This window comes from Zingiber officinale, chromosome 4A, assembly GCF_018446385.1.
Source record: "Zingiber officinale cultivar Zhangliang chromosome 4A, Zo_v1.1, whole genome shotgun sequence".
NCBI lineage: Eukaryota > Viridiplantae > Streptophyta > Magnoliopsida > Zingiberales > Zingiberaceae > Zingiber > Zingiber officinale.
Window position 1 is genome coordinate 44,774,408 of NC_055992.1, and position 72,089 is coordinate 44,846,496.

Consider the following 72,089-nt stretch of genomic DNA (forward strand, 5'->3'; position numbering starts at 1 on the left):
AAACGACTGTTTAGGGTTTAGAGCACATACCTTACTTACCTTACTTTGTGATGCTCCCCCTTCATCATAGCTTTCCTCTTCTGATGTTCCTCCCCCTTCATCTATGCTCATTTCTGAACTTGACTCTTCATCTAGTTGGTGGTTTGCCATCAGCGCTAGTCCCGAGAAGGCCTCGACTTCAGATTCGGAGGATGAAAAATCATCCCAAGTGGCCTTCAGACTCTTGCGTGTAGAGGACGTTGGTCTTTGAGGCTTCACCTTGTGCCTTTTCTTCAACTTGGGGCAGTCATCCTTGATGTGTCCTTCCTCGTTGCAGTTGTAGCATCGGACCGTCCTTCTGTTGTGTTGATGTTTCCTTGACTGCAATTTAAATTTATTAGTTTTAAGAAATTTATTGAAACGTCTTACTAGTAGCACTGCTTCGGTTTTGTCGATCGAAACTTCAGAGTCGGGATCGTCTAACTTGTCTTGTAGGGCGATGTCGGGGTTTGACTTCACTATTTCTTTAGGCTATGCAATTCGAGACTTGTGAAGTTCAAAGGTAGAAAATAAACTTTCTAAACTACTTACCTCAAAGTCCTTAGAGATGTAGTAAGCATCTACTAAGGACGCCCACTCTGGAGTCCTTGGGAAGGCATTTAGTGCATACCGGATGGAATCTCGATTTGTTACCGTTTTGTCGAGATTTATTAGTTGCGTTATCAGCTCTTTGATCATCGCTTGGAGTTGCGCAACCTTCTCGCCGTTGTTCATCCGGAGATTTGTTAGTTGTGTCCGGAGGACGTCACGCCTTGCTAGCTTCGCTTCTGAGGTGCCCTCGTAGAGCTCTAAGAATTTATCCCAAAGGTCTTTGGTGGAGTCGTAGCTTCCAATCCGACTTACCTCCTGGGGCGGCAGAACACTGAGCAGGAGAAATTTCGCCTTTTTCGTTGGCCACGCAATCGGCCTACTCCTTCTTCATCCAGTTGCACTCTTCTTTGTCTTTTGGCGCTACATATCCATACTTCATTATTAAAAGTATATCAAATTCAATTTTAAAAAATACCTCTATTTTTCGCTTCCATGTAGCGAAGTCTCCGTCGAACTTCGGGGGATGAATGTTAGCTCTGACCATCATCTTGATCTTTGTGCTTTAGTTGGCGGTTAGTCCTTCTGAGGCGGTCAAGCTCTGAAACCACTTGTTGGTGCAGCGGGGCCGGCAAGAGGGGGTGAATTGCCTAAAAAAATTAAAAGTATACCCTCCTCGGATTTTCAACTCAAAATAAATAGCAACTATTAAAGTAAAGGCAGAATAAAAATAAGCACTACAATAAAATCCTCATTCAACAACACTGAAACGACAACGGTTTTATGCCAAATCGTTATTGTTTTGCCTTTTAACAACGGTTTTAACAAAAACCGTTGTCTTTTAGAAGCTTTTTTGGCCTACGACAACGGTTTTTAAAAACCATTGTCTATTTATGTTTTTTTGGGGCTACGACAACGGTTTTTAAAGGCTACGACAACAGTTTTTGGAAATTGTTGTCTATGTGCGCTTTTTTGGAGTTACGACAACGATTTTTGAAAACCGTTGTCTATTAAGTGATGTTGAATACCGGTGTTTTTTTTCCTTCGCCATTTTTTCCCCTTCGCCGTTTTTCACCTTCGCCATTTTTTACCGCCGCTTTTTTTCTTTCCCTCTCCCCAAAATTTTTTCGCCGTCGCATTCCCCCCTTACCTTCTCTATCCCTAAACATTTTTGTTCCTCTTTTCTCACAATCTCTCGCTGAGTGGAGCCGCATAGGAGCAGCAACAGCCGGGAAGAGTGATCGCATTTGTCCCCTCCCTCTCTCTCCGCCTTTCTCTGCTCCTCCACTACGGCCATCGCGATGCCACCAGCGGTGGAGCACTAGACGCGTTAGCCTTTTCTGGCGATTCGGATCCACATCCCTATTGCCAACGGTATCGTCGCTCTCGTTCTGATCGCTTATTGCGCTGCCGGCGATGTTGCCGTACGCGACCCTAGGAAGGCGAAGGCGGCGCTGGGGCGGAGTCTGACCTTCGCCGAGGACATCTGGTTCCGCTACACCGCACGGATGCCCGACTACCTCCTATTTTACCACAACATCATCTTCCTCTTCGTCATTTTCTCCCTCGCGCCGCTCCCGCTCGCCCTCATCGAACTTGGCTTCCCTGCCTCCATCTCATCTTTCAAGATCCAGCCGAAGATCCGCCTCCCGCCGACCTCCTTCTTCCAGTGCTATAAGGACGTCATGCGGGTGTTCCTCCTCGTCGTTGGCCCGCTTCAACTCTCCTCCTACCCCCACCATCAAGGTCCCTTCTTGATTCCTTAGGGTTGCACTGCAGTTTGATCTATTTTCTGGGGAGAAAAAACCTCTTTACTAGTTCAATAACAAGTACCTCACTTTTTTTTTTTTTGCATTATTCAATTTGTAATATTTTTTGTTGATCTACTTTTTAATTACATAGCCGGATGAAAGCATCATTGTTTTTCTTTCAACCCACTTTCTTGAAGATTTTTGTTTTATCTTTACTAAAAGAGTTATTTGTAGTTTGTGGGGATAAGGACTGGGCTTCCCCTTCCCTCACTGTGGGAAGTGGCTTTGCAACTCTTGGTTTACTTCGTGGTGGAGGACTATGACAACTACTGGATTCATCGACTAATGCACTACAAATGGGGGTACGAGAAGATACACCGTCTCCACCATGAATTCACAGCGACTATTGGCTTTGCAACACCCTATGCTCATATTCTTACAGCCATGAACTTGTACATACAACAACAATCAAACCTTTTTCCCACTAAGTGGGGTTGGCACAACCATGAACTTGTGCATCGTTTTTAGAAAATAGGCATAGAAATAATGCAACTTTCTCATATTCTATTTTTAATTGACTGTGAAAGGTCCTTTCTTGTCTGCTACATATTTTGAAAGATTCTTTATATGCTTCCTATACATATCAACAGATATAGTAATGCTGTATTATTTCCAATCACACGGCTGTAACTTTTCACTGTTGGCCCTTGTAGCTTCAAAAGACAAACGATGAGCAATACCGTAGAATTCAAAAAACTGAGCATGCTCTTCAGGTGGCAGAGGTTTGTGCTATAAACAACTATTCTTGAAAATACATTGTTACACAGGCTTATATTTATATAAATCATGGAACCTTCTTTAGGAGGAGCTTCTAAGAGTACAATTGGAAGCAACAGCTAAGTCAAAGGAATTATCACAGGTAAGAAGTCTTAGTAAATCGTAGCAGAGTTAATTCTCATCATTTGTTTTGCTTACTTGTCTGGCTACATGATGAGTTCAATCAACAAGCTTCTTAACCTGCAATTTGCACATGATCTCATCTTTCTTTCTATTGGAATATTTGACACAATGACTTATATTGTTAAGAATATTTTGCTTGAGGGAGATGTCTTCCTGCATGACTAATTGAAAAGTTCAGTCGGGGCTAGATAATATGATTTATGCTTGAAATCTGTTAAACTGCTGCTAGATATGATGTCAAGAGTGGATCTTGTAAAAGCTCATTGAGTTTGAAGATTGATTGATATCCTGCGAACATATGTGCAAAACCTCTTTCATAATAATGTGAATTCTTGACAAGACTTTATCTGGGGCTTAATATTATCCTATAATGTTTATTTTTTGTCTCTCCAATTTACCTTTGCATGATAATTCACTTAAATGGAAAAGTGGTCAGCTTTGAGTCTATTCAGATGAAATTTGATTTGGGTTCTTGTGTCAAAAACTGGACATATTTTTTTTGTTGTTGGTTTTGTGACATATCATTGATGTACTGCTTGTGCAAGTATGCATTTTGTGGTACACTGCCATGTCTCACATAAGGCATGGGTTTGGCATTCAGTTATTTAACATTTGTAACTTCTTTTTAGTCAATTTATTCTATATAATAACAAAATGTTATAATTGAGTTGGAGTCAAAATTTTGTGTTTCTTGTTTTTAGGCTCATGGAGCATGGTTTCCTCCTTGGCTTGCTACTCACGCCAATTACTATAAGGTGATTGTCTTAGAAATTTAGATGGAGTGTTAGAGAGATACCATATACATGTTAACAGACTCCAATATGTCTTTGATATGTGCCTTTCAGGAACTTGCAACAACTCACTGGAAGGAGCATGGACAACCTGTACTAGATGTCTTACTTCAAAAGGTGCTAATTTTTCACCTGTACTATTTTTTTTCTATTGAATTTGTTTGTCAGTTCTTGCTTTATCACCATGAATGCATGTCACATATTATCTTACAATTTTAGTTTAATCTTGCATTGTACTTATCAATTTTGTGAAAACGTTTCTCAAGGTATCAAAGAAATCGATTCAAGCACAACAATTTATGGAATCACATTTTGAATCTTCCAAAGCTGTAAGTGGCCAACCAATGACTATTTTCAGTATCTGAATTATGTTAATTATTCATATATTTCAGTGTTGCTTGATTGGCAATCCATAAGCAAATTATATAAATTTGGTTTAATTTGCATTTGGCTTTGGTTTAGATTATATATCAGTTTACTACTTTATCGACTTTCTTTTAAGGTAGTTGATATTTTAGGCAAGATTTATTATGTTTCTAAATTATTTTGTTTCCTTGAATTTATAAAGAAATGGATGTTTCTTGTGTCAAGCACTGAACCTTATGTGCAAACTGTGTCAAGTAAAGCAGTGGAAGTTTATCACACATCTAAGAGTGCCATGTCCAGCCACATAGCCAAAGTACAAGAAATTTCAGATCCTTATTTCCAGGTACTCATGGTATTATTTCAACCAGGATGCATATATAGACATGCCTCTGTATCAATTTGTCATTACATGTTCTATTTTTTTTGTTTGTTGATACACCGTACTATGTAAATTTCCATACCTTGTTGTTGGAGTGTATACTTAAAAGTTTAGCTTTTGTACACATTTATTTTGAAATAAAGAATCACATTGGTCAAATGTTTACATTTATTTGTTAAATGTAATTGTTCAATTAATTTATATAGTAGATAACATGGAGTGTGGAGTCACACTTAGAAGATCATGTTGTCGGTTCTTTATAAATTATAAACAGTTGCTCACGACTAAGATGGAAAGGAACAAACTATCAGAATAGACGTAGTGTAATTAAGTATTAGTTTATCTTGACTAATAAATTACACTGATACACTTTAAGTGTATTGAGTAGAATCATTTAGGTAAGTTCTTTTTGTACTGACTTAGTAAAAGAACTAGACCTTAGTTATTATGGAAGTGTGTGCTCTTAATCCTAATATAATAACAAGCATGTATATTTAATATTTATTTCTTTGACTTATCAAAGGGTGAGGTTTAGCTCGATAAATCAATATGCCCGATAAGTTGGGAAATGATATTACTTATAGTATGTGTTGTTGATTATAGAAGGAATCTGTGTCCTAGTTATCTAGGTTGAGAATGTCCCCAAGAGGAGCTCATAAGGATTGCCATGTTAAACCCTGCAGGTGGACCTAGTCCAACATGACAATAAAGTTGAGTGGTACTACTCTTGGAGCTAGATATTAATTAAATGAGCTGTCAGTAACTCACTTAATTAGTGGACATTCGTAATCTTAAACACAGGGAGACTAACACACTCATGATAAGAAGGAGCCCATAATGTAATTTGGGATTGGTGCGATAGTGCGGTAATAACTCTCTAGTGGAATGAGTTATTATCGATGAACTTGAGTTGTGTGTTCGGGGCGAGCACGGGATACTCAAGCTCATCGGAAGGCCAAAACCAATTTCTCCTCTAGGTCCCTGTTGTAGCCTCAATAAAGCCTCAAGTCCATCCAAAGAAAAGTCTATCTTGGTGTCCAAGAAGAGGTCGGTTCATTGCTTGGTGACCAAGCAATGGCCGACCACATATTCTCTAGAAGTGGTCGGCCCTTGCCTTGGGCAAGGGGGTCGGCCGCAATACTTAAATTAGGAAGGTTGTTTTTGAATTTTTAAATTTCCTCAGATATTTACAATTTGTAAAAAGAGAGATTTTAAAAATTTATAAAATTTTTCTAATTTAAATTAGGCCACAAGATTTTAAAAGAGAGTTGTAAAATTTATAAAACTTTCTTTTAAAAAGAAATATTATTAGAGATGTTTTAAATTTTAAAACTTGGTTTTAAATTTTAAAACTTTCCTTTTAATATCCACATTAGAAAAAAAGAGAGTTTGTAAAATTTTATTAGAAGTTTTCTTCTTTTAAAATTTTATAAAAAATTTTTTTTCTTTCTTTCCATTTTAATAAATGGCCGGCCACCTTGCTTGGTGCCCAAGCAAGGGGCCGGTCAAATAATTGAACATCAACAAATAGTTGTTTAATTAATAAATCAATTTAGGATTGATTAATTAAAAGGAAAGAAAAAGAAAAAATTAAAAGGAAATAGGAATGAGTCTAATTTTTTATAAAACTCTTTCCATAATTTTCCGTTGGGAAACTAATATAAAAAGGGGGGAAGGGGAGGCCTTGAAAAATATAACAATTGATATTGTGTTGTTGGAGATCATCAAGTGGCCGGCCCCTCTCCCTATCTTCCCTTTGCTCTCTTTTGTTCCTTTGTGGTGGTGGTGGCCGAATTCTAGAGAAGGAGGAGAAGCTTTCCGGGTGGTGTTCGTCTTGGAGGATCGTCGCCCACCCGACGTCTAAGAGGAGGCGAGGGATACGGCAGAAGATCTCGAGGTTTTTAGCATACAAGGAAGAGTCATAACTAATATTTAATTTCTGCATCATACTAGTTAATTTTTCTTTATATAAATACCAAATACGAGAGACATTCGATTCTTGTTTTTCGAATTTAATTTCGATGTTGTGTTCTTTTTCTTTTTTCCTTGTGATTTGATTGTTCCATTTGGTTAACCTAGAGTTATATAAGGAAATTAAATATTATCTTTCCTTAAAAGGCTTTGTCTAGTCGGTGGTGGTTGCTCCCATATCCAAGAAGGCCAAGTGCCTCGCCATACAGTACTGGAAACCAATTTTGGAAACTAATATTTAATTGAATTTATAACCTAGGTGATTTGGATCAAACGTGTTAAGTTCCGCAAGGGATCCAAATCTAAACCTAAAAGAACATATAAGTTAAACTTGGAATCAAACGTGTTAAGTTCCGTAGGAGATACAAGTTTAACTTAAAAGAACACATGGTAGCTAGGAAAGGTTCAGATCACGTACAAAATTTTTATACAGTGGAGCCATTGGGTTTTCCGAGTAGCAACCAACAATTGGTATCAGAGCTAGGGTTTTGCCTCTGTGTATTTGGTATTAGTTTAATTATGCACATGTCATACATAGTTTAGGGAGGTTAATAGTAGGATGTGTTAACTTTGTGGATGCAAGATTCAACTATTATGGCTTATAGTTATTATGTGTGTGATTGTACCCTTGGACATGTCAAGGGCATTTATTATGTGTGCATAATTATATTATAAAATACAGCAGGAGCTGTATTTAGTTTTATTAGGATTTTATTTTTTTTTATCTAGATACATGTACATTCCTTTTATGGAATATAGGATCGATGGATGTAAATTTTATTTTATGTTCGATCTAGTTTACATGTACATTCTTTCGAGAAATATAGGATCGAAAAATGTAAAATTCTATTTATGTCGCAGATCGAATCTTGCAAGGCGTGGAACCTTTTGAGGATCAGAGTAGTGCAGCGGAACAAGGAGCAAGATGGATGCGACAACTAGACCCGGTGGCGGTGGCCAAAGATGGCAGCAACTAGGGATGATGACACACGGAGGACAATAATAGATAAAAGCCATAATAGTTGAAAATTAGTTTTTCTATTTATTGCTTTTGTATTGTGCTGTGTGTGAATGTTAGTGTACATGTTTAGTAGGCTTGCATCATCAAAATTCCTCACTTTAAATAACTAAGTGGGAGAGGAATTTATTTTAGTGAATTCCACGGTCTCCATTATTGGTTTGTAAGTGATGCAAACAAACTTGCGCGTTGGCTCTGAGTGCCTTCCTCCATATCGGATGAGTTTATTTGCGGATCACTAGACCAAACTTTCATTTCAGATGACTATAGGAAATTAATTAAAAGCGTGTGATCTTCCCCATCGGAAGGGGCACAATCTTATTAATGGACTTAGTGTCAAGTAATGGTATACACTTAGGCACGTCTAATAGTATCCTCCCCATCGGAGTCACTACTATTATTTGTGTGACTGAAGGAAACCAACTATTAATTTTATTTGTCAAAAAGTTAAGTTGACAAGATAATAAAATTAATGGGATATACCCTCCTTTTACAAATGTTGAATTTGTATACGTCCACACTATCGTGGCATACAAAATTCACGGTGTTTTAAGGTGTTGATTAATTTAAAATAGTATTGTTTGAGGAATCAATATTATTCTAAATTTAGAGTTCTGACCAAAATTTATTTTGTGATTCTTAGGATGACTTTCAACCCACTGGTCATTATTCTAAAAGAAAACAGACTTACTGGTCCCAACTATATAGATTGGAAAAGAAACCTGGACATTGTTTTAACTGCTGAGGGCTATAAGTTTGTACTGTCAGAGGAATGCCCAGAAACACCTAGCAATGATTCTACCCCAGAGGAGATTCAGCATCATAGTAAATGGGTAAAAGCTTATGAGATATCGCGGTGTTACATCTTGGCTTCGATGTCAAATGTATTACAACATCAGCATCAGGACTTACCAACAGCCTATGATATAATGAACAATCTCAAAGAACTCTTCGGACATCAGAATCGGGCTGCTAGGTAAGAGGCAATGAGAAAACTGATGACAACCACCATGATTGAGGGGACTCCCGTAAGGGATCATATTCTCAAGATGATGGCATACTTAAACGAAATACAAGTTCTTGGAGGGGAAATTGATGGGGAAACCCAGGTCGATATCATCCTCCAAATGCTGCCCAGAAGTTTTGAGCATTTTCGCCTGAACTATAATATGAATATTGGCGGAACTTCTGACAGAACTTCAGGCAGCCGAAGGGTTGTTTCGTCAACATTCTCAAATTCACTATGCTGAAAATGGTTCTACTTCTAAGCCGAAAGGCAAGAAGAAGAAGAAACAAAATGGCTCAGCAAAGAAGGTGAATAAAGCTCAAGGTGCAGGACAAAAAGATGGAATAAAGAAGTCAAAGGGCAAGTGCTTTATTTGCAAGCAGACTGGACATTGGAAGGCGGACTGTCCTCGTAGAAAACAGAACAATAAAGGTATATCTCATACTCTAGTAGTTGAAACATGTTTAGCGGTGTTATCTACCAGCACCTGGTGTGTAGATACGAGAGCCACTGATCATGTCTGCAATTCTTTCCAGGGGTTCCAGGAAACCCGGCGACTATTTGATAGAGAGATAACTGTCTACATGGGCAATGCTACTAAGGTGGCGGCTGTTGCAGTGGGAGACGTCTACTTATCATTTGATAGGAATAGGAAATTGGTTTTAAGGAATTGTCTTTATGTACCCAGTTTTAGAAAGAATTTAATTTCAGTTTCTAAACTGTATTTAGATGGATATTCAGTTTCTTTTAGTAACAATGTAGTTATAAAGAGAAATAAAGTGATTATCTGTTCTGGTGCATTGGTTGACAATTTATATACTTTAAATCCAATTTCTCCCACAAAGAAAAATATGGAAATTAATAACACATCTTCTAACTCTAATAAGAGAAAAGAACCTTCGGAAATGAACCAAACACATCTTTGGCATCTAAGGCTTGGTCATATTAACTTAAGTAGGATTCAAAGGCTTATAGCCGATGGACTCTTGGGTCCATTAGAGTTGGAAAACTTTCCAACGTGTGAATCCTGCTTGGAAGGTAAGATGACCAAGAGACCTTTTAAGGCCAAGGGGTATAGAGCCAAAGAAGCGTTAGAATTGGTTCATTCTGATTTGTGTGGTCCTATGTCTATCCAGGCTAGAGGTGGCTTTGAATATTTTATTTCTTTTATAGACGATTATTCAAGATATGGATACATTTACCTAATCCGCCGCAAGTCTGAGTGCTTTGATAAGTTCAAAGAGTACAAGGCTGATGTGGAGAAACGTCTAGGTAAAAGTATCAAGACACTACGGTCTGATCGTGGTGGCGAATATCTCTTAGGAGAGTTTAGGAATTACTTATCGGAGGCTGAGATTCAATCCCAATTATCCGCACCTGGTACACCCCAACAGAATGGTGTGGCAGAACGAAGGAATAGGACTTTTATGGAGATGGTTAGATCGATGATGAGTTATTCAGAATTACCAAATTCGTTTTGGGGATACGCTCTGGAAACAGCAGCGCACATTCTGAATTTAGTACCTTCTAAATCAGTATCTTCTACTCCCACAGAATTATGGAATGGGCGGAAGCCCAGTCTAAGACATATTCAGATTTGGGGTAGTCCAGCACATGTGCTGAAACAAGATGTTGATAAGTTAGAATCTCGTACAGAAGTTCGTATGTTTGTGAGGTATCCCAGAGGAACGAAAGGTGGTTTATTTTATAGTCCTAAAGACCAGAAGGTCATTGTTAGCACCAATGCCCAATTTTTAGAAGAAGACTATATAATGGATCACAAGCCCAGTAGTAAAATTGTTCTAGAAGAACTTAGAGAGGACACGTCTACTTCAGTACCAACAGTACAAGATGAAGTACCACAAGAGACTGCAACACGTGTCACACATGATACATAAGCACAGACGGTGCCTCGTCGTAGTGGGAGGGTTGTAAGGCAGCCCGAGAGATTCATGTTTTTGGGTGAGTCTTCGGACTTGATCCCAGGCAAACATGAACCAGATCCCCGGACATATGATAAAGCACTCCAAGATATAGATGCAGTATCTTGACAAAAGACAATGAATTCCGAAATAGAATCTATGTATTCTAATAAGGTCTGGGAGCTTGTAGAACCACCTGATGGTGTAAAAGCCATTGGATGCAAGTGGATCTATAAAAGGAAAAGAGGGACAGATGAGAATGTAGAAACCTTCAAAGCAAGGCTTGTTGCGAAGGGGTACACTCAGAAAGAGGGAATCGATTATGAGGAGACCTTTTCGCCGGTAGCTATGCTTAAGTCTATCCAGATACTCTTATCCATTGCCGCTCATATGGATTATAAGATTTGGCAAATGGATGTCAAGACAGCTTTCCTTAATGGAAGTCTTGAAGAAAACATCCATATGAAGCAACCAGAAGGGTTCATTGAAAAGGGCAAAGAGCATCTAGTGTGCAAGCTTAATCGGTCTATTTATGGACTGAAGCAAGCTTCAAGATCTTGGAACATCCGGTTTAATGAAGTAATCCAGTCATATGGATTTATTCAGTGTCCGGATGAGTCTTGTGTATACAAGAAGTGTAACGGAAACATGGTGGTATTTCTTGTACTATACGTAGATGATATTTTGTTAATTGGCAACAATGTCAAGGTATTATCAGACGTAAGGGTATGGTTGTCCAAACAATTTGATATGAAGGACTTAGGAGAATGTGCACACATCCTTGGGATCAAAGTTATAAGGGATCGCAAGAAAAAAATGTTGTGCTTATCCCAAGCTTTATATATAGATACAATCCTTGCTCGTTTTAGCATGCAAAACTCCAAGAAAGGTTTTTTACCTTTAAGGCATGGAGTAGCCTTATCTAAAGAGATGTCTCCAAAAATATCAAAGGAGATTGAGGACATGAAGGCAGTTCCTTATGCTTCGGCTGTAGGAAGCCTCATGTATGCAATGTTGTGTACGAGACCTGATATCTGTTTTGCCGTGGGCATGGTTAGCAGATATCAAAGTAACCCTGGACAAGGACTGCAGTAAAGCATATATTAAAGTACCTGAGAAGGACTAGAGATTATATGCTAGTTTACCACGTAGACGATTTACTCCCTGTAGGTTACACGGATTCGGACTTCCAATCAAATAGGGACAACAGTAAGTCTACATCAGGCTATGTGTTTACTTTAGGAGGTGGAGCCATTGCATGGAGGAGTGTTAAGCAGAAATGTGTCTCAGACTCAACCATGGAAGCTGAGAATGTGGCAGCCTCTGAGCCAGCCAAAGAAGTTGTATGACTCAAGAACTTTCTAATGGACTTAGATATGATTCCTGGTTTGCCCAAGATCGTCACAATTTATTGTGATAATAGTGGAGCAGTTGCAAACTCGAAGGAACCACAAGCCCATAAGGCAAGTAAACATATAGAGCGCAAGTACCACCTGATACGAGACATCGTCAAGCGAGGAGAAGTTGTCGTCGCCAAGATAGCATCAGCAGATAACCTGGCAGATCCTTTCACTAAGGCCCTTCCGGCGAAAGCTTTTGATTGGCATGTGGAGGGGATGAGAATCAGATGCATGGCAACAGATATGACAGCTTAGACTTTTAGTATAAGTGGGAGATTGTTGGAGTGTATACTTAAAAGTTTAGCTTTTGTACACATTTATTTTGAAATAAAGAATCACATTGGTCAAATGTTTACATTTATTTGTTAAATGTAATTGTTCAATTAATTTATATAGTAGATAACATGGAGTGTGGAGTCACACTTAGAAGATCATGTTGTCGGTTCTCTATAAATTATAAATAGTTGCTCACGACTAAGATGGAAAGGAACAAACTATCAGAATAGACGTAGTGTAATTAAGTATTAGTTTATCTTGACTAATAAATTACACTAATACACTTTAAGTGTATTGAGTAGGATCATTTAGGTAAGTTCTTTTTGTACTGACTTAGTAAAAGAACTAGACCTTAGTTATTATGGAAGTGTGTGCTCTTAATCCTAATATAATAACAAGCATGTATATTTAATATTTATTTCTTTGACTTATCAAAGGGTGAGGTTTAGCTCGATAAATCAATATGCCCGATAAGTTGGGAAATGATATTACTTATAGTATGTGTTGTTGATTATAGAAGGAATCTGTGTCCTAGTTATCTACGTTGAGAATGTCCCCAAGAAGAGCTCATAAGGATTGCCATGTTAAACCCTGCAGGTGGACCTAATCCAACATGACAATAAAGTTGAGTGGTACTATTCTTGGAGGTAGATATTAATTAAATGAGTTGTCAGTAACTCACTTAATTAGTGGACATTCGTAATCTTAAACACAGGGAGACTAACACACTCATGATAAGAAGGAGCCCATAATGTAATTTAGGATTGGTGCGATAGTGCGGTAATAACTCTCTAGTTGAATGAGTTATTATCGATGAACTTGAGTTGTGTGTTCGGGGCGAGCACGGGATACTCAAGCTCATCGGAAGGCCAAAACCAATTTCTCCTCTAGGTCCCTGTTGTAGCCTCAATAAAGCCTCAAGTCCATCCAAAGAAAAGTCTATCTTGGTGTCCAAGAAGAGGTCGGTTCATTGCTTGGTGACCAAGCAATGGCCGACCACATATTCTCTAGAAGTGGTCGGCCCTTGCCTTGGGCAAGGGGGTCGGCCGCAATATTTAAATTAGGAAGGTTGTTTTTGAATTTTTAAATTTCCTCAGATATTTACAATTTGTAAAAAGAGAGATTTTAAAAATTTATAAAATTTTTCTAATTTAAATTAGGCCACAAAGTTTTAAAAGAGAGTTGTAAAATTTATAAAACTTTCTTTTAAAAAGAAATATTATTAGAGATGTTTTAAATTTTAAAACTTGGTTTTAAATTTTAAAACTTTCCTTTTAATATCCACATTAGAAAAAAGAGAGTTTGTAAAATTTTATTAGAAGTTTTCTTCTTTTAAAATTTTATAAAAAAAATTTTTTCTTTCTTTCCATTTTAATAAATGGCCGGCCACCTTGCTTGGTGCCCAAGCAAGGGGCCGGTCAAATAATTAAACATCAACAAATAGTTGTTTAATTAATAAATCAATCTAGGATTGATTAATTAAAAGGAAAGAAAAAGAAAAAATTAAAAGGAAATAGGAATGAGTCTAATTTTTTATAAAACTCTTTCCATAATTTTCCGTTGGGAAACTAATATAAAAAGGGGGGAAGGGGAGGCCTTGAAAAATATAACAATTGATATTGTGTTGTTGGAGATCATCAAGTGGTCGACCCCTCTCCCTATCTTCCCTTTGCTCTCTTTTGCTCCTTTGTGGTGGTGGTGGCCGAATTCTAGAGAAGGAGGAGAAGCTTTCCGGGTGGTGTTCGTCTTGGAGGATCGTCACCCACACGATGTCTAAGAGGAGGCGAGGGATACGACAGAAGATCTCGAGGTTTTTAGCATACAAGGAAGAGGTATAACTAGTATTTAATTTCCGCATCATACTAGTTAATTTTTCTTTGTATAAATACCAAATACAAGAGGCATTCGATTCTTGTTTTTCAAATTTAATTTCGATGTTGTGTTCTTTTTCTTTTTTCCTTGTGATTTGATTGTTCCTTTTGGTTAACCTAGAGTTATATAAGGAAATTAAATATTATCTTTCCTTAAAAGGCTTTGTCTAGTTGGTGGTGGTTGCTCCCATATCCAAGAAGGCCAAGTGCCTCGCCATACAGCACTGGAAGCCAATTTTGGAAACTAATATTTAATTGAATTTATAACCTAGGTGATTTGGATCAAACGTGTTAAGTTCCGCAAGAGATCCAAATCTAAACCTAAAAGAACATATAAGTTAAACTTGGAATCAAACGTGTTAAGTTCCGTAGGAGATACAAGTTTAACTTAAAAGAACACATGGTAGATAGGAAAGGTTCAGATCACGTACAAAATTTTTGTACAGTGGAGCCATTGGGTTTTTCGAGTAGCAACCAACACTTGTATCAGGCTGCCAAGAGATTTTCTCAACCATATGTAAAACAATTTGCTACTATTACCAAACCACATGTTGAAAAGGTGCGAGTTACTTTTAGTCCCTATAGTGACTGTGTGATTCATGCTTATGGAAAATTTCTCGAATTAGCCACAACTTATCACCAGCAGGTAATTTCTGCTTACAACAATTCATACTGTTTTATTTAATTCGTTGTCGTTAAAAAAATGACTGCTTACCAAAAAAGGTAATCTTATTTGCTTAGCATAGACACATTCGCATTCCGTAAAATGGGCTATAATGAACTGAAATTGCACTTTTGTTTATATATTTGCTTGTTTGTGTGGTTTATAGTGTCTTAATCAGAATTTAAGCTTAATTTAACCTAGATACTGGGGTTTTCTTTCTACTAATCAGCTTATTAAATTAGCAATAATTTATGAGAATAAGAGTTATAAGACGAGCAAACAAGTACCTTAACAGGATAATGTTCCTTCTCACTTACCCAAGGGCATTTCCAATATCTGGGATCTTTCATGATCTATTTATTTTATATACTTCATTTAGTGCAGTAGGGGATAAAATGAATTAATTTGTTGAATGTACCCATGGCCATAATCACCACCAATTCCATGTTTTTTAATCATATATATTGTAAGGCGATATCATATTAGATGATGAATCAAATTATTCTCTTCTTGAAACCTCTCTTCTTTTCATGTTATATGTTCTATTCTATTTTTTTTTTTTTGGTGCTTTGCTCACATACTTTGCTTCACAAAAATCCAGAATGTTGGAAAAGGTTGAGCAAGTGAAAAAGAGGAGTCTAATGAAATTCTACAAGTTGAAGATTTTGATGGGGCTTGAGTTAACAATAATTACTTGCAATCCTACATGACATGAACCACCATCACAAGTTTCTAGTCTTTTGACAATTGTTCATTAGTTGTAAATGAAGTTTATTTGTTTATTTGTATTGGGATAAACTTTATTTGAATATTAGACATGTTTTTTCTTTTGTGATTGTAATATAATTCTTATATAAGTAACATTTTGAATGACATTGATATGGGAAATATTCTTTCTTTTGTGATTATGATTCTTTATTATATATTTATATTGAAATATGATATATCATGGTATTAAAAGATAATAATTTAAAAGACAATGATCTAAAACCGTTGTTGTTGTCTATCACCCTCAAAGACAACGGTTAAAAGCCGTTGTTGTAGCCCCAAAAACGGTTGTAAACTAGCAGTGTTAATAAAAAAATGCTCTAAACAACAACAGTTTTAAACTGTTGTCTTTTCATTCAAAGACAACGGTTTAAAACCGTTGCAAAATTGTTGTCTTTTCATTCAAAGACAATGGTTTAAAACCGTTGTCGTAGCCCCCACTTTTAATAACACTGCTAATTACAACGATTTTAAAGGGCCTACGGCAACGGTTTTTAATCATTGTCTTTTAATGTTTTTGTTGTAGTGAAGAGACAAGAAATAAACTTAGTTACAACCAAGACGGTTATTAATCCAAGGCGGTTGAACAACTCTACTAGAATGTCTCCTTCACTGTAGGCGGAAAAGCCTTTTTACACACTAAACGAGTTCACAAGTTGCTAGGAATTGAATGCTTGAATGAATGATTATTTTCTAACTCTAGGGGCCTTTAAATAGCTCCTGGAAATCCTATCTTGAAGGTCCAAGGCGCCTCCAGTCAAGTCAAGTGGATAAAACTCTATCCGCGCTCAAACGGTCGAGTTGACCAGCTTGGAGGCACCTCAAATAGTGTTGGAGGCGCCTCCATTGTTGAAGGCGCCTTCAACACTTGTTAGAGGCGCCTCAAGCAGTGAGGACGACTCACTTCGTCTTCTTTTCTTCTTCCGAAGCTCCGATCGCTTGGGTGATTTCGGTCAACCGAAATAGGGCTCATCCGAACCCAATTCCTGGCTTTCTCCTCGAGCAGGCTTCCGTTCTGGCTTTACGTCCCTCGAACGTCGCACACGTTTTTCTCGCCCAACGGTGTACTTTTTCGCAGCTCTCTCGTCCTTCGGACGCACCGATCCCGTCGGCTCCCTTCTCGTGCCGTCCTTCTCGCTAGCTGCTTCTTCCGCTCGACTTCCTGCGCTTCTAAGCTCCTACACACTTAGACACAGGGATCAACAACAAACATGACCTAACTAACTTGGTTGATCATATCAAAACAACCACGGGGTTCAACAATCTCTTTCTTTGAATATTTGTTTACATTGATTGAGAAAGGTACCCATGCAGTATAATTTTTTGGGGTAGGGATACAGGAAGAGAAAAAAAAAACGAAGATTTCACATAGTATTTTTTTTTGTTTTTGATTGAAAAAATAATTTAATTTATTTCATACCCTTCGTTCAATGGGAAAATGAGTCAGATTCTACAGGATCAACAAATCTATGGAAACTTAAAGAATGATGGAGGGAATAAAAAGAAAAGAGAGGTAAAGAAAATCGAAATGAAATAAAGAATAAAGCAAAAAAAGTAAATATTCAAAAAAAGAAAAATGGAAGATAGAAGAGCCCAAATTTCAAATGAACAAATTCAAATTCAAAAAGGATCTTTCATTCTTGAAAAATAAGGGGCAAAAGAATTGATTAAGATATTCTTGTTCTTATCTTATTATAAGAATATAAGATCACATCTTTCTTTCTTGAAACCAAAATCATTTTAAGTTGGGGGAGGGATCGATGTAATATTCGATGAAAGGCTAAGGCAGCATAGTCGATCAATCTTGATATGACATTTTGCTGAGTATGAGACCTCAACCGTAGTCAGTCTTGGGTCTCTTCTTTTCTTTGGAAGCTGGGTCCAAGTAACTATGAGCTTTAACAATAAATGAGATGAGATTAGATCTGCCAATAGACTTAGTGAAGTTCTACCAGATCAATCCTAGCTTTGAAGCACCGTTGGTCTCCTCTCCTGTCAGTGATAAAGGTATGACATAGATGTACTTATTGCCAAAGAGCATCTATTAATATAATAACTTATGCCTAAGTATCGGAGAAGAAGTAAGAGCTCTTATCGACCCGTCTTTTTTTTTTTTTTTTGCATGAAAGGATAAATATATGCATAATTTCCTTTAGAATATTGAATAATTTTATAAGTTGAAAAAATATATATATGTCATTATTTTTTAATATATGATATAATTTTGTGAATGAAAAGGATATATATGTCATTTTTTTTATCTGTTACTTTTCGTCTAATTTTGAGATGATCAATTTTGGTTCTAAAACTATCTGTTAATAGATTGTGTTTCTCTTTTCTCTTAAAATTTTAATATATAAAATAAATAACAAAAACTTTTTTATTATGAAGTTTTTTTTTAATTTTACTTTCCACTCTCCCAAATAAATATAACATTGATAGAAGATTCAATCTATAACTCTCACTCCTCATTATAATTATATTATATGCCAAATGAAAATATTAACCTACATAAAATATTATTTAATATATACATATATAAATAATATTTTATATTATTTAGTGTATTCATTATCAATTATATATATATATATATTTTAATTGAAGATATCAATAATTTTCTTTTTATTGATTTTTTTTTTCTTTTTGCAAATCAATACTGTGCATTTATTTTTAGTATTTCACCTGCCGTTTCTCTCCTCGTGTCTTCTCCTGCCGCACTGGCCCTTTCGCTCTTGGCGCTCGAGTTGGACGGATCTCTGCTCTAACTCACACCCTTCGGATCTTAGGCGAGTTCTCCGTTCTTTCGTTGCTTCTCTATTTTCATTTATCTCGCAGGTTCTTGTTCACGATGTTACTAGATCTCGTTTATGCCATTTAAATGTATAGCCGTTTGTCGTTCTCAGTCGTTTAGCTGGGTAAATGTGTGATTCGCCTCTCATACCTTGATAGATCTGCTAAGGTTTTGAATTTCGATATGTCGAAATGGAAATTAGCACTTTCCTATTACTGATCCTGGCATTGGCCTTCTTCTGCCGCTTATTTGGTCTATTAGATTGCTTGCCTGATGTCTATGAGTTGCAGAAAGATTAAATTTTTTCCTTTCTGAGTTTTGTTTCTGTTGTATATATATCTTTGGCTTTATTTTTCTTTTAAGGATTGATAACGTTTCCTTTTCCCATCATTGAGCTGCTTAGGCCTTTTGAGAGATCTGGTTGCCTTTTTGGACGAAGATCTTCCTCCATTGTACTTGGCTCTGTAACTGCTCGGGATTCAATTTCTTTCACAATGGTATGAGATTGAAACTGGTGTTGATTCCTATTATTTCTGATTCAAGTTCGTTATGTCCCTGCAAGTTGAGTTTCATGCTCATTTATCTTGTTTATACAGACTTTTTTTTAGTATAATTTGCAATATAATCAACGTATCCTTGCAATGATTGTCTACTACTGACTGAAGCCCAAACTTTTACATGCTATCATAACAACATCATTGTGAATTTCACATCTAATTATTTAAACATTTGCATTTCGTTGATGACAAACAACATTTATTCATCTGCAGATCAAGAAATCAACCAGTTTGTACTGGATATGATTAACTACTGGGTTTTGTTATTGCCAACTACCATACCATATGTATGTACATGCTGGTACCATTCCACAAAGAAAAAAGAGGAAGGAAAGGAGGAGCCTCGATTATGAGAAACTAGCAAAGAAGAGAAAAGTGGTAGAAGGGGAAAGATAAAGAACAGGAGAAAATTTAAATGGAAGATGAAGAAGCAAAATAAAAAAGAGGCTAAGGAGGGTAAAGGAGGATATGGGCAGAGGTGAAACTAGATAAGATAAATAGGGATACATGGAGAGGACAAAAATAAGACAAATGGAGGAGAAGCTAGAATAAAAGGTAGGGAAATGAGGATGTAGAAGAAGAGAGACTAGAGAAGATGATAAAGAGCGAAGAGAAGAAGAAAATATAAAAACAAAGGAAATGTAAGAAAGATACAAATGAAGGAAAGATGATGGAGGGAAAAAAATAGAGAAGAAGAGGTGAGGGAGACTGGAAAAAGACAAAGACAAGTGAAAGATAGAATGAAAGAGACCGAGCAATGTAATGCACAGAAAAAGAGAGAATATAAAAAGCAAAGTTAAATGGAAATAATCATTTTAATTGATGCAACTGATATCAAAACCAATGTACCTGGTATATTTATATGAATATTTATATTCAGATAATCCTCAGAAATGTTAAAATACATATGAATTACTCCTATCCATTAGCTAAATTGAATTCTTATGTGAATGGAAGATTTCAGATTTGTGCATGAAAATATAATAGTGCATGCTGATATAGTTAATATTTATTTATTGTACTTGGATTGAGTTTGAGGTGAGATTATATTATCTGGTAATATGTTAAATCTGATTGATATATATGGGTGTAATAATTATCTTTTAGTGAAAATTAATTCAATCTTTTCCCTCAACTTGGTAACTAGGCAAATTCTTGCATAAGGCCAAAGTTTTTTTTCCCTATGATTTCCCTTGGGAGGAGGTCACGAATCTGATGCAGCAACCTCCCCATCTCCTTATCTCCCTACCCTTTCCTAATACCACCTCCATGCCCCCTTATCAACTCTATAGATCCACTCTCACTGAGGATGACCTCACATAGTGTTAATTGCCACCTAGTTTACTACCCTTTCCTCCCCCCTCAATATTGCCTACTTCATTGCTTTGATCTTCTTCACTTTTCCACGCTACTATTCTCCATCCTCCTGTGATTTCGTCTATAAGGGTTGCTCTCCTCCGTATTCATCAACATTCCATCCCTCCACCCTGTTCCTCTTGCTCCTCCATCTTCTCTAGTCAAAGAACCAATGCTAGCAAAGTCCTTTATCGTACCCTCTTTTTTGACTAACTCTCATCACCCATGACTATCTTCAGTGCATTCGCAAATCATATCAATGCTTCTTTCACTGCCTTTTTATCATTCTCCTCGTCCTTCCCTTTAGCCAAGACGATGATCTTGACTCATCTTAAATCCTTACTGTGCTGCTACTTTTCTATTTTTGTTTTAATTCAATGAAGACAAGGTCAAATACGCTATCTTGCTCGACATAAATAACATCTCTCCCCCAACAATGGTGACTTTGTTGACATGAGGCACACTAAAAACACCAATTTCTATGAGCTCTTTGCCATTATATCCTTCCCCTTCTTCCACTTCTTTGCGTAATGTGGCATTCACTTTGCTTCAAATGCACTATCTTCTTTGAACTCCACTATCACTTTGCATTTGACTACTTGCTTCACCAACTTCATCACACAAATATTGTACTTCCTAGTCCTCCCAATGTTGTAGTCGTAGAAATTAAATCACAAGATCTAGAACTGAAGCATCGACAAAATAACTTGAAGTGGCATTTATTTCTCCATACCAACAATCTCAATCTCTCAAGCAATTGGGATGCAACTTAGCTAGACTAGATCATGGGCTTAGTAGGGTCTACATCTAAAAAATGTGAATATTAGATGTTATATAAATATATATAAGAGTAGATTACAAGAAAGATTTAAGATTGAAAAAAATTGGAAAAAGGATATGTGAATAATTTAAAAATGCGGTAGCATTGAGAAAGATTAGGAAGACAATTATGTCTTTTAGAAGGCTCATCAGAATAAAATTTCTAAAGACAAGGGAGCCTATTATGCCTTTTACGAGATTCTAAAAAGGAGGTGGTAGTTTTATATAAATGGCATATCACAATGTTCATTAAAGTCTTCCTCTCTGCATTTCTCCTTTTTGTCTCCAATTGACCTACCACTAGATTCTTTATTTTATTTTATTTTTCAAATTTTTTTATCTTCCATTATTCTTTTAATATATTGTGAGTACGATTTAAGAATTTAAGATGAGATTAATTATCACTTGTATCTTCTAAATTCTAACTCTCTCTTCTCTTGGAGCCCGTGTTATTACCTTCCTTTCTTAAAGTAAAATAATCGAAAATACGAGCCCTTTTACATTTCTCTGCTTCCAGTGTAATTTTGAGAGCATCATCGCAATTTTATCTACAAGAATTTGTCACTCTTTGCCAGTTGCAAACACTAAAATTATTGATCCTTGTCTTTTTTCTACTACCCTCTTTCTCCTCACTCATGCACTCTCATCTTTGTTGTTTCCTAATCTCTAAGAATAATGTGAGATTTTACTCAATTTCTCTTTCAAGATTAATCCTTGTCACAATTTTAGATACAAAAGCACTAATTATCTCCTTTTCTTTGAGTTGCAACAATTTCTACAACACTTCATATTTGTAAATTTCAAATTCCTACAATATCTTTAGTTTGAAGGACGATTAAGAAAGAAAAATATTTCAATCTTGGGCATTGCATCATCAATGTTTATATTTCTATCATTTTCATTGTCTTATCATTTTTTTTTCTTTTTTTTTTAAATTTTTTTTCTATTTAAAAACAAGCTGAACATAGATCAATATCTATATTCTGTAGTTTGAGGGGGAACAAGCATAGGCAAACTTTGCCCTAGCATTGGGTTAAGACAGGATGCAAGTTAGATAAATAATTATGCATGTTAATGTGGCAGGTGCAAGATTTTCTTTCAAGAGGGGAGGGGTGATAAAATCAACTAATCTGAAAGTTCATGATATGCTCGACTACTTTGTCATTAAATCATCGATTTGAGGAGGTCCAGAGGAAGTAAAAATATTAGATAAATTTGGTAATGTAAAGTATCTCCATTTTAAAACTAGATTTTATTTAAAAAAATGATTGCTTCAGCTTTTCAATTTCCTTTTTGATGGTTTTCCAGTTTTTGATTTTAAAGATCAAAGTGTACCGAACTAAACTCCATATCCAAGAGAGAGTAAACTGTGGAGTTAGGATGAGTTATTCAGTTGGAAGAAAATTTGGTTTAGGAATTTCCTATCGAATTTGCCTCCAGATTTAAATTTAACTGATTAGTTTGATTTTAATAACTAATTAAAAAATGGAATCAGCTGTGGAGATTTTAGGAGAGGCACTTGCGTTAATGGTTGATAAATTAATCAATGCACAAAAATTCCTGATTTAGGTAGTCTCTGCAAAATTAGGAACCACTGATTTAGCAATAATTACTTTAGGGAATATCCAGTGACTGCCTATTCAAAAATCATTGATGATTATCCACTGCACCCAAAGATTAAGTGGCGCAGCTTCCCTGCCAGCACCTCTTTTTGTCTGCCATTGTGCTGTTATGATATATAGTTTAATCTTGCATAGGATATGATGTCATCAGGTATTATGTTAACGTCCTATGCGCATGAGTATAGGGCACTAACAATCAACTTTTATTGATTAATAATATGCTTGTCGTTAATCATACCATTCCTAATAAAAATAATATAGATTCCAATTGCACTTTTTAGAGTATTACTAGAAAAGTGCATGATATTGTGTGTGTGTTTAAGTGATTTCTTGTGTATTTGAACTATTTTTATGATTGAATCTGAAAAGGCTTCTTTTTTTCTCTAGAATTTTCTTTTATTACTTTGTAGGACATCTTTGTCATAACCTCATCAGTGTGTACAACAACAATAAGCCATGAATCTTAACTATTTGGGTTCAGCTACATCGATGTTACCCCACTATTTATTCATCATGTTATAAACAATGAATACATGACTGCATCCAGAAATTTTTAAGAGAACATACACAAACAATGATCAGTTTAAATGACAAGGATACCAGGATTAGAAGTAGCATGATTTTGTTCAAGTTTAGATGCAGAGTTGTCTATGATGTTGCAAATTTAATTTTGATATAATATTATATCCTGTAGATGAAAGTAGTTAACTTATCCTAAAGATGAAAACCCTTAACTTTTGATATGTTATGGGTCAGGTTGTCCTTGCTGCTTCCATCATGACTAAGACAGGAAAAGGTAAGTTTTGTTAGTTTGGCAATTCCAATTCTTCTATTATTCTAATAATGAATCTCAAAAGTACTGGTTGGTTTAGATCATAGAGCTTGGCCAAATGGTTGTTAGTAACTTATGCTTCTCAAAATTTCTTTTATGGCGACTGAAGTTTCTTTTCCTAAACCAAAGTTTTAGGTAGTACATTTTCAACTCTATTTAGTTTTAGTAATATGAAATCTTTTATTTAGTACCCAAATGTATACTACATTTCATATTTAGTACTGCGTTCTCATGGTATGATTCCTTGTTAGCAAATTAGTTAATACCACATTTATCTCCTAGATTGGGTTTAAAATTTTGGAACTTAAGGCTCTCTATCCTATGAGGGAAGGAGACAACTAGGGAAAAAGAAGAGTGGGAACAAATTCTGTAAGAAAAGATATGAGAAAGATTGAGAAATATTTCTCTAGCTTTGATTTTGTTGGAGGGAAGGAAAAAGTAGGGGGTAATGTAGAGAAGGAAATAAATTAACATAAAAAGACAATAATTAAGAAGGGAAGTTTTGACGCAACGTTAAAGCGGCTACTATGTGATTTGGAGGTCACAGGTTCAGAAATAGCTTCTTATAAAGTAGGGTGCATACAATAGACCCTTTTTCCGGGGACTCCACATTGTGCACCGGATTGCCTTTTTTTTTTTTTTTTTGTAAAAGATAATAATTGAAAAAAATAAATTGAAGATACTTTTAGATCGACACTTCAACAATAAACTGAAACAATTAAAGAACATTTAAGAATAAGGTGGCTGCAATAAATTAAAGATTCATTTTTCATTTCATAATTAATATTATTGTTTTGGTAATACATTGGGAATTAATATAATCCCGATTAAAATTATTATATTTCCTTATTTAGAATATTTATTTCCGTAAAGTCAAGGTTATACAAGGAGTATAGAGTCCTCTTCTTGATTAATAGAATTCCCACTTTTCTTCTTTGTGTGAGAGTTTACGCCTCTGGGTGAGGATCCTGTTTTGTTTGTTCCCTGTGCTACATTAATTGGTATCAAAGCCGAAGCCTAGATCTGATTCTATATTTCCTTCTTTGACCACCTTTGACCATCCTCTAACTTTGGCCATTTCTTTTACATCGTTGACAAACTCTGCCCCTCAAGCTATATTTGCCTCCACAACTCTCCACACGTCTACTAGACATCATTGATTTGCTTCACCTTAAAAAAAAAAGTTTTATACATATATATATATATATCCTACTAAGTGGATCAATTATATGAATCCTCCTATACCATTGGGCTCCTCTACTATATCCTCATCTATATATAAATAAATTTGATCCTGATTTATCATTGCTAACCAAGTCATTACTAACCAAGTCTTCTTTGCTCTCCCCTGTTCCTTAATTAATGTGCATATTTGTCATGGTCTTACATTGCCTAATTGAGATATTTATTGGTTGCTTAAGTACATATCCGTACTATCTTAAATGCGACTCTTAGAATTTTACCTTAATAGGCACAACTCCAACTTTCTCTCTAATATTCTCATTCCTTATTTTTGTTATCCTCATATGTCTGCACATCCATCTCACCATCCTCATTTTCGTGACCCTTATCTTTTGTTCATGTGCTTGACATTAAAAAATTGCTATTGTAGCTATATATATAAACTTCACACCCCTTGGCGCACTATCGGAAGATATCCCATGGACTTCGTTATGCAAGTTTTTTTTAGCAAATACTCCAAGATAATACCATTATTCTCACTTAAAAATTACTTAGTTAAATTTAACAGGTTTAGGCTCATTTCAATACCAATTGCAATCATCCACATACGACTTGAATAAACAAGAGAATCAACTCATCAACTAGTTAGACTTAAACATTGACCTATAATAGCTCAAATTACTAATAACTCACTTATTTAAGCTTATAAAGCTCACCATATGAGTCTAAACTAGGGTTTTATAATAGAGTACACAACTATTGCAAGTCGATACACAACTTGATGCAAGTAATGCAAAGCTTGACATAAGTGATATATAGCTGGGTATGAGTTTTATAATTATAGTACAAAATTTAGAGAACTGATAAGCAAGATCATTATAGAATTAGATTCTTGTACTTATACCTAAATTGATTACCTATAAACTTGCACTATACTAGTTAGGAAATTGTTATTAGCATGGATTAAAATATCGTGCCGAGCCGGTCGAAATGGGAGAAACATTTCATTCATCGGCATCAGCACAACTTGACACTAGGCCCCACGACACCCGCATAGGTGTCGCGCGACCCTGTTATCGCCGTGGAATGCTCGTGTAAACCCCACAACCGCACCATAGGGATCGCGTGACCCACGCTCTCGTGTCTGAGTGATCCCCGCGATCGTCCAGAGGGGTTGCACGACTATCGTGACCATGCCAGACCTTCGCGCCCGTACTGAAAGGGTGGCGCTGGGTCGCGCAAGGAGAGGGGCGGGGTGAGTTTTTTTTTTAAATTTAAACTGAGAACTTACGTTGATTATCTCAATCAACTCCTAGCTATGATAGGGATAATCTAAAGATGCTCAATTAAACTCTTATAAAAGTAACTATATATATATATATATATTAATTCTAAAAATATATAATAATTTTTTAATTTATTTATCTCCATATTTTTTTAAATTTTTTTTTTAAATTATTATATTTTATATTTTAAAAATACAGCGGAGGAGTCACGCTACTCCTTCGAAAGGGTCGCGTGAGCGAGCTAGGTGGTTTTAATTAAAATTGAGATTGATTATCTTAATCAACTCCTAACTATGATATGAATAATCTAAAAAGAGTTAATTAAACCCTAATAAAATTATCTAATTAATTATATATTTTATTTATTTTAATTTTAAAAATTAATAAATTATTTATTTATTTATTTATCTCTATATTTTTTATTTTTTATATATTAATTTTAAAATATCTATGTTAAATATTTTATTTTTGGTTAATATATTTTATATTTAAAAAATACCGAAACCATATCGGCACGGTACAATATGGTACTGAAACCTTAACGTTCCGGTCATAGATCGAAACTTTGATATGGCTTGAGATTTTAAATCGTGGTTAATAGTACCCTGAATGGTTGAGGGGGAGATAGCTAGAATCTCAAGTAGTGTGTACCATAATTTTGATGTTTGGTAAAATAAGTTTACGTTCAACCTTGCTGTGTTTCTAATATGTGTGTTCGAGTATGTAGGGATTTAGAAGAACACACATATAACAAATAACTGATAACTTAGAATTTGTGGAGTACGATGAAGGGTGGTATGCGACACTCGAGAGATCGAAAATGACAAGGAGTATCAGAGATAGCTAGACTTAGAGCAAAAGATGCAAATAAGCAAGAAGGATGACAAGGTAAGAGAACCAACGAGCTCAGTGCATCCGATGTACGAGGAGCTTGGTGGAAGAGTCTACTAGTAGAGTGAGAAGGACGCATGGGGAGTGAGCCGGAAGGATTCGGTTCATTCAAGGGACAAGAAGCTGAGTGGAAGTTGTGTAAGATAAGCTAGTGAGTTGAGTGAATTACACTCGGGATGAGGGTAGAGACTTAACTTAGGCGGACTTGGGCGTAGTCAATTTGAGTCAGGGTTTCGGGTGACTTGAAACTCGGGCAACCGAATTTGATCTTGGCGGCCCTATGTATTGTACACTATGAGATCCTAGCAATTCAGATGGAGGGACCTCTAGGAGACTCCAAGCACACTTGGAGCACAGGACCGAGTCAGACAGTCAAAGATCCGGATTGATCGAGTTTTCGAGTGATCGAAGATGGTTCGGCGATCGGAAGGGAGCTAAGTTTGCTAAATCGGATGAGGGCAACCTATTTGTGGATGAGGTTAAGGTGCTAACAAAGCAAGGTCTAGGGACCGAAAGAGCTTTTGGATGACCGAAGTAGTGCCACGTCAACAGTCAACCGTTGGAGACTAGAGTCTATAAAGGGTGGCATGAGGCTTGAGGCAAAACACCACACACTACACTGAAGAGATGTGTTTGATTTCCATACTATTAAACCTTTGCTCTTTATATGTGTACTCATTTTGTGTATAAGAGGTTTCTCCGCCTCCAACAAATTACCGAAGAGGAGAAAGCTAATGAATGACACCGTGCATAGACTTTGGAGTGAACCAAGTAAAATAGCGTGTCCCTTCTGCGTGCATGCTTTATATTATTTCTAATATTCATCTTTGCTAAGCAATTAGCAAGTGAAAGATAGAATATTTTTTATTGTAGGTATGCTATTCCTCCCCTCCCCCTCTAGCGATCCTGAGTGCCCGCTACGCTATCAATTGGAATTAAAAACAGGGATGTAATTCCATATTTTCAAATTGTAATTAAGAACATGGATGAAACTTGCACTAAGTTATACCATCACAATGTAAAAAATTAAATATTTCAGTACTCTAGGAAATTGAAGAGGTCACATTACTAAGCTCCAAAGCAAAAAGCAACATAATTTCATTAGCAACCATTACAAACTTAATTTAGTATGGCCTTTCATTTTAAATATGAAGTCACTTCAGTTTTGGAACCTTTACAGTCTAGTCTAAGACTACATATGGCAAGCTGGGTGAGGTTCGCAAACATCAAAGTTACTATAATGTTGTAATGATGAAAGTTTAATTTTCTAAATATATAGAAGCAAATTATGGTGAAATAACTCTCTTTTTTATTATAAAAGAGTCGAGTGTGATTGGTGAGAGAGTCAAGATATCATGTCTATAGGATTCTTAAAAGTGTGAACTCATGCAAAATATTGATCTATGTGGTTAGACTATTACCGCATTGTATAAAGTGTTGATACAATATGATATCATTTTCTTGGATCAAACTAATGCAGAAATTGAGCAGTACTTTTTATTATAATCCTTGTTTATGAAACTGGTTGGATGGATCATTGAGACCAACATCCAATATCTTAAATGTATGTAGATTCAAGGTTTAAAATCTTAAACCATACCAATATTTTTGTCTTTGGCCAGAAGGATACAATTTTAGTATTGTGCTGGAATGTTGATGAGTGGTGTAAGTGGTGCAATGAAGGAGGGAGTAAAGAAATGAAGAAAAAAAGAAGAAAAGACTTATATAAGAGTTCAATTATCATTCCATTTTGGTGCTTTCAATATTTTCTCGAAAGATATAGTTCATGATTTAAAATCTCATACCATGTCGACAACACGGTTGAAATATATCATTATAATAAAATTACTGAAACTTGATATTATTTGGCACAGGTAATGAGTCCTATATCGCTAAAATGTCAATGAGCATTGTGCCATGCTGACATTTGACATCCCTTGATATATTACAACAGAGGTCTATATATATACACACACACGCATATACATACATACATACGGAATTGCTCTGTTGCGAACTCTACGTCGCGTGACGCTGCGGATGCCTGACTCCAGGCGCCCTTGGTTGAATCCAGGCGCCTGGAGTCAATCCAGGTGCCTGAATTGACCCAAAATGTGTTTTTTTTTTTAAAATTTTTTTGTTTTGTTTTGGGTATATTATATGTATTTAGGGATCAAAATTTTAGAATTTAGGAGTTGGGTTATAATAGGTTTGAGTCAATAAGATTTTCCCTCAAGGCATCAGACTTCCCTCTTGGATTATAGTGTTCAAAATAAAATTTTTTGAATATTCACGACATATATTATATGTATTTAGGGTTCAAGATTTTAGGATTTAGGGGTTAAGTTATAATGAGTTTAAGCTAATAAAATTTTTCCTCTAGGGTTCAAACTTCTCTTTTGGGTTATAGTGTTCAAGATTAAAAATTTTAGATGCTCACGGTATAGTGTTCATTTTTAGGAAATGTTGATTAAAAAACAAAAAAAAAAACAGTAAATGAATCTAGGTGCCTGGACCTCGCACAAGCACGCAGTGTAGCAGAGCCGGACTACACACACACACACGAAAATGTTAGCTTGCACATCCCGCGTGGGCGATGTAACGACCACCCTTCTTACTACTACTATCCTCTAAGGATGACCGTTACTTAACTACTAACTCTACTTAACCGGTATGATTAAAAATCACATGGAAACCCTACCGAAAAATTTCGACAGAATCTCCCCTGTTCCGGTGACCTTACTCAACAATACATGCAATGTATACTCAGCCACAAGCGGCTGGAACACATATCAATCAACCACGCAGTATAATAAATATCAATCACACAAATATCTACTTACTAAACTAAACTCATCCTACATGCAATCTAAACAGGAAAATCTCAAATGACATGAATTTAAAATACAACTCGAATGTTTATTAATTACTAAAATGCGGAAACTAAAATTAAAACTTCTTTCCTAGTCCCAAGGCTTCCATAGTCCTGGCATCACACATCCTTCGAACATCTCCTTGTCGCCTTCCTTTCTATATCTTTTCCTTTCCTGTATCTGCAATAAGAGGAAGTGTAGTCTATAAGCAAAATGCTTAGTAAGCGCTATCTAACTCACAAAAACTCGATATGCATGTGAATATTCTGAAATAAAAACATGCTAAAACTGAATGCTAACATGTAAAACTACTCATGCTCTTCTAATAGCAAAGAACAGTAAGCTAATCTAAATAACATGCTAACATAAAAGGGAACTAAACTTGCTGATTCTAAAACAAAGTGAAACTTGATTCATTTGTTCTAACTTATTCTTTAACACTTTATGTTTATATAAAAACTCGTTTTACTTATTCAAAAACTTATACTTATAATACTTCAAAATAATAATCATCTTCTTCTTGGGCCCGGCAACTGTGCTTTTACTTTTGTAACGACCCGACCCATTCGGCGGCCCATTTGGCGGCCCATTTGGCGACCCTATGGTCGTCGACCGTCGACCGTCGGCCGAGCCGTTACTACTAGGTTATCTAAACCTAGGGACGACTATGGGAGCCCAGCCCAAGGACAGAGAGTCCAGTACAGTGCCACTGATAAAAGTAAAATACTTGTTATCTTTTAATACTTCTATATAATGCCTCGGCATTTTCTTAAGCACCTTGTGTGCCAAAAATCCCCAAAGTCTTGACTTTGGGATCTACTTAAGGCCTTGGCCTTCTTCTTTCTTTTCTTTGTCTTTCTTATATTTTTCTTAAACTCTTAAAAAGGATATAGGCATGCTACAACAGAATTAAATCAAAGAAAAGAAAATCTGACTTCTATAAGCATGCTATATCAGAGACAAATCAAAAGAAAGCATATCTAACTTCTTCAAACATGCTACAACAGATTTAAAACAAAGGAAAACAATTCTGAAATCTTTAGACATGCTACAGCAGAAATAAATCAAAGAAAGAAAGATCTGTATTCTTTAAAAGGAAAACTGCATACACTTAGAGAGTAGCCGTTCATGCTTGTTAAAGTAGCGAAGAAACTAAACTGCAATGCTAATAAACAAGGCTTATCATGTTTGTTAAATAGCAAAGAAAACTAATACTATGTACTTAGATTAAAGGTTGTTCGTGCCCTCTAGATAGTACAAAAGGGTCTAAACAGAAAATACTAAACATAGGGCCGTTCGTGCCCATTAATGGCACAAAAAGATCTATAAAATAATTTAACCCATATGATTATTACTTTCTCTGATCTCTTCTCAATTCATAAGGATTCTTACAAGGTAAATTCTTGAAGTGGTTACTCATAAGTATTAATTTAAATACTTGGCAACTATATGATATATCTATCATTGTTAATTAATATAGATCAGTACATACTATGTATTTCAGCGTGTATAATTACATATAACAATCCTAGTTTCAACTAGCACCACTTATAAAACCAGACAACTAAAGTATGCAATTTGTGGTTAAACTACAAGTATAATAACAAGAAGTGAACTAACAAGAAGAACATCTCCAACTGAACCCTATCTACTCATGGCATTAAGAAGCACAAAGGAGAAACAGAACTTCATCGTTCCAATTCGAAATCAACCAGTGATTACAAAACCATAAGAAATCAAAGCTTCACAGTTCAAATCGCAAAACCTCAACAATCACCAAATTAAACCTGCTAAAAACTTAAAACATAAACCTCTACAAAACTGATTCACAACTTGAACTTTTACATATTGCTCTACTGAAAATATAGCAGCCCTAAAAAAACCACTGTTAATACACGGCAGAAATAAGGAATCCCAAAACCGTATGCTAAATATAAGGGCTGTCCTGGCTTGTTAAAGGGCCCAAACACGGCAGTACTGTGATTCACGGTAGCAAACTCAAACCCAATCAGCATAGTGATTCACGGTAGCAGATCAAAACAAAAAGGAAATCTTACCACATACTTCGAAATCTAGGACAAAACAAGAATCCGAAACCACAATTCATGGCAACAAGTAAAGGAAATCCCGGAACTACTCTTACCGCAGGTGAGTAAGCGACTTACATCGGTTCCTTGGACTTACAGCCGGCGAGAACAATTCTAGGGCTTCGGAGAACTCGAGCTTTCGGTCCCTCCTTGTGCTTACGGCTCCTCCTCGACGAGAGGAACGCAAGGAGATGAAGAAGCCTTTGAATGAGCCTTTGGCCGGCCACCGGAGACGCCCTAAAGCTCGGCTGCGTTTTTCGCCCGAGAGGAATCGCCGACGCGAGAGAGGAGAAGAGGAAAAGAGAGAAAAGAAAAATAACTTAACCCCTCTCTTACCTATCCTTTTATAACCTAGGGTTATGGCTTAAGACCAATTCGTGATTGATTTGTTCACGAAATATCAGCGTGCTCGCTTGGTCCGCTGGAAAGTTGGAGTCCCGAAGGTTTCGGGTTCGAGCCGCCCTCGGCTCCTTTTTAAACGGTATTTTAATTTCATTTCTTACAACTACTTAACTATATTTAATTCCCCTATATTATAACAAAATTTGCTTAGCTCAGTTGGTTGGCTGACCTTGGTTAAGGTCTAGTTCGGTCTAGGGTTTAGGGTTCAAAACCCAACCTTAACACTTTATATATATATATTTTTTTAAACTTCTTTCGCTTGGTAAAAATACCAAACGAACTCCAAAAATTGCATAAAAATACTCTATAAATTCCTAAAAATATCTAGAATTTTTCTAAAGTATTTCTAAATATTTTAAAGCACTTTTAGAACTCCTAATGAGGAAAATTGGGTCGTTACAGGCGACGCGCGTGGTGCCTCTCACGTGAGGAGGTGCCTCCGATATATACAGTTGTGTTATGCTGCGTTTGCGACTCCTTGGTCGAGGCGCTTGGAATTAATCCATGCGCCTCGATTTTTTTTTTGATTTTTTAAAAATAAAAAAATTCTTAAATTGTAAACCCTAAACACCCAAAATACATATATTATACCTCGTGAGCACCTAAAATTTTTTAGTTTAAACTTTTTTTTAGCTTGAACAATATAACCCAACCTCTAAACCCTAAAGGCAAAATTTAATTGTCTTAACCCTGGAGTATTTAGGCACCTTAAATATATATCCCGTAAGCACCTAATTTTTTTTAGTTTAAATTTTTTGTTAGCTTGAACACTATAACCCAACACCTAAACCTTAAAGATAAAATTTAATTGGTTTGACCCAGGAACTAAAAAAAAATAAATTAAAAAAAGATATTGTATGAATCGAGGTGCCTTGGTGCAATGGTAAAGTTGTTTCCATGTGACCAAAAGGTTACGGGTTCGAATCTTGGAAACAACCTTTTGCAAAAAGCAGGTAAGACTACGTACAATGGATCCTTTCCCGAGACCCCGTATGGCGGGAGCTTCGTGCACTGGGCTGCCTTTTTTTTATTTTTTTTTTTATGAATCGAGGTGCCTGGATTCAATCTAGGCGCCTCGATCACTGTGGCGGACGAAGTTTGCAGCACTTTTATATCTATATCTATATATATATATATATATATATATATATATATATATATATATATAAAACTTGTGTCCATATAAGATAATGTTATGACTTTACAATTACAAATGAAACACAAAATCCAAACTTAAATATATAGCTTTCTTATCTTCTCTTTTATCATATCTCCTTTCTCCTTCCGCAACCTATTGACACCATACATTAGAATGTCAACATGACATCAAAACAATATTGTTCCTGTCAAAGACCTTTTGAATCTTTGTATAGTTTCAACATTGTGCTATGCTAAAACTAGAACTGCTTTATCATGCATTGAAGCATGCCGAGATGAATTTTGATGTTCTTTATTTCTTTAATTCCCTTTTCCCTTAGTTTATGTTCTTACAAAAATGTCTTCAATTGAATTAGTTTCAACATGAAATGATATTTATCAACACGATCAACACTATGCATTAGAAATTATGCATGCTGATCAATATCAAATTTCAGTAATTTATAGGAGCTATTTGTTTTGATCATGCCCCAATACAATATAAGATTTCAAAGCATGTGTAGATTCAAGGATAAGAATTGCTTCACTTGTGGGCTTAATTAGCTCAATAAGAGTAGAGCTTACTTTCAACTTATTTAATGAGATAAGTCTGACTAGTCTTGTAACGAAATGTTATTGTAACTTTCTGAAATATCACTTTGAAGATGTCAAGACATGCTCAACTCCTCAACTCTTGTCCAGTTTTAATTTCAGTTATCAATTTTCTTCTAATTCTAACTTTCTCGGCTGTTTGAGTTTATTACAAGTCAAAATTGGGTGGAAATTAGCAATGAAATTGTGGTTCTTTAATTTCTATTAGCATAACCTATTGAGATTTTCCCTTGGATGTATATCTGCATTCCTCCATTTCCATCTTCAATTTTTGTTCTGTTAAGGAACAGAAATAGACACCCACTTGAAATTTTGACTTAAAATATGTTGAAATGTAATAAATGTCCTTTCAACCATTCATTGGTTGCACCTTCATGCACTGGCCCTATTTTCTTCCATTATTTCCATTTTCCTTTGGTGTTCTAGTATGTTTCAGACTTGTTTCACTATGACCTGATTCAAAGAAGAACATTATCTAACCATTTTTCTTTTCTTTCTTGATTGCAGTGTTAGTTTCTAGGCAGTTTGTGGACATGTCTCGAATAAGGATAGAGGGACTACTTGCTGCTTTCCCTAAGTTGGTGGGAACTGGAAAGCAGCACACGTTTGTGGAGACTGAGAATGTCCGGTATGTGTACCAACCAATAGAAGCACTTTATCTTCTACTGGTTACAAATAAACAAAGTAATATTCTTGAAGATTTGGACACACTAAGACTCTTGTCAAAACTTGTATCCTTTTTAGTCTGTATTACTTGACACTCTTTTTCTTGACTTGTAGTGGAACTAGATTGTTTCAAATTTTTTCCATGCCTAAAGTATTGTGAAGTATGTTTCCTTAATTGGAGTATAGGTTCCTGAATATTCACCCTCATTGGATGAAGAGGGTGTTTGTAAGATGGCTTTTGAGTTGATTTTTGCTTTTGATGAAGCCATTTCACTAGGTAACAAAGAAAATTTGACTGTTTCACAAGTTAAACAATACTGCGAAATGGAGAGCCATGAAGAAAAATTGCATAAGTTGGTCATGCAAAGCAAAATCAATGAGACTAAGGATATCATGAAACGGAAAGCAAGTGAGATCGACAAAAGCAAGGTACATGTTGAATCTTTTCTTCTTTATCAAATCAACTAATTTTCTTGTATATGAGTTACATTGAAAAAATGATTATCTAGTAGCTTAATGAATGTAAGAACATGCCATCCTTACACACTTCAGAATAATTACTTTTTTATTAACGGTATTTCATTGACAATAAACATGATTGGTTGACATACCTTTGAATACTTGTCTTTTGTAATAATAGCCTTTGTGCTTTTTTGTGCTCACGAGTGATTATCCTTGTGAATGTGGTTACCCATGTGGTTTGTTCTATGGTGTCTATATATGTTGTGAGACAGTTCTGTCTAAATTCAATATGTTTTCAGCCTTGTAGGAAGCAACACTGTAATTTAAGTTTTGTTTGATAGAAGAACTGTGTGAGGAACTTCGGAATCATTAGCATATTGCATTCAGTTTTTTTAAAATTTGAACTGACCATGGTTTTGTAAATATTTTCTAGATGAGTAGTTCTTTTTATGATTTACTTTTATCTAATGCCAACTCCGCTGATTATTTTTTTTAAGAGCTAATTTCATACATTTTTTAGATTTTTACTCATCAAGTAATTGACCTATCATGACTTTCATACACTGTTTTGGAAAGGCATTTAATTTTGTTTTATCATGCATGTGCCATGATACTGTGCATTAAATACTTTGCCATCCAGAGCCTAATGCAATTATCATCATGCATCTCTGCAATTTCACCTCTCCTAATATTGTATAAAAGTGTTTTCCCAAATATCGTCCTGTTTATCAATGAACATTCTGTTTTAGTTTGATGTTGTCATTACTGCTAGAGTTGATCTATGAAACAGCTGTCTGCACTACAATTTCTTCGACATCCACAGACAATGAAAATTTGGTTATACTTTTTTTCTTTTTCTTTGTAAATCATGAACTTATTGTTCTTTAGCTTTCTGTCCAAGGGTCACTATTGCTAAATTTTCTTAGTGGTGTTAGGTTGTTTGTCACTTGGAAATCAATACATATTGGATCAGCCTTGTATTGATGAACCTAAGTAGATTGACTTACTCTTGGTGAAAAAGACGAGGAATAAAATAAAATGTTCTAAAACAGCTTTAGGTACACTTTTTATCATGCTAATACTCATTTCAATGTGTAAAATACATTGAAAAATCAGTAATTTTTTTTTCTCCCACGGACAGAGTGGGAATTTTTTTTGATGGTTTTCAGATTTTGATGATTATTCTGATAATGGCATTACTAAACCTAGATGGAGGTGGGAGGTCGCTTTAGAGTTAGCAATTTTTCTTGTAATTGTTGCAAGGATAGGTTGTCACATTTAGGTGCAAATTATCAACGATTTAATGCTTATGTAGTTCATTGATAGGGCATAATCCTCATAGCTGGCTCTGGATATTTCAGACTCACAATTTGTTCTCGGTTGTTGTTTTGTCTACTGTCTACCTGTATCTTTAAATCATCTTGAGTTTAAGACAGCCTGGGGTAGATCTGGATTTAGGTTGCTTTGTGGTTTCCCTTGTATTCCTTCCTATTTTCTTGTCATATAAACTGTAAAAGGCACTGCTTTGTGAATTTTGACCAAAATAAACTTCTCTTTTTGAGGAATTTCCATATTCCAGCTTTAGAGAAAGCAACTACAAGCTAAAAGTCAAGGATTGCTAACTTCAGTAAATGATACTAGCATTTTCTTGCCACGGTTCACTTGGATGAACTGATAGATCAACTTGATAGACTTAATCATTAGCCTAAAATACTTAAGTCTAAGTTAGATTATTTATTGAAGCTTATATACTCCCTTTTTAATAGTCTGCAATTTATCATATGAGACTAGATTAAGGGTCATCCTCTCTTAGGATAATTTGCCAATTGGTAATTTCCTTAACTTACATGATCCAAAATAATGCTAGTGAAAAAACATACGTTGTCAAGAAATGAAAATCATTCTCACAAACATAGCCTCATTACATTGTCAAGATCCTACTTGAGATTTGGGTCGTTTGGATCAATTTGAATCACATGATCATACAATTCTAGGCGCAAATTGCAAACTTGACGACCATTACAACAAAGAAAATATGAGGGTAAGAGTCTACCTTGGCTGATTAACTCAGTTCCAACCGAACACCAACTTAATTGATTATAGTGGATTGCTTAAAATATCAACCTCATGAACAATCAAAGTTAGCACACCATCCTGCCCTTGGGCTACGGTGCAGCGGCAGAGCGCCCATGCAATCTCTCAAACACCCGTAGTTTTATTCCACGGCGCATCGTAGGACATTTTCCTCTCGTGGGATGTAAAACCAGAGACGCTGGGCTGTTGGGCCGCTTGCCACTTGCACTTTTGGGTGATGGCTGGTAGGAGACTTCTATGGCCGGGTCGGTCACCTCTAGGATTAGTCGGTTCAAAGAGCTAGATACCTGGATTAAAAAAAAAGGTTAGCACATCACCCAAAGTAACTCAAGAAAAACTTAAATAAATAAAAACATACAACCTATATTGACAGATAGCCTATGAAACAATCTACAAAAGTTTATGATAGGAGAAATGGTTATGACCCAGATGGGATGCCGCCGCTTCTCTATAACCACAATTGACAAGTAGGGGAAGAAGAGAGGCAAGTAGGCAACATTTGTTGTTGAAGGGAGAAAGGGTATGCGTTCACTCAATAAAGGGCTGGGCTGCTACTCGAGGAAGAGGAAGAAAAGAGTGAAACTATTGTTCACTCAAGGAAGAAGAGGCCGGAGGTTACTGACACATGGAAAGGGAGAGGGGACGTGAGGAGTTACTGCTCACATGAGGGAAGAGGAGAGGGGTTTTTCCTCTTCTGCCAGTGGTGGGTTGGGGAGCGGCCAATGAATAGAGTGGATGATGATGGCAGTGATGCAGGTTCTTTTATACAGAGTAGAAGGGGAGGAGGGAGAAGGAATCATATGAGAGAGAAGAAGAGGCACTCATGTAGTAGGGGAAAAAGGAAAGAAGGAAGAGGGTTTTAAGAAGATGATTGTTTGTTGGTCTAAGTCAATGACTTCGTCTGAACCTAACTGTTGGATTGTAAAGACGCTAGGCGAGGGGGGTGAATAGCGTTCGTCGTTTTTTCAAAATCGCGAGTTAAGATAAACGCAGCGGAAAAGAACAGAAAAGACATAAACGCTAACACAAGTAGTTTTACTTGGTTCGGAGCCTTCGACGACTCCTACTCCAAAGCCCGCAGCTGAGTGCTTTCGTTGGGTAATCACTATAATCACGGAATTGTTACAAGAGTAAGTACAATGCAGGAATTTAGATTATACCGACAATACAAAATTGCAGACTTGAGTGTAGCTTGACGCAGTAGCTTTTCGGTATCCTGGAGGCCTTTTCGGAGCAGCGCGCGAGTACAAAAGTTGTAGCAATTAATGTTTTGAAGTTGTCAGTCGAAGCCTCCTTTTATAGCCCTGTCTGGGCGCCTGAATCCCCTCCTAGGCACCTAGACTGTGATGATGTGGCGATCTCTCGTCGAAACTTCATCCTTGAAGTTTATCCACCTCTGGGCTCCCGGATCCCCTCCGGGCGCATGGACCGTTGACGTGGGTCGGCCAGTCGTCACACTCCAACTCAACTTTTGGACGAACTTTGCTGGTCCGGGAGCCTTGAGCAACTTCGGGCACCCGGACTGCCCGGGTGCCTGGCCGATCCAAATCGAAACGGGTTTGGGCGCTCGGATCAACTCCGGGTGCCCGGACTTCGGCCGCCCGGATTTCGGCCGCCCGGATCCTCTCCGGGTGCCCGGATCACTCTTTCTCACCATTCTTTTTTATGCAAAAAAAAGAAAAGAGTTAATTCAGACAACCATAATATGTTTATCTTGCTAAACAAAGTTAGCACATTAAGAATATGATCAATTTTTATGATTTAGATCATGTCTTCCCATGAACAGGATCTAGTCATGTCTCAGCTTAGACTTCTCACATGACTCTAAGCTGGATCGTGCCTATAGTCCCACCGGGACTCATCCTCACTGGTTCTCTCTCCTCCCATAACTTACCTCAGTTACCATTTGTAGACTTCCTTGATGTCAGGTCCCTTGACCCATCAGGACTTCCTGCCAAATTTAAACCAATCTGGACTTCCTCCTGCCAGATTTCAATCGATTTGGATTTCGTCCCAGCTATCAACCTAGCTGGACTTCCTTCTGTCAGCATCCAATCTGGACTTTGTGCCAGCTATCAATCTAGCTTGACTTCCGGTTCTCTAGACCCATCAAGTCCTGCACAATTGGTAAAAATGTTAGACAAACAACACATCTAACTTCAACCTATTTGTCATACATCAAAACCTGATTCTCAGTGCAATTTGTACCAATAATCTCTCCCTTTTGATGTAATGACAACCTAGGTTAAAGTTAGAAAAAAAAAATGCAAATAAGCATTAAACATGTAATGCACTTTAAATTTACTTTTCTAAATTTGAGTAAAATGAGTTGATTTTCTAACCTAACCTACTAACCTCCCCCTTTGGCATACATCAAAAAATAATGCAATGCATTAAGCACAAATAATAGCAGTTAGAACAACCTAGATGTTCAATAATAAGACACATTAGTCAAGTAGTTGCTCTATTAACCAATTTAAAGCTAGTTTTCGAAGAACTGTTAAAAAACTTCCAATTGTTCATCAAAGTTGACAACTTAACTTTCAAAAATATTAAAAAATTGTATTGATTTCAAGTTTGCAAATATTTCAACCAATTGTTGGAAATTTTTGAACAATTTAAATAAAGTTTTAGCACAATAAATAGATTTTGCAAACCAAGTTTTTTAAACAAGTTTTTAAATAATGATTTCAAGTTTTTAAATTTTGAAAACTCGTTTTTGAAAACAACGATTGCAAATAGAAAATGCTATCTTTTGAAAGAATTTTTGCAAGTAATATTTTCAAGTAAATAAATAAAACATTTTGCAAAGTTAAACTTTACAAGAATTTTGCAAGCCAATTTTTTAAGACAAATTTCGAAACATTTTTCAAAAGTAATTTTTAAACAGAACAAAATGTATTTTCAAGTAAATACATATTTAAAGATGATTTTCAAAGTAATTTTCAACATAATTTTCAAAGTGATAAAATTATTTTCAAAATATTTTTCAAAATGTTTTTGCAAAACATTTTCAAAGAGACTACCAATGAAGTTTTTTTTTACAAAATATCTTTTTTTTTTTAGTTTTCAAAACAGACATTTGAAAAAATATAAATGGATTTCTCAAAGCAAATTTTGAAAGGACATTTTGAAGGTAAGTTGTTCAAAGCAAATTTTGAAAAGGGGTTTTCAAATCAATGTTTCAAATAAATTTAGCAAATTAATTTTGGAAATATTTTCAAAATATATTTCAGAACAAAGTGAAAATATTTTCAAAGTATTTGGGTCCTTTCTCCCCCTTAAGTTAACACTCCCCTTTAATTTGTATTAGGGTTTGGGCATGTTAAATTGTGTAACATATTTTCAAGGCCCTTCCTCCCCCTTAACCTAAGATTAGCTCAATAATAGTTAATCATTATTAAAAGTTTATTGATTAAACTTTTACTTAACTCAATTCAATAATTTAATACTTATTTGATTAATTAACTTAAATTTTGAATTTATTGATTGAGTTAATTAATTAATTAATGAAAGTATTAGCTTTAATTTTAATTTACTTCATCTTTCGATTAGATATAACTTACATTAAATTATTAATTAAAGTTAAGTTAAATTAGAATTGACTAAGTTTAGAGTTAGGTTGCAAATTTGAATAAGTTATAATTTTATCAAGGTTTAAAGATAGGTTAAATTAAGATAAACATTTTAATTCATTAAATTAAGATTAAGTTAAGTTTTAGTTAAATTTTGAAGTAAAGTAAATTTAATTTAAAGTGAGTTAGAGTAAAGTTAAAGTTTTAATTAGGTTAAATTAAATTAAGGTGTTAATTAAATTAAGTTTTCAATTAAGGTTATCTTAAATTATCAATTAAGATTAGATTATTAATTAAAGTTAAGTTTATGTTAAAAATTAAGATGAGTTGAATTTAGTTAAGTTAGATTAATGCTTTAGTATAAGTTTTAATTAAATTTTTAAGTTTTGGTTAAGTGTCTAAGTTTTAAATAATATTTTAAAACTAATTTTTAATTTTTAAAAGATTTTTAATAGTTTTTAATTTTTTTTTAAAAATAATCTTTTAAAATAATTTTTAAAAATATTTAAAATAGTTTTAAAAATATTTTTAAAACAATTTTAAAATAATTTTTAAAGTGTTTTAAAAGATTTTCAAAACAATTTTTTAAAAGAATTTTAATGTAATACGTTAATTAACTTTACATTTAATTCTATTTTCATTTTAAGTTTTAATTTAGTTTTAAAGTTAATTTTAATTTAATTAATCTTTATTCATCTCACCCGATTTATATTTTCAATCAAGGAATCCTATAATTTTGTGAGATGAGTTAAGTTTGAATTTCAAGATTTGGTTTAACTTGTGTTAGATTCAAGTTTAGCTTTGGGTTCAACGAGCAAGCATTCTTTGATAAATGTTTAGGCTGTGGTGAGTTACTTGGACATCATTAGAGTAACCATGTACTTTTCAAATAGTCCTGCCTAAAGAATTTAGTATAAAATTTTGGTCTAACAAGGTAGGATTAGTAAGGGGTAGCTTCAGTTAGTTCCACTAAGTCAAATGATCAGATCGAAGCTAAATCTTCCTAGACATGAATAGACAGAGCTTCCCTAACCTACTATCATCCAAAACTTCTCCAGTATTGTTTGTTAAGTTAAACTTTGTCTCTAATTAAACTAGTCTTAATTACCCAGTAAACTATTGTTTTGGAGGTGCTAACTAATTTGGTGTCTCTCCTGAATTATTGAACTTCGGTTTAAGTTTTATTTAAGGTTTAATTAATATTTAATTAATTGTATTTTAAGTTCAACTTAAGTTTTTAATTTTGAATTAATTAAGTTGGTTAAATTGTCCTTCTTTAAAGAAGTGTACTTAAAATTTAAATTTTCTTTTAATTTGGACTTTATTGAATTATCTTTGCTTAAAAGATTATATTTAATACTTAAGTTTTTATTAATATTTAATTTCAAATTAGTTAAATTGTTTGAATTATCTTTCTTTAAAGGTTTATCTTTAATGTTTAACTTTTTATTGATTATTAATTTTGAATTTACTGGATTATCTTCGTTTAAGATGTTATCTTTAATATTTAACTTCAAATTTGTTAGATTTGGTTTTGATTTTATCAAAGTTTTTTATTTTATCCTTATATTTCCTCCGTTTTTTAAGTTTATATTATTAGTTGAATTTATTAGATTAGTTTTATCTACATTATTATTTTTTAATTTTTAATTTGTTAAATTATCTTTGTCTGGGATAAAATTCCTTAACTTGATATTGTTTATATTATCAAATACATTACTAAGAATTTTATTAATTTTATCTATATTGACTTTGTCATTTTTAAAATCTTCATTAATTAATTTATTTAAATTCGAATTTTCTGAAATTTTGAATTTTTATTATGTTTGCAATGATCAGAATTATTCAAAATTTTCCACTCTAATTTATCATGCGAAATATTATCTAATTTATTACCCAAATTATTTCCTAATGTATCATTCATAGAGGCATTTTCGTAATAAAACATACTAATCGAACTCGCAACTCCTAATTCTGTAGGCTTCTTCGTTGGATTTGACTCGAGCCTGGATTCATTTTTGTTTTGCTCCTCTAGTTTCAATGGCTCCTCGTGAAACTTGGTCAGGTAGGTCTAAAACTTATGGGCATCTTTGACCTTTCCTATCCTATATGTAACTTTGTTAGGTAATAAATCTAAATTTAACTTTATTACCTTTTGGTTTGTTTCCGTGTTATGGGAAGATCGCTTTAGCACCATGCCACCATCGAAGTCATTCATTAGGATAGAGCTTTCCATTTGCATTCTCTGTAGATTGAATTCGTCCTTCTTGTATATCTCAGATGGAGGTGGCTTGTTGACGTTCTGCCCAAGCGTCTCTTTGTGCTCCATTTCACTTACATAACACAATTTCAAAGAGAGATTCCAAGACTAGGTCTTGGGGTAAGTAGTGTGGGAGGATGATAAGTATAAAAAGGAACTCGATTGGTGTTGCACCAATTCATAGTATTTTGTAACGCGAAAAGCTTGTCCAAAAGAGGTGATTGTACCAATTTGAACTAGGTCGAAAATCATAAAATCGAATGAGATTTAAAAAGAAAGAAAACAAAAGAACCCCCTTTGTTCGATTGGTGGTTGCACCAATTCAGAGCGTAATCTAATACCACTTGTTGGATCGTAAAGACGTTAGAGGAGGGGGGGGGGTGAATATTGTTCGTCGCTTTTTCAAAATCACGAGTTAAAATAAACATAGCGGAAAAGAACAGATAAGACACAAACGCTAACACAAGTAGTTTTACTTGGTTCGGAGCCTTCGACGACTCTTACTGTCCGTACTTGCTGAGTGCTTTTGTTAAGCAATCACTATAATCACGAAATCGTTAGAAGAGTAAGTACAATGTAGGAATTTAGATTATACCAATAATACAAAATTGTAGACTTGAGCGTAGCTTGTCGGAGCAGTTTTTCGATATCCCGGAGATCTGTTCGGAGCAGCACGTAAGTACGAAAGTTGTAGCAATTGATGTTTTGAACATGTTGGTCGAAGCCTCCTTTTATAGCCCCGTCCGGACACTTGGATCCCCTCTCGGGTGCCTGGATTGTGTTGATGGGGTGAGCTTTCGTTGAAACTTCATCCTCGAAGTTTATCCACCTCCGGGCGCTCGGACCCCCTCCGGGCGCCTGGACCTTTAACGTGGGTCGGCCTGTCTTCGTGCTCCAACTCAACTTCTGGATGAACCTTGCTGATCCGGGCGCCCGTTGCAACTTCGGGCGCCTTCGGATGCCTAGCCAGGCACTCGCCCGACCATTGAACCTGGTCCAGGCACCCAGATAAACTCTGGGCGACCGGAGTCCGAGCACCCGGATCCCCTCCGGCTGCCCGGAGTACTCTTTCTCGCCTTTCTCTTTCTTGCAAAAAAGAGTTAGTTTAGGCAATCATAATATGTTTATCCTGTTAAACAAAGTTAGCATATTAAGAATATGATCAATTTGTGACTTAGATCCTATTTTCCCAAGACCAGAATCTAGTCATGATCTCAACTTAGATTTCTCAAAATGGCTCTAAGCTGGACCGGGCCTATAGTCCCATCGGGACTCGTTCTCACTGGATCTCTCTCCTATCGTGACTTACCTCACTTACCATTTGCAGACTTCCTTGATGTCAAGTCCTTTGACCCACCAAGACTTCCTGCCAAATTTCAACTAATCTGGACTTCCTCTTGTCAGGTCTCAACCTATCTGGATTTCGTGCCAGCTATCAACCTAGCTGGACTTCTTTCTGCCATATCTCAACCAATCTGGACTTCGTGCCAGCTATCAACCTAGCTGGACTTTAGTCTGGTGTTCCGGTTCTCTAGACCCATCAAATCCTGCACACTTGGTAAAAAGTTAGACAAACAACATATCTAACTTTAATCTATTTGTCATATATCAAAACCTGATTATCAATGCAACCTGCATCAACACTAACCTTTTCAATGTGGTTCAACATTAATTTAGTTAAAGATCAAACAATTCAAGTCCAAATTGAGTTTGCCTCTAACCCAATGCAAACTTTAGTCAACCTCCACTTAGTACAACCTTCTATTGGTCAACCTAACTTCAATTTAACCCACCCCAAATCTAAACTCAAGAATATCTAAACCAACCTTTTAAACATCCCAATTCATCGTAGATAAAGTCATCCAACGTTAAATACACCACCACCACAAACCCTCCTTAACTAAACCTCATAATATAACATAGGTTACTGCAATCTTCCCCACTTAAAATGTGATCTCTTGTCAAGACCTAAAATCTAATTTAAAACTTAGAATCATCTCCCATTGGCAAAATGCAGAGCCTAGTGGTGATTCTGCCATCACATAGATATCTCTTTCCCACACCTCATCACGCCTCGGGGTAGGATAGCTCTAATACCAAATGTCACTAGTTATATAGATGTGCGAATTGATCAACTAACTTGTCAATCCAATCACTAGCCTAATATATTTATTCCAAATTAATAAATTCCTCACTCATCCAAGCTTATAACCCCTTTATATTACTTCACTCACTGGGGACTAAACTAGGGTTATAATCTCCCTCACTTAAGACCTCACATCCCCGTCATTTTGTCTGAAGTCCAACATATAGCTTAGAGACATCTCCATCACATAGGTCAATTCCTCACTAGGCTAAAATTAGGTCTTCTTTGATTTCAATTGTCATGACACATGAAGATAATAGAACTGATCAATCAATTTGTTAAGGGCTACCAATTTGCACAAAATGCTTCATCCTAAGTAAATACTAGCTAACTTACTGGTCAATTTGTTAAGGGCTACCAATTTGTACAAAATGCTCAATAGTAGCTAACTATTTATTCTTATAAAGCCCTCCTTTAGCTCACGACTCATTGTATGAGACTTTGGTGAGAGTGTTTCAAACCTATTCATAACAAGTAAATTATTGGATGAGGAAACAAGTAGGATTCTGGTGCCAATGCTTACTAACTTCAGCTATTAGTTATATGATAATAGTTCCTTTTTGCTCTACTTTTAGGCCTAGTGTCAAGATTCCTGTTCTCTGACAAGTCACAACAAAGTTTTTAGGACAAGGTGGCTGTGTAAATGTCTTGTTCACCATTTCAATACGTAGGTACAATTTCTAACTTACATAGTGGTCATAGATTCGAAAATTTGAGGTCTAAGGTCTTAATATTATTCTCTTGCATGAAGTACCTGAATCTTAATCAGAAACATTGTTTTGTAAGATGTTGATTACAACTTTTTTGGGCATAGCTTTGAGGATAAGGATGTCGTTTATGCCTTTGCTAATGGTTAAAAGCTTAGTGATGTGAAAGTTGAGATGCTATATCATATCATATCAGATCCTTCACTTAAGAGACAAATTGCTTGATTATTTTCACCTATATTGGATTTTTTGATGAGTATCTAATGCAATTGGAGTTTTGTGAAAATCCCAACTGTGTTAGTTTCTTTTCACACATTAAGACATCGCAGTTTTTTTTAAATTACAATTGACCTTCTTTGTAACCTTCATTCTCTTCAGATTTATTGAACTATTCCAAAGTGCAATATCATGAAAACTTTACCGTTTCACAGATTGAAAAGAACAGAGGTGATAAAGGAGGATATATGTCTTTCTCTGGCCCTAGAAAAATTGAAAGTACTTTTAGTGACATGAGCATTTCCAGTTCTGGAAGTGGTTTTGGCAGTGGGTCTGGAATTGGATTGAGCACTGATGTGGAATCCTTTTCTAGTAAGCCTAAAGGTATATGACAAATTCTGTACCCTCTCATATGAGCACGAGATATTCATGTTCATCTGTCTATATCAATTGCTGATGATGAATCAACTTAAACTTTATAATGGCTTATCCCAATTGCTTTTGTTTGACTACTACGTGCTCTCTCTTTCTTTCTGGTGACTGCTGTTTACTGCTTTTGTGTCTAAACTCATCTTTTATCTTTCCTTCATTGTATTCCTTGTTTGTTCTTTCAAAAACTTCTTACTAGTTTCGTTCATTTTAAAGTGTTTTTGTGGCTAGTGTGACCTTATCCTGTACCTCAGTTGTAGCTTTTCAGCCATGATTGGAAATTGTGTTGTTTGCAAAAGTTGGTTACACTTAAAAGGAGGCAGGTTATCAGCATGATAGTCTATGTGGTGTCATTAGAATCCATACTTTTTGGTGTTAATATTAGCTGTATTCAACTGTAGCATCTTTACTTTTCTTTTAGAAATAGAATTGCTTCAATAAGAAAATGATAGGCACAATGGTAAAGTTTCTACTATATGACCTTGTGATAATGAGCTTGAGTTACGGAAATAGCCTCTTATAGTGCAGGGTAAGACTCTGTACAATAGACCTAATATGGTCCTCCCTAGGAAGACTATTGGTGAGAACTTCATGCACCGGCTCTTTTTTTTTTTAATCAGTAACATATATCCTTGATATCTAGCTAATAATTAATAAAGATTAAAGGATTATAGTTTAATTTAATTATATGTCAATTAACTTAGAATTAATATTAAATAGTTGAATTTATAGCATTTACTTAAATAATTAAATCAACGATATGCTTTGTAATTAAATTTAACTACTAAATTAATTTGGTTTGATTGATGTAGCTTTATAAATTGAGTATCGATTGCTATATTCTCAGTTTTAGAAGTAACAAACTAAGTGGAAGAAATATAGGGTCCGTTTACTTTCCCTTTGATGGAGAGGAGGGAAGAAATTGTATGGTCTTCCCTCTTGGTTATTTACTCGTGGAACTATTTTGGAGCAAAGCTTTATTCATCAAAAGTTAAATGGAAGCATCAAAAGGGGACAAAACAAAAGGTAAACAAACAAGATTATACTCACGTTTTGTGCACACATCAAGGCTGCACCTATCGAGGACATTTGTTAACCTTCTTTCTCACTTGCACGATACCCTAGTTATAGCTTAGAAGCTTTTGTACTACCCTATTGAGGCCACACTAACAGAGGACCTTTGTAAAGCTTCTCTATTGCACCTGTACCCTGACCACCATCAGAGTTCGAAAACTTCTCTAACATCCTCATGGGTTGCACTTGCAGATGATTGTATAAAAGCATTGATTGATGAGGTGAAGATAGGTATGGGATGGCCTGCATCAAGGACAACCTCATCCTTGTTGATCTCTTCTATTGTACACTATGCTATTGTTGTCTTCACCAACCTTCATGCTATTTGGTCATTTCATGCCCCATCTCTCTTCTATTCCTCTCTTCCCATGACAAGGTAAACAACATTTCTGCCTCCTTTTTTTCCCTGTCCTCCTACTCCCCTCCCTCCGCCTTTTTTCTCTTTCTGCCTTGTGGAGTTAACACGCCCATCCATGGAAGGGGATGGTATCACTGTAATGTTTATAGCATTTCTATAAATAATACAGCAATGGAAGGAAATTGAAGACTCCGGTTTTTCTTTTATTTATAAAAACATGCTTTCTGACATGCAAGAGCTGACTAATTCTTACAGTTGTTATGAGTGCCATCAAACACGTCTTCTTTAGTTTAATCAACACATCTGCTTTAGTTAAACCTATAATCTGTACAGTTCAATGGTCATGCTTATTGTTAGTCTATCTAATAAATCTAACTTGAAGGTATCTAATCAATGTGAATGGCATCGACAGATTTTTCTATTTAATTGTAACTGAAGATTCTGTTCTTTCAGGCCGTCCATCTGCATCTGCTACTGCTCCCTCCAAAGGACTTGGTATGAAGTTAGGGAAAACACAAAAGACAAATCAGTTTTTGGAGTCCTTAAAAGCTGAAGGAGAAGTTTTTCTTGAGGATGTGCAACCAACTGTTGCTCAATCAAAGCCATCTCTTCCACCAACTGATCCTGTCACATTGTCCATTGAAGAGAGATTAAATGTTGTCATCAGGAGAGATGGCGGTCTTAATAACTTCGATGTCCAGGGAACACTTTTCCTGCAAATCCTTAACCAGGAAGATGGATTTGTTCAACTTCAGGTACTGTTTATCACATCCCATCTGAGATTAATGCCTAGTAAGTGCCATGTGTTTCTGGGTATTTAGAAGATATTCTTTCTACCTTTGTTATTTAATTATGTGGTGGGTATGATGGAATAATTTCAGTCAACTTTGGTAATTTCTCAGCTTCTGAACTTCATCTTCCATATTCTGGGTGTACCTATCCCACTAAATCAATTTTTGCATTATCTTTTCTGTGATGAATCTATAAATGTGAGTTGAATACTCCTTTTTCCCATATGTGATTGCTTGATAATTCACTCTTCCATCACCATGAAACAAGAACATAGATATTAATGAAAATGTATTACTAAGATAAGGAATAATTGATTGAAATGGATAGGAGATTTTTGAATTGTATGATCAGCATGTGGCCCCTAGTGAAAAGGAAAATTTTATAGCTATTGCATATATCTGTCATTTTTTATGGATTAGAGTGTTGGGCTATTTGGAAATAATGCTTACAAAAGCTGAATGAGGCATAGATGAAGATAATGAGTTAATGCACATAATTACTAGAAAAAGACAAAACAAAAAGTACTTTTATTCAAGAGCAATTATGTAGCTCCAACAGAAAATGATGGGAAATAAGTAGAGATGGTATCAATATGTTCAAGGCCAATTAAATAGATTCCATAAAAAAGTTGAATCAATTACAATGGAAGGTGTAATGAATAGAGGGAGAGACTAAAGAAAACAATAGTTAATTTAATAAAAACTATTTAACTGATTTGAATATCACAAAGTAAAATAAGTTGAGACAATAGGAACATCTTTCAATGATTACCAATTGTTGGACCGAGCCGCACGTGAGGGGGGGGGGGGGGGGGGGGGGGGGAATCATGTGGTTTTGAAAAACTTGCCTTTTTCGTTTTTAAAACAAAGTACGCAGCGGAATAGAAGTAGACGCAAACGAAAGAAGCACGAACACAAGGTTTCTTACTTGGTTCGGAGCCTTCGACGATTCCTACTCTAAGACCTAAGTCCCGCAAATCTATCGATGGTTAATCTACTAAATACCTCTTCTGGAATCATCGGAAGAGGGGATTGAGTATAAAAGATAGGGACAGTATAACCTACACTTCCCTTTTTAAAACAGTAATATAAAGAATGCAACACTATTTAAATTTACCAATACTTTAGAGCGCCCTCGTGTGTTGCTGTTGGTTTGCCATAAATAATCAGATGACTCGGAAGCGTAGCTTGGTGGCAGATAGACTTCTTTGAAGTAGGGAAGTCGGAGCGGTCGGAAGTCCAATCGGAAGCGCAGAAGTTCGTATGAGTGATTGATTTCATGGCTTGGGCGAGGACTCCTTTTATTGAGCATGGACGGCGCCTTCAAAGGCCTTGAAGGCGCCTCCAATGTGGCAAGTCTGATCCCGACCAGCTCGGTCCTTATCTTTGACAAAATCTGAACTTTATCCTACGGAAGGCGCTTTCAAAGCACCGAAGGCGCCTTCTAATACTTGAAAGCGTCTTCCATCTCTTGGAAGGCGCCTCGGGTACTGTTCACCCGAGGTTTTTTGTGCTCTTCTTGCCCTGCAAAGCATGTTAGTCCAATAAACCAAATAATAACTTGCAAGACAAGTGTTAACATAATAATACTGAGTAGTAATTAGATCCTGTCTTTCTGAGACCATGATCTAGTGAAGGTCTCATTTTAGGGATCCAAAATGGACCTAAACTGGACTGACGTCTATTGCCCCTCAACTGAGACATGTCCTCACCGAGTCGCTCTCCTCTAGTGACTTATCTTTACTTACCAACTTGTAGTCGGTTGACTAGCCTCATGACCCACTAGGTTTTCATGTCAGTTGTCAGGTCCGCAGACCCAACTGGGCTTTTGCCGGTTGTCAGGTCCTGCACCGGACTTCCCGCCAGATATCAGGTCGGCCCGTTGACCTATCTGGACTTCACACTAGTTATACGGTCCCGCAGACCTAGCTGGATTTCAGCCTGGTGTCAGGTCCTTCAGACCTGTCAACTCCTGCACACTTGGTAAAGTACTTTGATTACAAAGACACCTAACTTAATTCACTTGTCATTTATCAAAACATGAGTTATACCGTTAGTACAAACTGCCCCAACACCAATGAATATAATAGTTAGAAGAGTTGAATACATTAGCATGGAAGATGTAAAGTGTAGAAAGAGGCAAACATAAATTTGTCAAATTAGTAAAAATGATTTAATTAGTTTGAATACTACTAATGATGCATAGGTTTAATGACGAGATTCACATAGGTGAGCTTAAATAGTCTGGCCAAACATAACCCGATAATGATGATGATATAACTTTGCACAGAGCTCAATAGAGAGATAAAATGTTAGGGCAGCGAGAATTGAGTAGAGTGTGGTGAATAGCAATTGACTTGCTAATGCAAATTTTTCTGGGCTTGCTAATGATTTAGCAAGGTTACACAAATTCAATTAGTAGTGGCAATAAAAACATGAGAAATTAATGCATACCAATCATTAATAAGAAGATATAACGTGGTTTAGAACTCTCATTCCTACTCCACGACCATTTGGGATTGTGAGGAATCGACTAAAGGAGGTGAATAGCGATTGACCTACAAATACAAACTTTTTTGCTTTTGCTAATGACTTAACAAGGTCACACAAATGCAATTAGCAGAGAAAATAAAAACATAAGACTTCAACACATACCAATCGCTAACAAGAAGATGTAACTTGGTGGAATCCTTATTCTTACTCCATGGTGTATGACTCGTTAGTGAGTCACTCTAGAAAGTTCACTATCTTTGTCCTTTGTGGATAACTTTTAGAGGTGGAAAACCCTCTTACAATAAGAACCTTTACAATAAAACTTAAAGGATTAGGATAAAAAAAAATAATGAAAGACAAGACCTTGTAGATTTATATAATAAGTATTTTGCAAGTCTTCAAACGCTTCTCTTGGTCCTACTTTATAACCTTTAATGTGCTTCAACTTGACTTACTATTTTGCTGTTTCGTTGCTGATCAGTGGATTCACTATTAGTTGACTAATTTTCTAACCGCAATAGCTCTCAGTATACCAACGACTATCTTAGTTGTTGGATTCTAGTCTACCATCAGTCGGTCTGACTCGATTAGTGTAGCCCTTAAGTCATTGGACAATTGTCAGAATGCCTTTTTAAATCAACAATTATCTCTAGCTTTTCTGCCATGTCTTCAGTCAACTGAAATTTACCATTAGTTGACCAATTCCTCAGATCAATCCACTGTCCAGTCCACTTAATGACAAGCAAAAATATAGTGTTTGCTAGCTGATCAGCTTGAGTTTTTTTTTTGGTTGAACCACCAGTTGATTGAAAACCATTTCTAGTTGAAATGTTTGTCGACTATGACTACCCTAATAGCCAACAGTTTACTTAAGTTGAAGACTACACTCTCACAAGTATGAGTCTCTCAATTGTCAATTCACTTGAGAGTTATACTTGCAACTTCTTCACCACAAAGCTGTCTCATATTAGGTTGCTTGTCCCTTGGATGCATCAACCTCTCAACTCACTCCATGTGCCATTCTTTACACTTCACCCAATATAGTTTGTCTCCTATGGCTCAACTACGCTCCAATGTCTCTCATTCTGTGGTCTCTTGGATGTCCCATGCAATCCTTCTCCGATTTCTAACAGACCTCGAGCCATCGTCAACCTTGGCCATGCCAAGTCATTTTTATATGTATATCAACCAAGTTTTGCAGGACTTAACATACATATCAAATAAAATGCAACATCTAAGTTAAACCTCTGCTCAAATGTCAAAATCAAGATTGAATTCGACCACTTAGGGTACAATTGCATCAGCATAAAGTTTGTATGAGGTATCCAAACTAATTGGGAAGAATTCAACTTGGTAATGTTGATTTTATGTTGCTTGTATTCTTCACTTTGTCATGGTATTTTATTTATATTTATGAAGAGCAAGAGCAGTTAGCTTATTCCTCTTACTAGTCAATGCTTTTTCTGGTTCAGATGTTGTCCTGGTGAGTGACTTCCATTAGAATGGTAGAAAAGCAATTCAAGATGGCCATATATGTCAAAAACTTGAAAGCTTTAAGCTTTAGTAGGTTAACAATTTAGTCATGTTACCATGTTTTGCACTTTATTTTTTCCCTAAATATTTAATTTTCTTTTGGTAGAATCTTTTATGAATGTCTTTTTCTAGACATGAACAATGACTGAGAAATTAAAACTTCAATGTATGCTACATTAAAACTGATTGGTTATCTTCAATGTATGCTTCATATAAAAGATAAATTGTCACTCTGTTAGGATATGTGTTGCTTGTTTAAGGCATAACTGACAGAGATAGAGAGTAGATATTGATCTCCTGGAATCTCTATGCCTGAAAGTTGACCACATAATCAATTTTCCTTGCATATACTATTTAGAGTTGAATTCCTTTTCCAGATTGAAAACCAAGATGTTCCTGGCCTTAACTTCAAAACCCATCCTAATATCAACAAAGAGTTATTCAACAGCAAGCATATTGTAGGTTTGAAAGATCCCAACAGGCCATTCCCTACTGGTCAAAATGATGTTGGGCTTATGAAGTGGAGAATTCAGGGCATGGATGAAGCTTCTCTTCCTTTGACTGGTTGGTATTACATCCTTGTACTAATCCATGAGAATATACAGCATTCTTTGAAAATAACTTATGCATCCACAGTTAATTGCTGGCCTTCTGTTTCTGGTGGTGAAACTTATGTGAACATAGAGTATGAAGCATCTGAGATGTTTGACCTGCAACATGTTATAATCTCCATACCACTTCCTGCACTTAGGGAGCCACCAAGTGTAAGACAGATAGATGGTGAATGGAAGTAAGTGCTGAAGTTTTTTTCTTGTTTCCTTTGACATGGATTTTGTTAAGAATGTTCTTGTCACGTTTGTTTAACTATTTCTCAGTTAGTTTTATTTTAGTAATGACAAAAAAAGCTGGTTGATGCTTTCCAGTCTCACTTCATGTCACAATGTCATGAGGATCAAAGAAAACTCTTTGATAATAAATTGGGAGGTTTTTGCAAATGTCATAAATTGTTTAACATTTTAATTATTACAAAGTGTAATTGGACGTATGATGATAGTGGTCACCTGCATTGAGTTAATCAAATGATTTTGAGTGGATATATGCCCAACTTTGATGATTCTGAGTCCTGACTCTTAAGTTTCCATAAGGGCTGTGATGAAGCTGCATTTTATGGACAGGCATTTTGTTACACATGAAAGAGTTCAATAAATAGAATCCCTTAGGCAAAATAATGTTAATATTCATGCAGATTACTGGAACAGACAAGCTAAAATATGAGAAATTGAGTGAATAAAATTGATCCAATAAGGTTGCACAATTTTGCAGTTATTCTTGATAAGTGTGATTCTTTGGTGGAATATGTTTGTCAAATAAATGGATTGCACTTTTCTTGTTGTTGTTGTTGTTGTTTTTAATCTTTTTTTTTTTAAATTTTGATTCTACATGTACACACTCTTGTTGCAGTTTTTATTCATTTGTTTAATTATCTCTAGGTATGACTCAAAAAATTCAACATTAGATTGGTCTATTCTTCTTATTGATCCTTCTAATCGCAGGTACAACAAACATTCTTCATGCATTTTTATTTTTGAAAAATTATTCTGCCTTTGTGTCCTAATCTTTTATTTATTTATTTTAATCTTTCCCTTTGCAGTGGATCCATGGAATTTGTTGTACCTCCCGCAGATTCATCAGTATTTTTTCCCATTACTGTGAGATTTACTGCTGCAAGCACATATAGTGATGTTAAGGTGAGTAATCAGTGCCTTGCGACTTTCAATTACTTCTCTAATGTTTTCCAAATAGCAAAGACTAGTTCATTCTGCTGCTTGAGCAAGTTATTCCAGTTTCATAGATGTTAATTTTTTTGACATTTGATCTTATTGCTTTAATTTTTTTTCTCAAAAAAAATGAGACCAGTACCCTGCGTAAGGTCATGTATGTCATGATATATTTTGCCTTCTTGATTTTTTTTTTATTTAGAATGAGCCCTACCTAAAATTTCATCGTGATCTGGCTTTCTGTAACTGTTCTGAATTTCTAGCAATAAATTTCTTATTGGGATGACTATCCCAGTGTTTCAGCAGTGCATCAATTTTTCTGTAAAATAATTTTGATTTTTCTAGAGACATATATTGAATTATTCACCTTTTATCGGCTTCTCCTTTTTACTTTAAGTGACTGAGAATAAAAGCCTGCATCCTATACTCTGTATCTTCCATCTTCCTCCTTTTTGTGGTAAATCTGAACATTATGTGCGATCATGTCTGCTAGTTGGCATGCATCTAAGTACCGACTTCACATATGAAATCCTTGGTAGTACTACTATTGTTGCAAGTTTTATTTTATTTTATTTTTGTGTTTTTTCGTTATGCATTTCATCTGATCATGACCGACATGCACTCTTTGGAACCTGGTGTTAGCTGTCAATGTTATTTTTGTTCTTCAAATGTGCATGCTTTTTGCTCAAGGTCAACCACTTCATCCAAAACTCTTGGAGCATCTAGTAGACGAACCACCAACCAGCCAAGCTGTGTATAGCAAATTTGATAGAACTGATTTCCATCGGTTTGAATTATGCAAAATTTTTACATGTTTTAATTTATGCTAGCCATAGGCATATTTCGTGAGCGATGACTTGCATGCACAAACCTAAGCACTTGAAATTTGTCACAGGTTGTAAATGTCATACCACTGAGAAACAATGCTCCTCCGAAATACTCGCAGAGGATTCAGCTGATCACCGACACCTACCAGGTTATTTGAATCATGATAAATATGTTAGTGTTGGGAACCTCAGTTTGCAAGAGTCAATGCCAACTTATAGGAACCATCCTGATATTTCTCCTAAGAGTCCTCATAGGACATGTAAGCTACTTGACAAGGTACATTTTACCTTTTCTGCTCTTCAATATTTTACCTTCCTGTAAGGATCAGTTTGTCTAAAATGTTGATTATTTCGAACCTATCGCTGCAATTAATGATCAATCATAGTGTATGGGCCGGTCCAAATGTGTGTACGTATGCATGTCATAGTTCCTTCGATCCTGAATTTCTCTGTGGCTGGTCATATTATGCCATGTGGGAAGTTGAAAGCAGAAGGCCTAACATAAACCAGTATATTTGCTGCATTTTGTGTTGTCTCATCTTCGCGGAGAATCTAATGGGAAACTTTCCTATGTTTCTTCAAGTCCAAGGTCAACCATTTTAACCAAGACTTTATTGAAAAAGTAAGTTCGTATTTTTTTTTTTATTTTTTTTTAAATTCTTGTGTTTTATCTATATTTAGGCGAAAAGAATGGGCAAGTCTAGCTCGGGCTCTTCTCGGGGACAATGAAATTGTCAACGTTCATGTCGGAGATCTACTTGTGGGTCCTTTAATAGATACTATAACCTAATACAATAAATAAGAGGTGCCAATAGTTCTGTGGCGTCGAGCACGACGACATGGTCTAAGATTGACTCAATTACACTTGTGTTGAGCCGAGCACAACTTGACTCAAATCAAACGATGCTCATGCCAGTTCGATTTGAGCTGGGGTTTAGAGTTGAATATTTTTAATGATTTTTTAATCAATCAAAATAAACGTATGAGGTCATCTTTTATAATTTATAGTAAATGAATTAAATGGGGGAAATAAACGTATGACTCAAATCAAACGATGCTATGCTTCTCTTAACAGAAATGAAATTGTATATATAAAAGAAAAATTTTGCTATTTAAGATGGCATCAATAATGACTCATATATGTTTATCAATCACACACTATCAGTAATCTGTAGGCTTTGCTATCTGCCCCTAATTCTCATTAGCTTGTAGACACAAATGGAAACATCCAAACATAATGTAAATACTAGTATTTGCCATTTAATTTAAATAAGACCTGCTTAGAATAAGATGTCTACTCAATTTGTTAATCTCCAATCTAATAAGATACAAGATTTACTACAAGCATTCATTCAACAAAGACAAAATCGAGAAGGAAGACATGAAGCAAAGATGTTTAAAGAAAATCACAAAGCTTCTAGTAACATTTAACAAGAATGTAAACAAAGTCAGAAGGAAAAACTATAAAGTTGACATAGCATGTCCTCCTTTTGATTTAAATCACAACAGCTGAATAAGTATTGAAGGAAGAACATTAGAGAACTTGTTGTGCTCAGAATAATCATCCACTAGCTTCATGCATAAAGAAAGATGTTAGCATAATAATAAACAAAGTAACAGGAAAATAACTAAAACGTTGCTTTTCCATGCTAAGCAAAAGTACTAACCTCCATCTTTATAAGGTATCAACCAACAAATCCTCATCATCAAATCAATCATCAGCACTACCCATATTCAAGTTCTGTAAAAATATTAAAACAAAGATGAGAATCCACAAAGAATATTGATTAACATTCCCTTCATGTTTAGGCAGTTGACCTACCGAGAAGTTCATGTCATCAAAATTCACACCTCCACTGCAGAGACAAGCATTAACAAAAGAAGAAGTGAAATTTCAAAAATAAAACACAAATCAATTACTACCGGGCAAAGAATTGGAGTCGGATTCACATCTTCTCCTATCACGATCCGAAGATCTAGTGTTATTCGACCAAGTGGATTCGACTTCCTTGACCATGATGGTGACTTCTCTCTGTTAGAGAAATGAAAGTAGTTCATCTACAAGAGAAAGCTTTTGTAGTAACAATTCTAGAATCAAATAACACTCAAACAGTCTCCATAGTTTTGTCGGAGATTAGCGACGAATATTTTTTGTCGCAAATATTTGTCGCTAAATTATAGTTTTTTTTTTTTTAGTGAAACCTAACTTTTTCCCTCTAAAACTCAGAATTCAATAATATTTCTGTGGTCAGTTCATCAACTATGATATGCCATGCAGTAGATAATCAACACACTACTTTATGCCACCATTAGACAGATGAACAGACTCAACACACAATCAAATAAGCAATCATTAAAAAAAAAAAACAGAATCAAAATTTGTCCTTCATCCAACTAGAACACCCTTCTTTTCAAAATACAACCTTGGACTCTAAGACTTGATATTTCCATAAGGAAAGGGCACGACGTGGACATAAATTGATCAAATCGTAGATCAAAAGCACTCAAGTAGGAGCAAAAGCAGTAAGATGAGCAACAGCCTACCAAAATATTTGATCCTTGTAAAGGGCTATTAACGTTGCTTAGGGCTTCCACATTGGTGGAAGTTATTGATATGTTATAACACCCAATTGATATTAAAACCAATGTGAGATGATATTAAATCCAACGTGGCATAATGTGGCAATGAATGCGTTCAAAGGATTTTTTTCTAATTTTTTTTTCTCTCTCGCCTACAAGGATTTTTTATAAAAAAATTTAAAAATTTCTCTCACCACGTGCTCAAAATGGGTGGCCCTCCATGTTTCTTTTATTAAAAATATTAATAATTTCAAAATTAAAAATTAAAAATTAATAAATAAAATAAAATTGGTGGTACATTTTTAATGAGATTAAAATAAAAAAATTAAACGGCTAGTTAATGAATAAGTGGATAGCGGGACTCACAAATAATGAATGTTAATATTAAAATGAATGTAAGAGAATGAATATGTCAATAAAATATATACGTAGTAGTATATGGACCTTATACTTTTTGATGAGTTGATGAATATTATAATACTTATTAATATAGATGTCCTTAGGGAATAAAGCAATAGGTGTGAAATTGAAGTATATGAAATAGAAAATTTACTTGTAGCATGTGCTAAACCCTAAACCCTACAACCAATCATATTCTTCTAATGAACTTGAATAAAATCTTTCATTTGCTATTTTGATAGGTTGAGTACCATTTATAATGTATATCAGTGGGTGTTTTCTTATTAGCTCATTTTTATTTTGCTATATTTAATTTATAAAATCTTGAGTTTATGTCCGAATAAGTAGGATTGCATTACATTTGCATAAAGTGTTTCAAGTCTATATTGTATGCAAATATGTGTTTGAGATATGACATATTCAATGAGTATAAAAATATATTTGCAGGATGTTAGGATCAAAATTTTATTTTAAATTAATTATTGCAACATTATTATTTAATATGCCATTTATTTATTTTCTTATTTATAGCATAAGCATACTAGATATTGTCAAGATGCTACAAATAACTCGAGCAATATCAGTGATCCTGTTTGAAGGCTGAGGAGATAGCGTGTTAGCTTAGGTGGATTGTTTGTTGATGAATGGTTGATCCTTCGATCTAGGATGAAGCTCCTCAATGATTCTGCGTACCACCAGATGATCTAACGAAGCGTTAATGACCAAAGACCAGGAAAGAGATCGTTGGCAAGACCCTCCGACGCTCAAGTCAGTACAATTTCCTTACAAATGGAGGAAGAATAGTAGTAGATGCGTGAATGAATGTTTCAGATGCGAAAATTATGTACCTCACTAACCGAGAAAATCCTCCTTTTTTATTCCACCTCTCACGATCTCCGTGACCATGAGGTGGCATCATGCGTCAGGGTTTATTAAGTAGTTCTTCGAAGAGCTTCCGAGGAATCTTTTTTGTACTCACAGATGTACCTTTTTTTATCGTTTATAACTTAAACCTTTTCTGAAGTCATTGGAAGGAGATGTCATTATAGATGAATCATCAATAAAAAATCAGATAGACTCCGAAAGAGTTTTTAAAGGAATATTCCCCAACAACTATGCTAGGCTATTAAAATGTTGTCAGTTGTTTGTCTGCTGAATATATCTCAGCCGGTCTGCAAGGCCGGTCGTATTGCTTATCATTGTATTCTGTTATACTATCTTGGCTGGTCCATAAGGCTGACCGTATTGCTTGCCACTGTATCAATCTGTCCTGTCATATGTTAAATACTACAGGGATCTATTTTAATATACTGTCCATAGTGTGCCAAAGCTTCATTCAAGAAATCACATTGTAGATTATGTATATTAGAGCTTAATTTATTTGATAGACAAGATGACATTAAGTAACTAAAACTCAATCAAGCTGTGCCTAACCAAGCGGATATGCAGAGTCTTCTAAGGATAAATGTCTTTAAGCTTGCTAGGTCTTTACCCGGCCGGGCGTACAAGGGAAGCCTTGTGTTTGATCTGTCTTCGTCTAACCGATCTTATATTAAGAGTTTTATAAGACCACATATCTCTAAGGCCGTCTGGGATTTACTCGACCGATCGTATATTAAGAACTATATATATATATATAGCTAAGTATCTCTGGGCTCGCCCGGGCTTTACCCGGCTGAGTGTTCACGGAGAACCTTATATTTTCGGCCTCATCCGGTCGATCGTATATCAACAGATATGTATAAGGTTAAGTATTTCTGGGCCCGCCCGAGCTTTGCCCGACCGGGTGTTCACGGAGAATCTTATGTTCGTTTGACCTTTATCCGACCAATCGTATATCAATAGATATGTATAGGGTTAAGTATTTCTAGGCTCGCCTAGGCTTTGCTTGGCTAAGTGTTCACAGAGAACCTTATGTTCGTTCGGCCTTCATTCGACCAATCGTATATTAAAAGATCTATATATGGTTAAGTATCTCTGGCCCGGCCGGGCTTTGTCCGGCTGAGTGTTCACAGAGAACCTTTATGTTCATTCGGCCTCTATCCGGTCGATCTTGTATTTTTGTGAGACTAAGTGTTGCTAAGCCCGACTGACCCTTTGCCCAACCTTGCTTTACTTTAATCCGGCAGGCCATTAACTGATTGAACACACTACCTTTTCATTTTCAGAGCAAAACCCTAAAATCTTTATATTCAACCAAGTTCACACCTGATTGTCCTTATCTGGACGTTCTGCTGTAGAGTCGAACGGGCAAGATTCGAGAATTCTGAGGATGGACGATCAACAGAACTAGGTATGGAATGCTCATCCATTTTGTCTTTGACCGCCACATCACTTTGACTACTATGTCATCTTCTGAATCTGCTCGTTATGACTTGTATCACTAGCCTTCCCTTCAAATCTAGTTGAAGGAGTCGTAGTTGACTGATTGGACTCGAGTTTTTTTCTTGCTCGTTCTCCTTCTATACTTGGTGATTTTCAAGGTTTATGTTTTTGATCGCGCTTCTAGGTACTTGATAATCTTTTCAAAAAATGTTTTGCTTCCTGCTAGAGATAGTACTGAGGACACGCGAAAAGACATTTTTAACTACAAAATATTTCAATTGTCATGCCCCTCATAAATACCCATTTATGGGTGAATGCTACGTGGCCTCGATACTCATTCTTTGCGACGTTTGCGGACATCTGCTGTCTCATATGACATAATGTCCCATTTGACTTCGCAAATCAATGATCATCCTTATGCGAGCCGTTTTAATCTAACAGTGGCAACTAAATTCCTCTGCATAAAACCCTAGACCTTTGTATTCTCTGCACTTTGTCTTTCATCTTCTTAATCTCTCCTTCCAACGATCTCTTTTCCCCTCGGCTTTCTTCTATTCTTAACCTTACGCTCAGTAAGTCGTTGATCTTCTGTCTACTTTTCATTCTACCATGGCTCAGGAATTTTTCACTCTCTGGTATACTTTTACCTCTTCGAAGTTCGATGCCTCTGATAGGGCTTATCTCTATTCTAGATATGAAATTCCTCACAATTACCGCATTTGTATTCCTTCCTCGGATGAGCGTCCTCATCTTTCTCCTGATAATTATGTGACTTTCTTCTCCGATCAGTTAGTGGCTGGTTTATGTTTTCCCGTCCACCCTTTTTTATCAGAAGTAAGTCAGTATTTTCACATCCCACTACAATAATTTACGCCTAACGCATTCCGTTATATGTGTGGATGTTCATGTTGTTTCGCCTGTTTGGAATTCCTCCTATTCATCATAATCTTTATCTGTTTGCCTATCCTAAAAAATTTAGAATTTGGAGTTTTCCTATTCTAGTCTCGACCGAAAGCAGCCTTCTTCGGGACATACCGTCTTTGAATAAGGGTTGGAAATCCCATTTCTTCTTCATAGAAATACCTTGATTCTGTCACTTGGCCTGCTGCTTGGCAAGCTTCCTTTCCTCCTCTTCTTGATCCTACAAGATTGAAAAAGGATCCTGTCTTTACTACTTATCTCTCCAAATTGAGCCATCAACGTTTTAAAATTCACAAATGGTTACAGGAGGACTTTTTATATTTTTTTGGTTGAAGCCCTATTCAAAAGAGATTATCATGTCCTTTTAGTAAGTTTTGGTAATTTCAATACTCACCCTATCTCTAACTAAGGTGTTTTTGTTTTATGCAATGAATTCTATTCTATTATCCTTGTTCGATGAATCAATCGATCTGAAAAGGCGGAGCTATGTGCTAAGGAAGAGGAATTACTGGCTGAGTGGGGTTTACTAGTGCCCCCTCCTTCCAAGGAGGCTTCTGAAGCTCGTGGGGTCGAGGCGAGCGCAATTGAAGTGCCCGCGGAATTACCTTCGAAACCTTCTCCAACCCCCATGAGCTCTTCTCCAGAGAAGCCAGCTTCTCCCAAGAGACAGTGCAAGAAGCACAAATTAACTCTCGCACCTTCTCCCAAAAGGCAAACAATATCCCTTCAAGTAGATCCTGCTCGAGAGGAATACAAGAATCATCTCCTAAGCTAACTTTATCTACTCTTTATCCTACTCTCTCAACTCCCATTCCTGCGCAAAATCGAGAAGATATTTCCCTACTGAACTACTCTTTAGATCCCCTTATATCTATATCTCCTGACCCAAGGGCTATCTTGGCTGATCCAGAATGTTCTCTAAAACAATCAATTATCTTTTCCTTACCTTTTGACCAAGCTTCGATTTCTTCCACGTCTCTCCTTCCTTCTACTCTTCATCGTTTTCTCTCCTACTTTCTGCTCCCTTCTCGTTGTTGATCCTAGCAGTCTTTCTCTTTTTCAAGAATGGCGGAGAGTAATGAGTGGTATGCGAAATGTTCCTCCAGCTTCACCCTTGACGATGCTTATGACCTCAATCTCAACTATGGTATCCCTTCCTATAGGGTCATTCCCACACCAGAAGACCGTCCTCACCATCCTCCACTAGAGAGCATTGTCATCTTTAAGGAATAAATTCTATCAGACTTTCGTCTTCCCTTGCATCCTGTTTTATTGATGTTAGCCGATATTTCAATATTTCATTACACCAACTTATTCCCCAATCTCTCAACATCTTAAGTGATGCGATGATTATCTTTCAACTATTGAATGTTCCCTTATCTCCTTGCCTATTCCACTATTATTTTTGCCCTCGCCAAGTGATAAAGGGTCTATTTAAGTTCCAGGCTCGCACTAAAGCAATCCTGTTTAACCGAGTTTTTGCCCAGGGTGAATGGAGAGATAAATATTTCTTTATACGTCTCTCTCCTTCTCTATCTTACCCTATGGTATGGCAACAAGATCTTCCTTCCCTCCCTAATCTATGTAACATCTCTGTAGATCCAATTCTATGTGAAGCCTTAGAAAAATTAAAGGGTGCAAAGCGCAACTTGCCCGATTTAATCATAGAAGGTTTGTTATTTATTTTTGGGCTTACTTCGGTCAACTTAGGACTAAGTGTCACCTTTGGTGAGCAAAAATCTTTATCTTTAGTGGTAATTCTTCTACCATTTGTTATAGAAACTTCTAACCTTCACTTGTTTTTGTAGCGGAGGTCATTCTTCTAGCTTTCCTATATAAGAACACTCAACTAACTAGAGCAGCCTTAAACAAGTTAGGAGAAGCTTTACTGAAGGAGCGTCAATTTGATCAAACTTCTTCATCCATTGATCTACTCCCTCTAGTTGAGCTGACCCAAGAGCCATCTTCCAGCTCCTCAGAATCAGATACGCCATTGGTTGTCCATCGCAAAAGACCTCGAGAGGAGGCTTCAGGCCTAGAGCTATTTGAACAACACTTCTCCCTACAACCTTCCCTCGCTCCGGCCAAGATTTCTTTTGCTCAAGGTAAAGACCTCGGGTCTCAAAAATATAATAGTTCTCGTTTTACAGTTGCTATGATGAGACTATGCCTTCTCATAAATATGTCTCATGCAATTCTCCCAGTTATCCAACCCACTAAGACAACATCAAATCCTACAACTACCTCACCAACTTCATTACAAGCCTTAACCATTCCTTTAACTAATCCTCGCGCGAGGTGGACCCCTTATAGGAGATCCACCGGTCGGGTGTTTGAAATAGAAAAATACAAAGGAATGCAATTTTCGAGCGTGCTGATGAACACAACCGCAACGCCACTATAGTAAGTCCTCGATTAAATTTTCTTAGCTTATTATTGCGAAATATAATTTTATTGTTATTTCATCCAGTTCTATACCTCAATTTTACATTTGGGCCAATTGGCTATACACTTGGAGAGGGTCAACAAAGTTTTAAAAGATCAGGTGGAAGAGGTACAGGCCGCCCCTACTATTCTCAATGATGAAATGATCTAATTGTACGGAAAAATAGAGGCACATGCTGAGCTTATCACAGGCATGGAGAAAACTTTGCAAGACTGTTGTTGATTACTACAGTCTCAAGAGATGAACAAGCATAATTTAGAGCTCTAGTTACAAAGTAGTGAGTCCAAGTTCCAAGTGGAGAAAACAATGAAAGAGAAAGCTCTTTCAGATTTAGCTCACAAAACCACTTTGTTAGAAGAGCTAAAAATTAGACATACATCTCGTTCTCCAGAGCTGATTCAGGAGCTATCCTTTAAGAATTTTGTGTTGCTATAGTAATAGGCAGAATTAGAGGCACGAGAAGCTTAGATAGAATCCCTACAAGCTCAGTTAGACGTTGTAAAGACTGAAGCGAATATCGCTTGAGCCGAATTGTCTATGTACAAACCTGGGGAAGATGAACACATTGATGCAGGGAAGAGAGCTTATTTAGATTCCCTTGATTTTAAGAGAAAATTAGCTAGGAGATTTTTTGGGACACTTGACCATGCCGTGGGGGGAGTGATTCGATAATTGTAAGAGAGCAATCATTTATCCATAAAACCCTCTCATCAGTCTATAGACCAACATCAACTCCTCAAAGAACTCCTAGAGGATCTCTTGAGCAAGTTCAATTGAATACAGGGCCATGTAACTATTAAATAATAGGTTGTGTATGAGATATTATTGAATACTAATCTATGTATGCAAGTTGTGTATGAAAATCATCATTAAATACTATACAGGGTATGAAATATTATTGGGTATACTTGTTCTCCTTGCGTACATCAGAAACACCAATGTTGCTAAGAAGATTATATTCCATGTGTGTTCCTTGTGCAGTATATGTTAATCCACATAAAATACCAAGCATGACCATAACACTGAGTAAAATAATTTAACTTCCATATATTGTCAAGTAATCTTCATAATGAATCCTTAGACGATATAATAAGTCGGTCAGATACATGGTGCCAAAAGAAATAAACCAATTGAACTTTCATAAGCAATTTTCATAAGAAATTTCGGACTGCATTATAAGCTGGGTGAGAACATAAGGCTGAGCGAAATAAATAGGTTGGATATCTATAAGCAATTTCTACAAGGAATTCCTGGACTGAATTATAAGCTGGGCGATAACATAAGGGCGAGCAAAATAAATAGGTCGGACATCTATAAGCCCTTGTTATTAGAGTCCGTCCATAATAAATACTTGTTTATAACTTGAGTTTAAAGTCATCGTTTGACTATATAGAGTTTAAAGTCACAGTTCAATTGTTGACTGTGTAGAGTTTAAAGTTGAGTATATAAAGTTTAAAGTCGCAGTTCGACTGTCGACTGTGTAGAGTTTAAAGTCGCGTTCGACTGTATAGAGTTTAAAGTCGCGTTTGACTTTATAGAGTTTAAAGTCATAGTTCGACTGTCGATTATGTAGAGTTTAAAGTCGTGTTCGACTGTATAGAGTTTAAAGTCACGGTTCGATTGAGATGAATCCACCTGCACTTTTTATTGAATGTATAAAAGTTGAACAAAATACAGAAGTAAGTTACAGATGTACTTGTTAAGCTCTATAAGGTTATGATTAGCACTCCAAGGCTTGTTTAATCTCCAGCCCTCAGCATCTTCAAGATAATAAGAACCAGAGGAGAGCTTTTGTACCATCTTGAATGGTCCTCCCCATTGTGGCTCCAGTTTATTGACATCTCTGACTGGCTTGATGCGCTTCCAGACTAGATCACCCATCTAAAAAAACTAGGAATAACCTGTCCGTTATAATTTTACCTAATCCTTTGACGGTATGACATAAGCTGAGTTGCTGCCTTGCCCCGAACTTCTTCTATCAGGTTGAGTTCTATAAGACGCTGGTTGACACTATCTTCATCATACAAACTCCTACGATTGGATTCTATCCCTATCTCGACCGCGATCATTGCCTCACCATCATAAATCAAATGGAAAGGAGTTATACTTGTTGATTCTCGGGGAGTTGTGCGATATGTCCATAATACACTAGGTAATTCATCCACCAACTACCCCCAACATGATCTAATTTAGCTTTAAGTCATCTGATAATTTCTCTATTTATTACTTTAACTTGTCCATTGCTTTGCGGATAAGCTACATACGTGAAGGCCTGTGTAATACCATACTCCAGACACCATTCTCTGATCCTTCTATCTTGGAATTATCTTCCATTATCGGAAACCAACTTATGCGGAATACCGAATTTGTAGATAATATTTTGCCATAAAACTTTAATAACCATGTGCTCCATTATTTTAACTAAGGGCTCAACCTCCACTCATTTTGAGAAATAATCTACTGCTACCAATAAAAACCTCCTCTGAACAGATACCAAGGGAAAAGACCCTACTATATCCATCCCCCACTAATCAAATAGACAAGAAACCATAGAGGTTTTAAGTAATTTTATAGGGTGATGCGGGATATTCTGGTGCTTCTGACAGGATAAACAGGTCCTTAATTGAGATACATCAGCTTGTAAAGTAGGCCAAAAATACCCAGCCAATAATACTTTTCGGACGAGAGAACACCGGGGCTACATGATTTCCATAAGAACCCTGATGCACTTCTTGCAAAATGTATTGCATATCGTTTGACCCGATGCATTTGAGTTAAGGACAGGAAAAGACTCTCTTATAAAGATGATCTCCAATCATAGTAAATCGACTAGCCCTTTTCTTGAGTACTCGTGCTTGCTCCTCATTGGTGGGTAGAGTACCCTGTTCTAAGAATAAGATAATTGGTGTTCTCCAATCACCCTGTAGCTCCAGGTCAGCCTGCAGCTCAATGCAACCCACTAATAATGTTTGCTCCATAGGCTTATCCAAATTTTAGGGAATTATAGCAGAAGTTAATTTGGCTAACTCATTTGTTATTTGATTATGTACTCAGGTAATCTTCTGTATGGTCACTTCCTAGAATTCAGCTTTTAATTTGTCAAAGGCTTCTGCATATAACTTAAGCCGCTAATTATTAATCTCAAAGTTTCCAGATAATTGTTGAGACACCAACTGAGAATCTGAGTAGATTAAAGCCTGAGTGGCTCCAACGCGTCGAACAATCTGTAATCCTACTATCAATGCCTCATATTCTATTTCATTATTGGTTGCTCGGTAATTTAATCTAACGGATAATTGCATTCGATCTTCCCTGGGCAATATAACAAGAATACCTATCCCACTACCTTGCCGAGTAGATGATCTATCTACATATATCTTCCAAGTTTCCTTGGTTTTAGGGCCTTGTACTTCTATTATGAAGTCAGCTAAAGCCTGAGCATTGATGGTTACATGCGGTTGATATTGTATATCATACTCACTAAGTTTAGTTGTTGATTTGATCAATCTTCCAGACACCTCAAGGTTCACAAGCACTCAGCTCAAAGTGCTGTTAGTTAATACGATGATTGAATATGATAAAAAATAAGAACGCAACATTCGAGCAGCTAAGACCAATCCATATGCCAATTTATTGAGTGCGGTGTAGTGGTACTTTGTTGCCTTTAATAAATGACTCAAAAAGTATACAGGTTGTTACTCTTTTCCTTCTTGCCTCACCAACACTGAACTAATAGCATGTTCCTTAGCCGATAAGTAAACCCACAAAGTTTCAACCACTATTGGCTTAGCTAGTATGGGCAGGTCCGACAAATAATTCTTCATCTCCTCGAATGCCTTGTCGTAGTAAGCATAGTTAGGACCTTCGGACGCGGCTAGAGAGGGGGGGTGTGAATAGCCGACCTCAAATTATCGTTTCTTCCTACAATTTAGGTTAGCGCAGCGGAAATACAATGTAGAAACGAAAGTGGAGAAGATCAAACCTCAAACACGATGATGTAACGAGGTTCGGAGATGATACTCCTACTCCTCGGCGTGTCCGTAAGGTGGACGAAGCCTATCAATCTGTTGGTGGATGAGACCCCGGATAACCGGCTAATATGAACTCCTTCTGGGTGGAGAAACCTCGCCACAATCTCTCTTGCAACAGCAAGAATGGAGTACAACCAATAGAGAAAGAAAACAAGAACAATATAAATGTAAAAACACTTTGCTTGTCTTCTCGTCGACTGGAGTTCGATGAAGCAGCAACTTCACGATGTCAACAGCAGCTGATCACCCAGTCGAGGGAAGCTCACACGAAGCTTCAGGAATAGGGAGCTCAGCAAAGCTCAGATCGCAAGAGTGAGGAAGAAGGAACTTGTGTAGAGGCGCTCAGCATCTGATTTATATCTGCACCTGCGAAGAAGAAGACAAAGAACAACACAGAAATCTAGCCGTTGTGTCGTAACGGCTAGGCCTGGACCGATCAGGCTCCACCCTGTTCGGTCTGGGAGGCTCCTGATCGGTCTGTGGACCGATCAGGCCCTAGGTTGATCGGTCCCCAGACCGATCCCCATACTTGTTCTCGTTTATGATCGCTTCCTAATCGGTCTGTGGACCGATCAGTAGGCTTCCTGATCGGTCTACAGACCGATCAGATAACTCACAGTGACCTCTGTTTGGTTACTGATCGGTCACCAGACCGATTAGATAAACCTGAGTATCACTAGATCAGTCTGCTGACCGATCCAATGCCCATGTGGATTTAGAGCTTCTCATCCCCAAATCCTAAGGCCTTCCTGGTCTTGAGAACGAGCTACCGAGCCCTCTCTGACCTAGTCTGGAGAACGAGCTACCGAGCCCTCTCCGACTTCCACGTCCGGTCCAGAGAACGAGCTACCGAGCCCTCTCTGACCTAGTCCGGAGAACGAGCTACCGAGCCCTCTCCGACTTGGTCCGGTCCAGAGAACGAGCTACCGAGCCCTCTCTGACCTAGTCCGGAGAACGAGCTACCGAGCCCTCTCCGACTTCCCATGCCAAGCTTCCATACTTGGACTTCTCCCGTGCCAAGCTCCCTGCTTGGACTTTTCCATGCCAAGTCTCTATACTTGGTCTTTTCCCGTGCCAAGCTCCCTGCTTGGACTTTTCCGTGCCAAGTCTCCATACTTGGACTTTTCCCGTGCCAAGTCTCCATACTTGGACTTTACCCGAATCAGGTCAACTCAAGTCGGGTCAACCAGGTCAACCTTGACCAAAGGTTGCACCTACAATCTCCCAAGTTTGTATTCTTGTCAAACATCAAGATACAACTTTTCTATTCTCGTCAAACATCAAAATACACCTCGAGTCAGGTCAACTCGAGTCAGGTCAACCAGGTCAACCTTGACCTAAGGTTGCACCAACAATCTCCCCCTTTTTGATGTTTGACAAAAACCATAATCAAGTTAGGTTAACCCGATAACCTAACTTAGGTTTTCCAATAGTTCTCCAATGCTCTTCCTTGAGCATTCTCCCCAAATTCCAATGTTCTTCCTTGAACATTCTCTAGACATTCTCCCCCTTTTTGACACACATCAAAAAGAGTGAATCAAGGTCAAGAGTTTCTTCCTAATGAAAGTCTCATACCTTTCATTGAAACCCTTAATTTCCCCCTTGATACTAAATACAACAATCAACATAGTGACAATCCCCATATCACTAATCTTGACGAGTAAAAACTCCCCCTAAAAGTCAACTCCCGCTTGACCAATAGGTAAAACTCCCCCTAAAGGTCAACTCCCCCTTGACCATTGCACCAACAATGTCTTGGAGAGTTTCAATCCTTTAGAAATCTAAAATACCAACTTCCAGCTGAAATTTCAGACAATCAGTCGAAAATCAGCATTTTGGCATGCTCAGCCCTTTACTGGATCGGTCACCAGACCGATCCACACTTCCCTGGATCGGTCCAGTGACCGATCCAGACCTCCCTGGACCGATCAGCATCCCCTCTGATCGGTCCACAAAGCTCTGATAGGAATTTCTGATTTTTCTCCCGAAATTCAGAAACCCCTAAAAAATCACAGAAAATTCCAAAAATTGTAAAATTTTGAGGATACATTCCTCATAACATATATTATCATGGAAAAATAGTTTTCTATGAAAATAACTTCCAATTTTAAATCTTGATACAAAGTTCGAAAGACTTTGAAATAGTTCAAGGTTAATCCATCTTTGTATCAACTTGCTCAATGATGAATGCTATCACTAGAAAAGCTTCATCAAGGTTTTTCAAATTAATTTTGAAATGATTTTAAACCATTCAATTTAGGATCACAATCTTAGGGCTAAATGTACATGACTTGTACACAAGCTTTCCCTATGATCCTCAATTTAGAATTAGGCTCATCTAGGTACAAGAGCTATGCACCTTGATCCTAACTCATAATCCTAATATCTCACACACATCTAAGGTGTATCAAACACATCCAAGTCAATTTTGATGTGAGGTATGGGTTTAGGTCATCTTAAGCTAAGTTCTCATGCATTTTCTAGACAACAATTTGATTTCCATATCAAATTGAGTTTTTATCCTTAAATCAATTTAATTGATCATAAATGCAAGAGATGATGACATGACATAAAATAATATCATAAGTGAACATATGTGCCAATGTCATGATGTCATGGCATAAAGTATGAAACTTAAATAAGGCATGACATATAACTAACCTATGCATTATCATGACATTTCAAATGACAATAAACTAAATATGATGTCATGACATGGCATATGACAAACAATATATGACAAATAACATATAAAGGTATAGAAAATACCTAATTCTAGCCTTAGTTGTCATTTTGATAATTTTGATCATTTTGCCATAAATTCTATATTCCTAAGTGTAATAGACCTAAAATCATATACTAAAGATTTTTAGATCATTATGTGCCAATTAGATTGACCCTAGAAAATTCCTCAAATGTGGTTGGCACATCCTAATCACCTTAGGAATATTTTTTAATTCCATTTTCAAGGCTTGGTTATACCTTGAAACTTCCTAAAATGCCACCTTTTGCCATGATTAGGTTAACTACCTATCCAAATAAGGTGGGCACACCCTAAACCATCTAGCGTGATGATATCATGCTCCTAGGAACCCAAAACCTATTTGAGCTCATTGGGTTCACTAAATATTCACTAGGGATGACTTCCCTAGCAACCCTCCTAATGACCCTCCTAGGCTTTAAAGCCTTGGTCATTTGGGACTCATCAAGATCAACTCTAGGGGTGACTCCCCTTGTGACCTTGGTGATGGTCTTCCTAGCCCTAGGTCTTGTTCCATAATCGAATGGAACATTATGGTAAGTGGGCTTGACCACTTGAGACTTAGGTTTGTGACTCAAACCTCTCATGTCCTTGGGCTTTTGCTTTTGACCCTTAGACTCTAGAGTTGACTTCTCCAAATTCTTAAGAGTCTTTTCTAAGGTATCAAGTCTTGACCTCAAGACTTGATTTTCCTTCTCTAATACCTCAAGTTTTAATTTGTCATTTTTCTTTGAGGTATTCCTAGGCATATGTCTAGTTGTTTTGGGATTCCTATCTAGGTTTTCCTTAACCTTAGATGAGTTAATTCTAGGGTTGGCATTTCTAGTATTATCCTTACCTAGACTAACATGTTTGACACCTAAGCACATGTATCGGTTTCTATGGTTATCATGCTTATCATCATTGGCAATTGCAATAAAGCTACTAGCATGTTTCTTATTAGAATTGCAATAATGTGCCTTAAAGGGTACCTTAGGGTTTGCCTTAGCTCCCCCTATAGATGTGCTTGGTTTCTTGTCCTTGTGAGGTTGCCTCCCCCTCAGACATTGACTCCTAT

At 36.3% G+C, this 72,089-nt stretch overlaps 2 protein-coding genes and 1 pseudogene across 3 annotated transcripts; all 3 read left to right on the forward strand.

Moving 5' to 3' along the window:
- Positions 1 to 1,983: 1,983 nt before the first annotated feature.
- Positions 1,984 to 2,846, forward strand: LOC121972381 (annotated as a pseudogene).
- Positions 2,847 to 2,945: 99 nt separating this feature from the next.
- Positions 2,946 to 18,591, forward strand: LOC121972382. Its single transcript, XM_042524063.1, has 9 exons — positions 2,946 to 2,981; positions 3,032 to 3,100; positions 3,181 to 3,237; positions 3,980 to 4,033; positions 4,124 to 4,186; positions 4,336 to 4,398; positions 4,638 to 4,778; positions 14,769 to 14,924; positions 18,388 to 18,591. Exons 1-9 carry the CDS (start codon positions 2,946 to 2,948, stop codon positions 18,589 to 18,591), a joined length of 843 nt encoding a protein of 280 aa, XP_042379997.1.
- On the forward strand, positions 18,372 to 55,949 carry LOC121969881 (coatomer subunit delta-1-like). Of its 2 annotated transcripts, none has more exons than XM_042520175.1 (12): positions 18,372 to 18,499; positions 18,908 to 19,001; positions 23,615 to 23,654; positions 34,668 to 34,891; positions 35,013 to 35,255; positions 46,502 to 46,670; positions 48,601 to 48,902; positions 53,342 to 53,528; positions 53,601 to 53,754; positions 54,455 to 54,517; positions 54,616 to 54,712; positions 55,638 to 55,949. In XM_042520175.1, exons 2-12 carry the CDS (start codon positions 18,999 to 19,001, stop codon positions 55,725 to 55,727), a joined length of 1,572 nt encoding a protein of 523 aa, XP_042376109.1. In that variant the 5' UTR covers positions 18,372 to 18,499; positions 18,908 to 18,998; the 3' UTR covers positions 55,728 to 55,949. The 2 variants fall into 2 exon arrangements, with proteins under 2 accessions (XP_042376109.1, XP_042376110.1); XM_042520176.1 differs by lacking the exon at positions 18,372 to 18,499 and adding an exon at positions 22,320 to 22,454.
- Positions 55,950 to 72,089: the final 16,140 nt, after the last annotated feature.

What these genes read in the sequence shown, in the direction of transcription:
- LOC121972382 (XM_042524063.1), top strand. Translation starts at nt 2,946, where the DNA reads ATGCTTCCTATACATATCAACAGATATAGTAATGCT. An exon ending in AGTCAAAGGAATTATCACAG is followed by an intron (nt 3,238 to 3,979) that starts GTAAGAAGTCTT and finishes TCTTGTTTTTAG; the next exon opens with GCTCATGGAGCATGGTTTCC. An exon ending in TAGATGTCTTACTTCAAAAG is followed by an intron (nt 4,187 to 4,335) that starts GTGCTAATTTTT and finishes ACGTTTCTCAAG; the next exon opens with GTATCAAAGAAATCGATTCA.
- LOC121969881 (XM_042520175.1), top strand. An exon ending in TAAGACTCTTGTCAAAACTT is followed by an intron (nt 34,892 to 35,012) that starts GTATCCTTTTTA and finishes ATTGGAGTATAG; the next exon opens with GTTCCTGAATATTCACCCTC. An exon ending in ATGGATTTGTTCAACTTCAG is followed by an intron (nt 48,903 to 53,341) that starts GTACTGTTTATC and finishes TTCCTTTTCCAG; the next exon opens with ATTGAAAACCAAGATGTTCC.